Consider the following 64,285-nt stretch of genomic DNA (forward strand, 5'->3'; position numbering starts at 1 on the left):
AAGGGAAGATCAAAAACGCAAAATATGGGAAGGCACACGGCAAGGCATAAGTCACGCCCGTGTCACGGCGTGACGGAAACATGAGGCACGAGAGAGTCGTCACACAGCAGCTACGCGTAAAGGCGGAGGAAAGGGGAATTATTCCCATTTACAACACCTTCACGGCGTAAGAGGTTGCGTGACAAGGCAGGGCAAAGACGCGCGCGGATGAGGGAAATTATTTCCCACTTACACACCACCTTCACGGTGTAAGGAGCAACGTGACCAGGCAGCAGAGCGGACGACGCGCGAAGCAATTAATCCACATTTACGCACGCGTCACGCCGTGACGGGTAGCGTAAATGGGGAGCCAAACTTGTCAAAAAGGGAGAGGCGAGAAAGGCTGAGGAGATATTTTTGGAAAATTCCACATTCCATTTTTTTTTTACACTTTCTCAATTCTAGAGAGAGAAACATTCATAGTTAACTAGGGTTCTTAGATCTAAAGAAGATTTGTGAAGATCTACACATCATCTTGAAGGAAATTGATGCAATTGGAGAATCTTGTGTTGGTACAATCCTTTCTCGATCATTTGATTGCTATAATTGTGCTTATATTCATGGGTTGTTCTAGCTTAAACACGGCTAGAGAAAGAGAAAGTAGGGGAGGCCATCCAAGGAGAGTAGCAGCTAAGAATGAGCACATAGTGGTGCGTGGAACAAACAAAGGGAACATCATCACTAAAACTGTGGTACACCACAGTGATATAAACCAAGAGTTGCCACCTTTGCGGATTCTGGAATCACAGGCACATAACGATCCACCAGATTTAGGAGGTCCCAGTCAAACTGCGATACCTCTACCAAATGATGCAATGGAGGTTGATGGTAATCAAGCCAATGTTCAGACTTGGAGGCCGGCTGCCATGAAATGCACTGTTTTGAACTGCCAAGGGTGTGGAGGGATTATTAGAGACGAGACTGGGAAGTGGCTACATGGCTTCACCCATGGCATTGGCTCTTGCCCAGCAATAGGAGCTGAGGCGTGGGCACTGCTCAAAGGAATCTAGCTGGCTCACCACCTTTGACTCAATAATGTGATCTTTGTAAGCGACTTGAAAGATTTAGTCGAGGGTGTTCTAAATGGTAAAATCCTGAGAAATTTGGCAGACATTATCATCTCAGCCTGTACCCTTTTTCTCTGAGGTGAGGTTTTCTAAACAAGTAGTTATTGATGTTTTTGGAGTCCCATTATGGTGTCATCTGATGTAATAGCTTATATAGCCTGTATACTTAGGTATCCCATTCCTTTAAGATCTAAAAAAAAAATATGAACAAAAAAATCAAAACAAAAATCTAAAGGTATTAATCCAAACTTAAAAATTAGATTACCAATAAGATACAATGATACTCCGTTTTAATTAGTGAATGAGAATTTTAATTGAAGGAGTAATCAAATGCCATAGTTGTGTTTTAAAAAGTTGTCAACCAAACACTAACTCACTTGGAACTGCTAGTAGCCTACTCAACAATCTCAGGGTTTCAGAATACAAATAAACTGGCAACCGAAAACACTGCTGATGTTATCAATATCGAGACTAGGTTGACAGCATTGTTGTCCAGAACACTAAGACCTGATATTTTCTTCACAGTTGGTCCTGGTTTGCTAACAACCTGCAAACATTACATACAACTCCAATTAACTTCAAATTTCATCTTATTATCCAAAAATTTACTCATGTTTGTTATGGGCTATGGTTTCCTTGATCTGTCCTTCCTCTCTACTGTACTCTACTCTACTCTACTATTTATATCGCCTTTCCCATTATACACTACACTGAATTAACTTGCAACAGATGGCTTCTGAATTAACTTGCTTTCATCTAAACTACTTTTACTTTTTTTTGGTATAGAGCAGTTAACGTAATAATACTGTAATAATGACAGTTCTACAAATAGATCTAGTTAGTTCAGTATCAAGGTGAGACAAAAGTTTACCTTATTGCGAATGGTGCAGAATCCACTGAACTGCAAAGTCGCTCCCAATAAAGAATCTACAAGACTTCCGAAGACTCCAGCCAGAGCAGATAGAGGTATAACTAATAGCTGTTTCAGAGCCACGCTGTAGGAGCATTTTGTTGTGAGAAATCCTAGGAGAACAAATGTTACTCCAATGACACTCCCTGCTGCTGCAGCTGCTAGAAGTCCTGCTCTTGTCACTCCGCCATTTGTGCCCCTCTTTACAGGCTGATCGTGGTAAAGAAGTAAGCAAGGATTCACCAAATCCAATAATGTAAAAGATGTGAATAGTTTATGCTCAAACAGAGTTGAAGAAGTAACAAAATACTGTGAATTTCCCAACAACCGTCCGCCTCAATTATTTTTCATAAAAGTTATGTAAAATAATCTCAAACAATTGTTCTAAAGTTTATATAGATAATGAAGAATTTGTACGAAATCCATCCTACAAAAGCTTGCACTCCACCACTCAATGTTCCGAAATAATACAATTCACATAATTTGTTGAGAGCTTCCTCTCCGAGTAAGTTGAAGCTTTTCATCAGTTATACTCAAACTTAGACCGCACACTGGTTTAACAGGCTAGTTCAATATACAAATACCAAAAGGGACTCATCAAATCAATTGCACAAACAGCAGATCAAAATAACATTGTACACTCCTTTAACTGGTGGAAGAAAGATGTGCCTCCTACCAATAACAGATCATAGTGGACGAACCATGAAAAATTAGAGATGATATCAAAGCATGATTATTTACCTTGAATGTTGTAATCAGTCGAGGTTGCTCGTCGCTTAGAATCCCAAGTTCTGAAGACCATGTGTCTCCATTGCAGCAGCAATAGTGACCAATAATACCTCCAATTAAAGAAGTGACAAGATATGAGTCATTTGAGTCGAGGCACTTGTCCTGCGAACCAATCAACTTCCATGAAATCAACACGAAGACGGTTGCAATGCCACTGTTGAACAGAACTTGAATCCTGTAACAGTAAATGGTTGTGAATAATCACAATTAAAATTAAAGGAACCGGAACATACAAATAAGTGAATAACTGAAACCCAAACTCACACCAATCAATTGAAGGATTTGTTCCTTCTCAACTAGAATCCATAAATTGATCATTTTACTACATATTTATATTTTAAATGCTCAACACATTATTTATTTAGGAAGTCAATGCATTTAAATTTGAAAAATACATAAAAATGAAAAATAAACCGCGAGAAAGGAGAAGATTAGGCTAGTACCAATTGCGCTGACCGCCCTCCTTAAATTCAGCATCGAGTTTTCGCTTTTTATCCTCTCCGAATCTCGTTAGCTTCGATGAAGTGAAGAAGAACATAAGCAGCATCGCTCCAAACCTTAATTTAAGGGCTAATCAATACACACATAAATGAATAACAATAAATTCAAAAGAAAATATATAGAAAGCATTAGCCACACACAGGCAAATACCTATAACTAACGGCGAAGTGAATAGACATAACCAGGAAACCGGCGACAGCACCGGAGAGGTCGAGAGATTTTCTCCTGTAAGCTCTGGCGGCGATTAATGTCGAAATTACGACGGCGACAATCGGCTGAACCGGAAGTTGTTCCATTTTTAGGCACGATTGTTACCGCCGGCGACAGAGAGGATAACTCCCGGCAGTGGGCAAAACAAATTGCAGGTATGGGTGTCCAGAGGAGCGAGTGGAGTTAGTTTTTATGTTAGTTGATGGAGAAGTAGCATGCCATTTTTGACTCCATATTATATTGATTTAAAAAAGATACCCGTAAATAATTAGGTATTTAGGTTTCCCCGTTTAGGGAAAAAAAAAAATTATGGAAAATGATAAATATATTCCTAGCTGTATCTAATTTTTATTCAGGGTTGTAAAAATCCGGCCTAGGCACCGAGTAATCGGCCGACTCGACCTTGTTAATTTTTTCTATTTATATGACATATACATATAATATGACATATATACATTCGTAGATTAGTTTGATACTTTCAATCTTTGGATGATTGAAGTATTTGGGTATTTCATTTGAGTTTTTTTTTTTTTTTAATATTCTTTTGATGTTATGACTTATGAATTGTCGTTATGACTTATGAATTGTCATTATGTCATTTATTTGGATGTGTTATTTGATTGAATGTTGAAAACAGCCTCATTAAAATTGTCAAATTGCAAGTCTGCTACTGTTTTTTTCGCAACCGCCTAGCGCCGCCTAGATTCCACCTAGGTGCCGACTAGGCGGCTCAGGCGCTAGGCGCTGCCCGGGCGCCCGACTAGCGCCCAGCGCCTACTGCAACCATGATTTTATTATTGGTAAAATATAGAAGAAATAAATAAAAACTATGATGTCAAGCAAGTTATACTCAGTTGGCACTTTGTAACTTTCTTGAGGAGAAGATCATAGTATAGAATTTCAGTGGTGGTGGAGTATTGACTTTTTGGACTGCAACAAATAGAAAAGATATAGAACAGATGCTATCTTGTAATAGAGTCAAAAGTACTTTAAAAAAAAAACGTTTTAAAAAAATAGGAATAAGGGTCAAATAAGCCACCCAACTGCACACCAAAGTGCAATTAGGTCATTGAACTCAAAAAAAATGCAATTGAGCCACTGAACAACACAAAAAAATACAATTTAGCCCAAAATGACTTGTTTACCTGGTGTAGCAAGTTACCGATTTTAAAATTAATTTTTTAAAATAATTTTTAATAAATAAATAATTAAAATATTTATAAAAAAAAAAACAAAAAAAAAAAAAACAGAAACTGGCCGCCATTTTAATTATTTATTTATTAAAAATTATTTTAAAAATTAATTTTAAAATTGGTATTTGGTACTTTAGGTAAACAAGTCATTTTGGGCTAAATTGCATGTTTTCGTGTTGTTCAATGGCTTAATTGCATTCTTTTTTAGTTCAATGGCCTAATTTCACTTTGGTGTGCAGTTGAGTGGCCTATTTGACCCTTATTTCAAAAGAATATAAGCATGTATATGCGACATCTATCTACTATACTAATAAGAGCCCAAGAGAGTTAGGCCTATAATGCATAGAAAAAATGGCGGTCAAATTTTTTAATCAAATGAATAGCTCAGATTGATCAGATTTTAATTTTTCCTTGAGATTTCCTAATTTATCCTTAATGAATATGATTATCCGTTAACTTTTCCGTTAAATATTATTTTTTCCGTTAATTTCTGTTAGTCACCGTTAACTTACTCATTGATTTCAATAAGAAAGGTCTTAGGTTCGAACCACATCCCAATCAAAGTTGGCGTAATTAGTACTCTATTTTACTCTTATTAAATTAAATTAAATAATAATTTAGTAGCTACAACAAAAAATAATACATATGCATTTCTTTAATTTAGAATTATGTGTCTACAATGTCATTATTCAAAAAAAATTATTCATTATCAATAAATTAAATAAGAGAAATAATTTCATTAGTTATATTGTCTTTATTTTTCTCCAATATAAAAACTTTTTACATTCAAAATTCAAATTCATCAATTGATTATATTCCCTACATTGTCCCTACAATGTCTTTATTAAAAAAAATTATTTATCAATAAATTAATTAAGAGAAAAAATTTCATTAGTTATATTGTCTTTATTTTTCTCTAATGTAAAAATTCTTTACATTCAAATTCATCAATTGATTATATTCACTACATTGTCTATTATCTTTTTTGTGCACTATTTTTTAATTAAATATCAAAGTTATAATACAAAATAATGCTATATATTTATTTACCAAGTATTTTATTAATATCATGAAAAAATTTAAAAAATTTAAATTAATAAAGCGAATTATATTAACTACTTGAGGGATTTGTTGACAAAGAGAGTATTCAAATCACACAACAAATTGAAGTAAGAAAATACCTCGCAATGTCCTTGTTTGACAATCAGTAGTTAGCAGTTAGCGTTAGCGGATTTGACTAGCGAATTATATCAACAGTTAGTAAAAAGATATTTGAAAAAAAATAGCTGTTTAAATTAACATTTAAAATGACCTAAGGGTATAATAATAATAATAATAATAATAATAATAATAATAATAATAATAATAATAATAATAATAATAATAATAATAATAATAATAATAATAATAATTACTTTAATAATATTTTTTTTAAAAAATATAGATGTGTTTTGGAGAAATCATTCTCAAAAACGTTAAGTGAAAATATTGTGAATTGCAATGTTTGTATTTTAAGTGGTTTGGAACAAATTGTTGCTTCAAACTGTTGAATAACCAAAACACTTTATTTAGCATTTTGATCTTTGGGTTACATCATATTTACCAATCATCCAATATCTTTGGGTTACATAATAATTAAAAATTTTAAATTTTTACTACATCAAAATTCCTTAAATTAGGAATTTCTTTATCCATAATAATTTATTCAACAATAATGGTTGAACTAAATGAACCATTACATATTTAAATAAACAAATTAGACATTAAATTACTTTTGTTGAACTTCTCATATATAATCTTGCATTTATATAATTTCAAGTATTTATTTAATTATAAACATTGGGTAGAAAAAATGACCGTCAACAAATGAATAGTTTAGATTGTTCAGATTTTAATTTTTCCTTGAGATTTTCTAATTTATCCTTAATTATATGATTATCCGGTCCATTAATTTTTCCATTAAGTACCGTTAATTCACCGTTAGTCTAATTCTAATATTAAAGTCTAATATAAAATTTTAACTACAACATTAATCTAATTCTAATATTAAAGTCTTAATAGAATTCTAACCACCGGAATCTTCTCAAACAATATTAGTATATATTTAATATTTTATGCTTTAATTTTTATTTGTTCTCCCTTATGTCCCGTATTTGGTTTCAACCATACCCATACAATTATTTTATTGACAATTATAATCAATCTTGACTATATTATCTTGCATTTGTAAATTTAGGATTAACTATTTAAATACGCTAATTCAACATTCAATTATCTATGCATGCATGAACAATTCTAATATAATCTTGCCTTGATATACTTTAAAATACTTATTTTAAAAAAAACATTGGGCATATTTTCCAATCGCTCAATGTGCGTAAAAAACTAAGTAAGAACTATAAGTACTATAATTTTATTTTATATCATAACTTGTGAATTATTATTAGTTATTTTTATTGGGATAAGGGTCAAATAGACCCTTCAACTATAGGTCAAAGTGCAATTAGTCCCTTAAACTAATAAAAGCTTCAATTAGACCTTCATTTTTCACTTTTATGCAATTAAGTTAGTTAACAGGTTACATTTAAGTCACAGGAAAAAAAATTAGAATTTTAAAAATTAATTAAAATAAAAAATATATATATTTTTAATTCAAATAAATTAATAAAATTTTTAAAAAACAAAACAAAACAAAAACAAAAACAAAAACGTTCGGCGTAGCCCTGAAACTTGAAAACTTGCTAACTTCACAACCGTGATGGTAATGCAAGCTTCTTCTCATCACCTTCGGCGGCGCCCTTCCGCGTCTACTTTTACACGCCTTCGGCAACGCAGTCGGTTGACTTTTTCGGTTATAGACTGATGAAGATGATAGCTTGTGCGAGGAAGATCCGCGGCTGGGCGTTCCACCTTGACGCATGTAGTGGCCGCGCGGAGTCAATGAGCAACCGAGCTGGGCGGTCTGCGAAGTGGTTCAGGGCTCCAACTCTGATTGGTTGCCGATTGAAGAAGACGAGATGGGGAAGAAGACCCTGCAGGTACTTCTTCAAGTGTTCATCGCCGACGTGCTTCTCCGCAGGGTTTCCTTCCAAATTTATGGCTTGCAGATGGCAATTTGTTAAAAGTTGGCGTAGACATTTTGTTGCAGAAATCTTGTTGAACCTAAGATTCATCGTTTAGTTTTAGGAGGCGGAGAAGCCAGCCATTTTTATTTTTTGTATTTATCTTTTAACAAAATCAATTTGACCTGCTATTATCTTATGTTTACTTGCAAATTGAGCTAATAGCACAAATTTAAAAAGTTGTGATTGTATACAAGTGAAGAAATTAAGGGCATAATTGAAGCTTTTGTTAGTTTATGAAACTAATTGCACTTTGAATTATAGTTGAAGTGCTTATTCGACCCTTATCCTTTTTTATTAAAATATGTAATATATAATTTAGGTCTTCCATCATTAACATATAACTTAAACCAACTTAAGTTTATTACCGAAAATGATTTAAAATAGTTATTATGTGTATTCAATATGGAGAAAATATAAAAATATTTTTAAAAATTAACTAACAAATATTTTTTTGTTTTTAATTAAATGTAAGTTAGAAAATAATTGTTGCTAAGCATTTTTTTAACAAAATTCAATTAAAAATGAAAAGCAGTAATAAGCCAGAGTTGATTGGATATCCAATAGGCAGAAAATTGTATTTTGCAATACAATTGAAAGCATTACGTTAAGAAACAAGACTTTTCTAAGTGCCACCACATGTTTTGCTGCTCCTTATTTTGTTCTCTATAAATTAATTACTGACAGGAATATAATGTAGGATTTTCCACAAATTACAATGCTCTTATTGGCCATATGATGACACATTTGACTGGTCTGAACTCTTCAAAGTTCAAACGCACGTTTATAGAAATACGAATAAGGTTGAAATTAGTCACTGAGCGTAACATGAAAATGTAATTAGACTACTGAACGGAAAAAAAATACAATTAAGTCACTGAATACTTAAAAAATGTGCAATTAGGTTACTGAACACTCCAAATGTATGCAATTTCATCAGATACCAAGTTACCATCAATTTTAGCATGTTATCTGCTTACATGGCAGCTGATTTGACATTTTTAATAATTTTTAATAAATTTTAATAATAAATTTAAAAACAAATAAAAAATAAAATAAAACGACGGGGTGGCCGCCGCTTTTTAAAAAAAAATTATTATTAAAATTATTAAAAATGCCAACTCAGCTGCCACGTAAGCAGGTAACCTGCTAAAATTGATGGTAACCTGCTATCAGGTGAAATTGCATACATTTGGAGTGTTCAGTGGTCTAATTGCACTTCTTTTTCGTTCAGTGACTTAATTACATTTTCAGGTTACATTCAGTAGCCAATTTGAACCTTATTCCATAGAAATATTTGAATTACGAGCCATTACTAATAATCTGCAAATTTATAATGTTTTTGAATGCTACTGGTTCTATTACATTGTAGTATCTGTTCATATACTTTCTCAACCTACTGGTTCTATTACATTGTGCAAATTTATAATGTAAGTATTGATTTGTTGTAGAAGTGATAAGACAAGATTTCTACATCTATCAAATATATCAAATTACAGTATAAAATTAAGATATCGTTTCACGGGAGATGACTTCTTGTAATGCTAGATAATAATGTAAAGTGGAGTTAAATACAAGTTAAAACTACATATTTAAAAGTTAAGTCAATCATGAATAGGTTCATTCAAGCTAAGAAGCCAAATAGGGTATTATGAATTGGGAAATTAAATCTACTCTAATCGATCTAAGCTATACTAGAGCTAGCTAACTAAGAACTGAAAGGAAAAAAGTTATTTATTTAATAATTAACCACAAAGTTACAAGTTCAACCCCAACAATAGTGTCCTATTAGCATTGCATATATTTTAGTGGTTACGAGTTTCTCTCAAAAAAAAAAATATTGATTTGTTGTAGATTAGTTCTAAGTGTAGTACATTGGTACCCCATTCCATCCCATATTCTCACATCCTCACATCCTTATTTGATCCATACATATTTACGTAAACTTCTTTTTATACCAAAATATAAAAACATAATTTTTGTGAATTAATTTTATTTTTAATTTTAAATTTATAGGTGACAGTTTACTTTTAGTCATTCTTTTAAAGAGTATCTTTCTTTGGTTTTAATATTATTGTGGCATAATCATTTTTTATCTTTCATCAATAAAATCGTCGAAATATCGTTAAATAGTAATACAAAGACATTTCGATCTTTTTTATACAAAGCGAGTAAACATATATATATATATATATATATATATATATATATATATATATATATATATATATATATATATATATATATATATATATAGGGGTGATCACTTGTGGCCATGTTGTTAGGTGTGGTCATATGGTCAATTATAGGCCATTAGATTAGATAGATCCAATGAATCATATTAATCAATATTCTTCCAGTATTTTCACGCACATTCTCCTACCCAGCGAACTGCAAGGGTAAACTCGTCATAAAGCATCGGAATAGGGAAAATCACATTGTTGTGTGTTTTATTACACTATTGGTGTATTCTGGAACCCGGCCGATATAAATGGCCACTGTAATTACCATAACACGGGAATACACCATTGGTGTGTTTCATTGTGGTGTATTTTATTACACTATTGGTGCATGTTGTCAACACTGTTGGTGTATTCTGGAACCCGCCCGCTATAAATGGCCACTGTAATTACCATAACACCCCCACTTACCAAAACGCGCGAAAATCCTCATAATTACCACTGCCGTTAGATTAAATTGATTCAACGACACAGATACGACCACACCGCCACACCTAATGACATGACCACACACACACACACACACACACACACACACACACACACACACACACACACACACACACACACACACACACACACACACATATATATATATATATATATATATATATATAGAGAGAGAGAGAGAGAGAGAGAGAGAGAGAGATAGAGAGATAGAGAGAGAGAGGGGGGTTCCTATGAGAACACCTATTTAAGTGAGATTGTGAGACCAAATCTTGTGCATCGATATAATAAATTTTAATGGCCTAGATCAACCTAGATCAATCGCGTTCGCACACATTTAATTGCATTCGCACACACACAATCTAGACCATTAAATTTATTAGATTGATGCACAAGATTTGATCTCACAATGTCACCTAGATCAATCGCATTTGCACACACTTAATCGCGTTCACACACATTTAATTACGTTCGCACACTTAATCTAGACCATTAAAATTAATTAGATTGATGCACAAGATTAAGGAGAGTTGAAATAACGCTGCAAATCTTTATAAACATGGAAATAAATGAAATGGAAAGTAATAAATATAGTGCTTAAGGACAAAAAGACACATGCTTTATCTAAAATCAGTATAACATGGGATCTAAGTGGTAATCAATCTGAATCGTCAAAAAATTAAAATCAACGATCAGGGAGTGTGCTCACGGGCTCGGCGGACTAGGGGTTGTGCACCGGATTCAAAATCTATATATATATATATATATATATATATATGAAAAAAATCCTAATTGAAGACTTAAATACCCTTGTATTTTACGAAATTTAAATGTTTTTGTTGATGAATGACCAACAATGATCATGCCACAATAATACTAGGAACAAAGGAGAATGTTTTGAATAAAAATGACAAAATAAATTGTCACCTATAAAGCTATGACAAAAAATGAAATAACTCTAATTTTTGTTTTCAGAAAATCGAAAAGGAAAAAAGAAAAGAAAACAAAAATGGTACAAGACACGCACGCTAGAATTAGAGCCGTCAAAACGGGTTTAGCCAGCCGGTTTAATCCGTCTTGCCAAAAAGGCGGGGTAAACTTTGAATTTTATGACCCGTTTAGTGGAATTTTTAGCCCGCTCTGTTAAAATGGCAGGATTTGGCAAGCCTTGTATGTATACATTATTAATATTAGTGTATATATATACATCATTTCATATAATTATAAATATATATATATATATATATATATATATATATATATATATATATATATATGTTAATTTATTTATTTATATTGAAAAAATTTATTAGTATGTAGTACATTGTATAAATTATTTGTTATTACCTTATAAATTCACATATTATGTATTTGATTATTTATTAGGACTTATTACTATATTAATTATTATTGCGTCAACAAATCACAAATGCATTAATATATATTTAAATTATTCTAATTATTTTAGTATATACTTAGTAACTTTTATTCAAATTTAAAACTTTTTAAATTTGACAGGTCCCTCAAAACCAACAAACCGGATCGAACCAATCTATTTTAAACCCATATTTTGATAGACTTTTTAGCTTGCCCAGTTATATGGCGAATTCTGGCGGGCCCGCTTCACCGGCCCGGCTCTAGCTAGTATCGCTATCCATGTTAGAAGACACTAGAAATTAAGCTCTTGTATATATAAAATATAGGGAAAATGACACTTTTTCCCCCTATGTTATATACTTATAGCATTTTTTCCCCCTCAATTATTTATGTAAGCACATTAACCACGTCAATTATTTTAAAAGTGGTGGTTTTTCCCCCTAATATATTAAATTGACATTTCTACCCTTAAAGTAAACATTTTATTTATTTTACTTTTCCAACAAATTATTGCGTATATGTAGCGATTACCACGGTTTTGTTCGAACTGAACCAGACACTATAACAATCGAATTAAAAGTTTTCAGTTATGATTCAGATCTAGAACCCAATATTTAGATTTCAATTTATTAAATTTAAGAATTAAAAAAAAAATCTGGATCATGAACGATCCCGTTCGCGATTTTGAACCGTCTTTATTTTAAAATTTTATTTTTTATTTTAAAATAGTCTAAATTCAACAATAAATGTATTTTATTTTTTCAGTTCGGAACATGAACCGGCCATTCCAGTTCGCGATTTTAATAAACTCTAAATATCATGTTTTGATTATAAATTGTAATTGGAATATTTTGGTTTGGTTGCTATAGTATCTGTTTGGTTTGAACCAAATTATAGTAATAATTTGTTGGAGAATAAAAATAAATGAAATATTTATTTTAAATATTTATTTTAAGGGTAAATATGTCCATTTAACATTTCAGGGGGAAAAAGAACCACTTAAATAATTGAGGGGAAAAAAGTGCTATAAGTATATAACTTAAGGAGGAAAAATGTTATTTTCCCTAAAATATAAGTATCCAAAATGCACTTCTGTACCGGAGAGAAGTTCGCACCAATAGTAGGAATCGGGTGTTTCAACTTTCCAAGCAAAACTAGTCGCAGGGCGGCATAGCCATCCAATCTTGAAAACAGAACCTGTGTGTGTACTTTTAAAATAAAAAATAAAACATTTATACGTGGCGGCTTATTATTATTCCGCAGCCAATCAAAGCACATGTAGCACACAGGGTCTTCCGGAGTAGAGCTGTTCCATCAGATAAAATATAATTGTGGGCTGGCCGTACATTACGACAAGCTATGGGGTACTGTGCTGGATTCTAATAGATTATGAACTTAATTAATATTATTGATGTAAAACAATCAGCTTTAAATAGCATACAAGAGAGAGAAGATAGTGAGTAGTTAGCAGGTTGTTGTAACAAGCAGTCTAACAATGCTACATAAAAGGAATGCAACTAGATTTAATTATATACAAAAATATGTCAGCCACAGATATCCTTAACACGCCCCCTCAAGATGGAGGAGCCATCGGAAACTCCAATCTTGGAACGGAACCGAAGAAACAGCGAACGGCCCAACGACTTTGTAAGAAAATCAGCAAGCTGAGCCGACGAAGAAATATGCCGAACCACCAACGAACCATTAGCAACCAAGTCCCGAACAAAGAAATAGTCGAGCGCGAGGTGCTTCATGCGTGAATGGAACACTGAGTTCTTACACACATACGTAGCGCTGAGGTTGTCACATAGTAGAACCGGAGGCCCCAACAGCTGCAGTCGAAGCTCATGCAACAAATTCTTAACCCACAAAACTTCTGCAGCAGCATTCGCCAAGGCTCGATATTCGGCTTCTGTAGACGAGCGCGAAACTGATTTTTGACGAGTGGATTTCCAAGAGACGAGATTGGTCCCAAGATACAATAGATAATCGGTAGTGGACTGCCCACTGGTAGTGCAGCCACCCCAATCAGCATCCGTATACACACTTAGTGAGAGAGGCTGCCCGGCACGGAGGTACAACCCATGGTACACCGTACCCTTCAGGTAGCGTAACAACCGTTTCGCAGCTTGCCACTGCACCTCCGTAGGCATATGCATGAACTGTGAGAGCCGGTTAACTGCATAGGACACATCAGGTCTAGTGATGACCAGGTACTGCAACAAGCCAAGAAGACGCCGATACTGAGTTACATCCACCGTATCAATACCGGATTGCGCAGGGAGTAACTTGTCTGATGTTGCAAGTGGCGTTGAAACAGCTTTTTCACCATCCATCTCAAAACGAACCAGTATGTCTGTGATATATTGACTCTGAGACAGGAACATGCCAGTGGGTGTTGAAACAACCTCAACACCTAGAAAGTGATGCAAGGGACCAAGGTCCTTAAGGGCAAAGCGAGCTACCAGAGTTTCAACAAATTGATCAAGCCATGCAACATTATTTCCTGTTAGTATAATATCATCGACATACACCAGGAAATAAACAATAATATCATTAGCAGAATAAACAAACAAAGATGCATCTGCCTGTGACTTCAAAAACCCACAACGCAACAAGAACTGGGAAAGTTCCAAGTACCAAGCCCTGGGAGCCTGTTTAAGACCATATAAGGCTTTGGCCAGTTTGCATACATGAGCTGGAAAAGACGGATCAACAAACCCGGGAGGCTGCTCTATAAAAACCTCCTCATGCAATGTTCCATTAAGGAACGCATTATTGATATCTAGCTGGCACAGACCCCAGCTATTACTCAAAGCAATGGTCAGAACGATACGGACCGTGACCGGTTTCATAACTGGGCTATATGTCTCAAAATAATCCCGGCCAGCAGTCTGCAAGAATCTCTTAGCGACAAGCCGCGCTTTAAAATGATCAACCGACCCATCCGGTTTGCGCTTAACACGGAAAACCCATTTGTAACCAATCGGAACAGCCGCTCCGCGGGGAACCAGTTGCCACGTGTTGTTACGTTGCAGCGCTTCAAACTCCTCATCCATTGCTTTCCTCCACCGAGCATCTTTAAGAGCCTGGGCGACGGTAGAAGGTTCTAAAGCAGGAGGCAAGGGAGGGAAGTGGTGTGGTTAATGACATAATCGGAATACCTAGGATTAGGATGACGCTCCCGAGTGAAACGACGAACATTATTCAACGGTTGAGACGTTTCGGAGGTGGAGGCAGGTTGTGAGTCAGACACGGATTGGGATGCATGTTGGCCATTTCCTGAGACAGTGGGAGACGATGGATTGGACGCAGCCGACGGTGATGGTGTTGGAACTGGTGTCGGAACCGGAGTTGGAACTGGACTTGGAATCGGAGTTGGAACTGGAGTTGGAACGGGACTTTGAACTGGAGTTGGAACTGGACTTTGAACTGGAGTTGGAGCAGGTGTTGGAACGAGTGTTGGAACACCCACGGGGTCTACCTGTGTAGACAAAGGAGACGACTTGCACAAAATATGACGTGATTCTGAATCATTAGAAGCAGAAGGTAAGTTGTTAGATGACTTCGGCAAATCGTTATAAGGAAACATATGAGGCACAAATCTAACATGCCTAGATACATAAATACGATTCGAACCAACATCTAGACATTTATAACCGGATTGGGTGTTCGAGTAGCCAAGGAAAATACATGGACGTGACTTTGGTTGTAGTTTCTTGGTGGTATAGGGACGCAACCAAGGAAAACACAGGCAACCAAAGGGTTGTAACTTGGCATAATTAGGCAATTGTTGGAACAAGACATAAAATGGGGATTGATTACCTAAAATTGGAGTAGGGAGCCGATTAATAAGATATACGGCTGTCTGAAAGGCGTAGGTCCAGTATGAGGATGGCAAAGACGCGGAGTGAAGAAGAGACATGTCAGTTTCCACGACATGCCTGTGTCGTCGCTCTGTGACACCATTGTGCTCAGGAGTGTGTGGCAGGGTGGTGAAATGAGAGATACCGTGAGTATTAAAAAATGGCCCAAGTCTCATGAACTCGCCCCCATTACCTGAGTAAACAGAAATAATTGACAGGCTAAAATATTTTTCCACTAGCTATTTGAAATGAATGAATATTATAAACACATCCGATTTACGTTTCATGGGGTATGGCCAAATGTATTTTGAGAAGTGGTCTACAAAAATGACATAATAGCGAAATTCATCAATAGAGTTCTCAGTAGGTCCCCCACACATCAGTATAAACAAGTTGCAAAGGTTTAGTGCTAACAAGTGTATTTTTAGAGAAAGACAGTTTATGACTTTTATGAACATTGCAGCGATGACATGGAGACTGGAACATTACAGCGTTGCAACACCTTATTCGACGGGTGGCCAAGTTGTTGGTGCCACTGAGACAAATAAGCCAACTGCGTAGCATGAACGGTTGGGTGAGAGGCAACTGGTCCAAAATAGACACCATTAATGTTCACCCCCCGTAGCAGCGGAATCCCCGTTCGAAGTTCCTTGACCAGAAAATGAGAATCAAAGAATTCAACAGACACACGATTAGTCTTGTATAACTGGGAAACAGAAACTAAATTAGTGTGTAACTGTGGGACACGCAAGACATTATCTAGAGTGAGAACATTAGAAGGAGTGGGAATGATAGATTGGCCAATATGGGATATTTGTAAGGAATTACCGTCACCCAGGCGTTTTTCATCCGATCCACTATACTCAGCGAAATTCTGCAGAGGAGCGAGGCTTGGTGTCACATGGTGAGATGCCCTACTATCAAACATCCAGGAAGGAGAAGCCCTAGTCATTGAATTGGCGGTAGGAGATACATAGGATTGCACAGGAGGAACATCATGCTCCTTTAAAAATCGGGCTAGCTTGCGACACACCCTTGTTTCATGACCCGTAAGATAACAAAACTTACAGACGATACCTGAGCGATTGTGTTCCCCTTGTTGCCGATTGGAGCCATAATGATTGTTATTGTTGCAGGCCCTCCGGTTGGTGTTGGACTGGTGGTTGTGCCGCGGGGGTAACCAGGTGCGTTGACTAACATTAGCAGTAGTAAAAAGGGATGACGCAAAGCATCTGCGTCTGTCAATTGGCGTTCATGGTCAGTCAGCACATCTGCCAACTCGCCAAAAGAAAGAGGTTTCTCACCAACGCGGATGACCGACGTGATGGAACTGTAATCCTCGCCTAGCTGAGTCAACACATAGACGATTAGATCTTCGTTAGATACGGGACACTGAGCCAACGCTAAATCATCAGCTATGGCTCGCATGTCATTGAGATAAGTGGTGATGGACCGAGACCCTCGCGGATTCCTTGTGAGTTTGGCCTTGAGGGATATGATACGTCCTCGTGAGGCACTAGCGTAACTAGCAACAAGACGTTGCCACGCATCATGGGCTGTCGTAGCCGAGGAGATAAGGGGCTGTATGGTGTCAGTACAGCTCCCAAGTAGAGCACTGACAATAACTTGGTCTTGACGATACCAAGCTAAATGAGCCGGGTTGACAGAAGTTTGAGCACGATCAGTGAATTTGGCTGGTTCCTTGGTTGTACCATCAACATAGCCAAAGAGATTAAACCCAACAAGTGTGGCATGAATTTGACGCCGCCACACCGGGAAATTCACGGTCGTGAGTTTAATTGGGAAGTGTGTTGGGACATTTAATTGGACTATTGTGGTTGTAGTAGCGGAAGCCATTTGGAAGGGGAAGGAAAAAAACTTCGTAGGAGAAATTAGGCTCTGATACCATAATAGATTATGAACTTAACTGATATTATTGATGTAAAACAATCAACTTTAAATAGCATACAAGGGAAAGAAGATAATGAGTAGTTAGTAGGTTGTTGTAACAAGCAGTCTAACAATGCTACATAAAAGGAATGCAACTAGATTTAATTATATACAAAAATATGTCAGCCACAGATATCCTTCACATATTTGTCTTCTTTGACGGACCTGGAACAAGTAAATAAGCACCGCAGTGTCAACTACCATGTAGTGCGATGACATTCCGATTACATATTCAAGTGGATGCTCAAAGGTTCAAACTCTGGTGGTAGGGACTTAAATTTTTTAGACTGAAAATATTTGAGAAAGCATAAGACAGATACTACCTTGTAAAGAATTATAAGTATTTAAAAAAAAAAGAAGCACCACAATCACAATGGGTTAGATATATATATATATATATATATATATATATATATATATATATATATATATATATATATATATATATATATATATATATATATAGAGAGAGAGAGAGAGAGAGAGAGAGAGAGAGAGAGTTAATACCCAAAATCGTCCTCGACTATAGTGGTTTTTCTCAATTTCGTCCTAAACGACTTTGGTGACCTAATATCGTCCCAAACTTTTGTGTTTCGCTCAATTTAGTCCTAGACTTTTGTGTTTTTACTCAATTTAGTCCCTCATTTATTATTCTGTCCATTTGGTGTTAAATAAATGGACAATTCAGTAATTTTAATATTGGCGTCACTTTACTCATAGACATGTGAACTGCGAAATCCCTTTTTTTTTACGAATTACTCCTAGAATTACTCCTAAAATTGCGAATATAAAATTTGATTTGCAGGTCCGGGAGTAATTCTGGGTGTAATTCGTACAAGAAAGAGGAATTTCGCACTTCACAAGTTGAAAGTAAAGAGAGATCAATATTGACATTACTGATTTGTCCCTTAATTTAACACCAATTTGACGGAATAACAAATGGAGGACTAAATTGAGCGAAACACAAAAGTCTGGGACAATATTAGGTCACCAAAGTCGTTTAGGACGAAATTGAGAAAAACCACTATAGTCGAGGACGATTTTGGGTATTATATATACATTTTTTCATGGCATTGACCCAAATATGTACGTGCAAGAATCATTTTTCCAAATAAATATGAAACAGCTTTATCAAATTTGCATTACTCCAACGCCAAAAATCTCAAGTCCAGCTAACATCCGTCCTAGAGCTTTATCAATTGTTATACCCGATCATGGTCCAAAAATTATGTATCTGCATTAATAATTTTTATACCTATAAACAAATTGAAGACACATAACATGATAATTATAGACACATAACGTGATAACTACAGACACACAAATGATTAATTGCAAGTACAAAATATATTAACTATAGACACATAAAATATTAGTTAACATATCATGTGTCTACAATTAATATATTCTATACCTGCAGTTAACAATTTATGTATCTGTAGTTATAATGTTGTGTATGTAATTACCATATAATGTGCCTTCAATTTGTTTACAGGTACAAACACGGTTGCAAGTACAGAATTTGAAGGTTATTTTTGAACCAAGATCCACAATACAAGGTAGAACCTGGTCTATAGTATAATTTGCCGAACTTTGTAACCCCACATATTCCCAAGGCACACAAGAGAGCAAGACAAACTAGAAACAAATTCTACGTTTGAGTAATAAGGCTGGATGTAGCAGAATAATGAAGTAGACGAGTAACCAAGTCAATTACCAGTGAGATAGCCAAATAGGATGGTGGAGAAACCCAGCCTGTCCTTCATTTTTGGTGTTAACTAAGCTTCCAGATGAAAATAAACAACTGCAAGGAAATGCAACAAATGCTTGCCAACATTGAGATTGAAATGTTTGTATATGTTGGATTGTTTTCATGTATACAAATTGCCTGTCATAAAAGACAGACCTGAGAAAACATGACAGGAGGCTGAACGGTATAACAAAATCAAGTTCTCCCTCTGCCTCCCCCCCTCCTTCCTCTTCCTCTTCCCCTTCCTCTTCCTCTAAACCCCGTTGTGCCATGAGCTCTTGCATCATCTCTGTCAAATCTGAACATGCTCAGCCTTATATTTTCTGCATCTGTTGTGCTAGAATCTTTTTGTACCTAAATAAATAGTGATGACAAATATCATATTCAAACCACCATGGAACTCTCTAATGAAAAGAGAATCTATTTAAAAATCAATATCTACATTGTGTATATAGTAGCATTTGGTGAGACCGAGAAACCAAGTTCAATATAGGAGTGTAGTGCTGAGTGCAGCACCACTATGAAAAAAAATTGAATTCCAATTTCCCCTTCTTACTTTGGTAACAATAATGGAAGTATAGGGATAACCCCAAGATGAATTTGACCATGATGGTAGATCCATCACCACGATAAAGTCCAAAAAAGGTAGAGCAGATTATAAAGGCAGACAAAATCGTTGCATGAAATAGCTTACATGAACATCTTCCAAATCAAACTGCTCTTGAAGCTGCCTTGCAAGATCCTCGTCCTGGCTAATATCAGAAATTTTTTGAGTTCCTGAAAAGTTTCCTGTTTTACTCCTTTCCCATTCATCAAGAGTAAGAAGATGTGAGTCTTCTTCTTTTCCCTTCCCCCTATGTCTTTGACCTCTTGTGCGATGATTACCCCTGGTAGGCTGGCTCATTTTCTGAAGCAGTTTTTGTGAAGCTGCTTGGTTTTGAACAGGAAAAGATTCTGCAACTGTTAAAGATTGAGAAACACCATCTTCAGTGGACATCAAGTGCTTAAATTACAAGACTTTCAATCATTTATGTCAAATTAGAAGTTAAGAGCAAGCAATTGAAATCACAATAATTTCCTTGCTTATTCAGATGAATATACCACTTCTTTTCTTGTTTTCCCTTGATAAAGAATCACTTTGCTATTCTCAAGTATCAAGGGACAATTCCTTAAAGATTATTAATTGCAATTTTGTCTCTTTTTTTTTTAAATAGAAAACATCACTTGCATTGTACCAGAACTAATATGGGACACACCTTCTTTTGGTCTTGCTTCAGAGCTGGTTGGCTTTTCTTCATTTTTTTCAGAATGAGTAGGTTGCTTCAGATCATCACTCATGGTATCATTCCTTGAATCATTATGGATCTGGGGGGTCATAGAACTATCATTTTTTCCAGTAGGTTTGTATACAGAACTTTTAGAGGAAGACATGGAAAACTCTGCACAGCAAATATTTCACTATTTGGTTCAGTAAAGATATTTAAATGCTTCAGCAAAATCATCTTTAGAAGAGACAAAAAGATAAAACTTCACTACAGAGTGGACACTTCACAGATAAAACACCTGACCATGCATTTAAAATATCTACCCATTAGACAAGAACCAAGACTAGTTCCATAAAGCTCAGACCAAAATGTGTACAAAGAGATATAAGTCAAGTTGTCATCAGATTATATACCATCAAACAGCAGGGACCAAGTGTACATACATGCATATATAATACACCCATATAGTCATATACACACACATAGATATGTATATGTATATTATATACATTTATATTTATGTATACCAGATTAGTATCATAACACTTACGGGAATCTCTCTTCTGCTGAGCAAGGTTCTGTTGATAAGCTCTAACTTGCAACTTTTCAAATGGTGGAGGACCAGAATAGCCTTCTTCTTGCAATTGTCTCAAAGATGAGCGCGGTACACCTGAATATTTTTGGTTCATTTGCCATTCCTCATAAAGTGACTCAACAAGACCACCTAGAACAACAATTGTTTTGGCATTTAAACATACAATACCACTACGAACTACAGTTTTATTTTCCAAGCGGACCTGCCAGGAACACAAATTGTAAATAAGTTAGAGAGGCCAGGTATTTGCAAGAAAAACAAGTGATCCTGATTTTAGTAGCCAAGTTGAGGTACAAATAGTTAGGATCATGAAACTAAAGAACGCCCAGAGCATTTCTCAGGAGTTATAATATCATGAACTGGAAACTAACTGAACTCGGTGAACCAAGAGTGCAATTCAATTAGTACTAATTCATTAAATTGTGCCAGTACGCCTTCCCAATGTACCTACTATGGAAGATAATTATGCTAACTAATTGGAGCCACCAAACATATTTTACAATAATTCCATGCATACATGAATGTTGGAGAATGTTATGAAAGAAGTTCGCATGTAATGATACAACACACACAAAAGAACATGAGGTCCATGGATAGTCAAGTACATGATAGAGTCATAGAGTGGTCACCAAATTTTGCTGTAGAGTTGAGTCAATATATACCCATAATAATGAACCATTGCATACACAGATTTTGAAATTGATAAGGATCTGAAAGAAATGGAAAGTCTACCATGAAGGAAACCATAACTCACAAAATATCAGACTAATCTTCATTCAAAATACAGAATACCTTAGTGCCAGGTATAACATCATCAGGAATTGTCGGTATGTAAGAGTACTCTATAGCAGTTACTTCAGAGTGTCCATCAGTGAGCTTCAATCTCAAAAGACGCCGATTTTTTGTATTTCCTGAACTCTCAGTCATTTTGCTGCAAGATATATCTCTAACAGAAGATATCTACAACCACAAAATAACAATAATAAATAAATAAATAATAATAACAAAACAAAAACAAAAACAAATAAACATTAAAAATTATGGAGTATATAAAAAAAAAAAAAAACAAAACAAAACAAAAAACAAAAGTAGGGTGGGCATACGTTAGGAAAAGTAGGGTTGAAACTTGAAGCTAAGCAGAAAATGCATAATTATCATGTGGAAAGGCACAACTATACTAAACTTAGTCATAACCCCATTTACAAGAAGGAAAAGTCAGAACTGATATGTTATATATTAACTAGAAAAGTAAGAAAGACACTCGCTGAAAATCCCATAATATGTGACTGGAGTTGTTATTGGTTAAAATCATTAGTACCAAGTTTCTGTCAACATTTTGTCATATGACACTAATAGAGAAACTTACCACAAATTTAGTACCATCAGCATTCTAATCATTTTTCTGTGAACATTTTGCCTCCAAGTTGGATTCTAAGCTTCTAAGAATTTGGGAGGTCTTCTTAAGAGTAAAACATAGCAGTGTTTTCCCCTATGGTTTATACACTCAACATTTCAACCGAACCGTCCATGATCAACAGATAATTCCTATTTATTTTCATAAAGACATGTTATGATTCAAGAAGGAATAAAGGATGTGTTTGGTTCATGGGTTTACACACCAAGACTAAGAATCAAAATCATAGTTAGTGTTTAGTTGGACAACTTTTTAGAACACAATAATGTGATTTGATTACGCCTTCAATTAAAAACGGGTATCATTCCATCTTGTTTGGTTGGACAACTTTTTGTTTTGATTATTTTGTTCATATTGGTGCTTTGGATGTCATTATATTAGGATCAATTGTCTTGATTTTTTGTTTTTGTATTTTTAAAACCTTTATTCCCACTATAGGGTCATACATAACCAAACATCACAATATTGGTAATCATTCCAATTCCACCCACTACCAAACAGGGTTGCAAAAATCCCGCCTAGGCACCGAGTAATCGGCGCCTAGGCGCTAGGCGCCTCTAGGCCGTGGCGATTTCCCCCCTAGGCTCCCGCCTAAGAGACCGGCCGCCTAGCGCCTAACTCGGCCGATTACGCCGAGTTAATTTCTGTTGAGTTAACCGAGTTAACCCAATCGACTCGAACTTGCTAATTTTTTTCATTTATATGACATATATATATATATATATATATATATATATATATATATATATATATATATATATATATATATATATATATATATGTATGTATATGTATGTATAATATGACATATATGCACCTATACACTTGCACTGTTTTTCATTTTTTTCAGTTAGCCGCCTAGGCGACCGCCTAGGCCGTCTAGGCGATAGGCGCTACTCTACCGCCCGACTAGCGCCTAGCGCCTATTGCAACCATGCTACCAAACATGCAAAATACTTTCACCAAAATCCATTACCATTACTAAGTATTTGATTCTCATTCTGATTCCGATTCCCATATGCGAACCAAACACAACCAAAATCATTGTTGAACATTAACTATGAAGGCTATCACGGTTAAGCTTTTATACAAATATCACTCAGAATCTTGTACAATTACTTTATTTGCTTCTGACTCAAGCTAATCCATTCATTTTGGTGACAAACGCTGCCAACTCCGAAGTTCATTCAGAAAAGTTTTGTCCAGACACTAGAAGACTTGCAACAGCAACCAAAATGTCATAATTAATAGAAATAAATCATGAGGTCGAGTTTAGTTAAGGCCAGATGCAAAGAGTGAAGGACAATGCCAATCAGCAGAAAAATATAAGTACATATCTTATCAACATTACAATCACACTATTTGTAATAAATAAATAAACCTTAATTACTTGCATGCACAGAAACTAGACAGAGAGAACGAGAAAGAGAAGTGAAGTACTTGAAGGACTAAAGGGCCCCGGAGATGAGAAAGTTTGCGAAGAGAAGAAGAGTCTGGTAATGATTTGCCGCCGATGGATCGCAAGTCCAAATTGATAAGTTCTGATTCGATTGAATCAATGGTGGGCGAGCTAGCTTGAGCTGAAAGGAGTAATTTGACTTGATCAATGTCGCGGAAAGACCAGCCTCTGGTGATTAGGGTTCGAAGGACAGTCTCCGCAGTATACGATGTGGAAGAAGATGTCTCCATTTTAGCGCCTATAAGGTGTTTGATGTTTGGACTCGCATAACAGTTTTGTAGATGGAATATTTATTAGTCTACGCCCAAACGCAAAATCACTGGTTAGGGCCGTTAGGCGGTTCATCGCAAATTATGTTGTGTTGTGCACACAGTTGCAAAGCGATACTATTTTAATATGATAGAATAACGGTATCACTATCGTTTAATTCCACCAATCAATTTTATTTTTTTTTATTATTATTATTATTTTTTTTTTACAAAAATCCCAATCAACGTGTAATTATTAATATATAGTTATGAAGTTATGGATATATAGTTATGAAGTTGTGGATATGTAGTTTTGAAATTATGGATATAGTTCTCTGTGAACAAGCACTTTAAGAATTCTGAATATATAGTTATGTGATTATAAATGTCTAGTTGTGAAATTATGAATATATGGATATGAAATTATGAATGTGTAGTTATTATTTCTGAATGTACTGTTGTCAAATTATGAATATATAGTTATATAATTCTGAATATATAGTTATGAATTTATGGATATATAGTTATGAATTTATGGATATATAGTTATAAATTTATGGATATATCCTACTGTTTGAATACGAAATGAAATCGCCTAATGCCGTTAACTACAATTCGAACGAGATTTTTTTTTTTTTTTTTTTTTTTTTTTTTTTTTTTTTTTTTTATAGTGAAACGGCGTCGTTTTGCAACCGTGTGCACCATGCATGGTGCACACGGTTGCACAGCATAACGCTCCGCGGTTCATCGATCGTTATATTGTGGACCCGAGTCCACATTGCACTGCGAACTCTGGTCCATCACACATAATTTGATTTTATATTGTACATAATTCATGTTCATAATGCATAGAAGCATTATGAACATAAATTCTATACTATGATGTAATGAATATGAATTCTGTGTATTATGAACATAAATTCTATACATTATGAATATGAATTATGTGTCTTCATTATTAGTTATCACTCATCAGAGATTAGAATGAGCTTACAAAGGGTCAATACCGCTCGACCTCCCATTCGGGAGAGCCACTTCGTGCCACTAGATCACTATATCTAATTACTAGTTTTATACGCGCATTCCGCGACTGATTTAATGCCCAATAATATTCATATTTAAATAAGTAACTCAAAGTATATCAACGCAAGATTATATATGAGAAGATCATTATAGTTGACATTAAAATTAATGTTTAATTTACATTTTTCTAAAAATAATTATCTAAATACTTATTTTAGTTTATATAGTATTAGGTAGTAGATACTACTTTTGGTTAGAATTACTCTAAGTTTTGTTAATTCGCTTTAGGATAGGTTTGTCATTGTCATCATTTTCATTGCTTGTATAGTTCTTTTTGGCTAAGTAGTGTCTCATGTGCAATTGGGTTAGTTATGCTAGTTTGCAAAAAAACACACACACACACACACACACACATTTGGTGTAAATGTGTAGTTAGTTTTGTTACATTAAAGAAATAGATGCATGGAAAACTAAGTTGATTCTCGTATATTAATATTTAGAAATTTGACCTTGTCTTTTTTTAGCAATTTAGCATTTATGTACAAGTTCGCAAGTTCTTGTGGGATGAGGAATTCTCATTTGAGCATCACCATATATATATATATATATATATATATATATATATATATATATATATATATATATATATATATATATATATAGGTGCGAATGAAGCGCCCAGGAGGGAATATGCGAATGAATCAGCGCGCGACACGTGTCCAGATCTAATGGATAAAAAAAATACGGTGACATTTTCGTAAATAATTGAACATCTGTGACACCCCGTAAAATCCAAACACTAATCGGGGATTAATTGAAGAATTAATCCAAGTTTCCTTGCTAATCTATTTCTAAAATCCTGAAATTTAATAGTCGAAGGACTAGATTTTGACTAGTCACTTAAGTCAAAAGGTTGTACCTTGTGCTTCTTGAATTGTGCCCTTGTTCCCTTGTCTTTCCAACATTAGTAAGGGTAGGAATGTCTTTCTACCTAAGAATTGTGATTCACGCTAACCTAGCAAGACTCTTTCATTTCATTCACCCTTCAACCTAAAACACAAAAACCTCTAGCCTCTCTCTAAATGATTTAGCTTCTTCTCCAAGCTAGAATTTGAGCATCCAAGTCTTGCAAGATTTTCTCCCAAGGTTCCTACTTTCTTCATCTTGAGCATATGGAGGGGTAAGATCCTTGGCTTTTTAGTGTTTTTAACCTTCTTTTAGGTGTCTTTTTCTAAAGATTGGATCTTTGTTGTGTTTTCTTATGTGTGAGAAGTTGGTGTGGAAGAGGAGCTCTAGGAAAGGCTTTTAAGGGTGATAAGTGGAAGTGTAAGGCTACAAAGGTAACCCATGCTTTACAAAATCTATTTTCTTACTTATATGATGATTCTTGGCTTCTACTTGTGATTCTTGTGTTGATTTGTGAGATTTGATGCATTATCTTGTGGTGATGCATGTTTAGAGCTTGTTCTTAGGGTTCTTGAATGCCATTGCTTGGCTATTTCTTGGGTTCAAGTCATATTATTGTTGTGTGTGAGATTTTGAGTGTTTTGGACTTGAACTTGGCATTGTTATTGAAAATCCCCGAAGGGATGTTTTGGAGTACAGGTAGTACCCGCGGGCGGAACAGCGGGCAGAGGCCTACCCGCCGCCCCACCCGCGGGGTATGTGGTTCTCGTGGGTGAGTACCCGCGGGCGGAACCATGGGTAGAGGTCCACCCGTGGCCCCACTCGCGGGGGAACGTTGTTGGTTGTTGGCGGGGATTTGTTCCCCGTGATTCTTTTTCCTCGGTATTGATGTTTTGACCTCCCGATGTTGATTTATTGGGCTATTTGTGAGTCTTCTTGATGTTTCGTATGTCTAGAACGGTATGTTAGGAATCCATGTAGGATTTGGTGTCTTGAATCATGCTAAGGGTCCATCTTTGTGATTCGTTGGGCTAATGTGAGTCTTGAACGTTCTTTGGAACTAATTTTGGTTTACCCGTTTGATAAGCATGCTAGTTTGATGTTGATATGCTTGTATGTGTGGTTTGTTCCTTTGTAACAACCCAAAATTTTATTTTATAAATCCAATTTTAAGAAATTCAAAAATAGCCATTTTCAGTCCATTAAAAATTTTTGCGATTGATTGGTGTTTGAATAAATTATTTTAGTCACTGTTGGTTTTTGGGTTTTCGGGCCCAGGGAGGTCCAACACAACCTTAGTTGGTGGATTCACCTTTCACACAAGATTGTAAAAGAAATGGAAATCTTTTTAATGGCTTCGAGTGTGTCTCTTTTTTCTCCCGGGATCAACTTGTCTGGATTACAAGGGTGGAGGAGCCTTTATATAGCAGGCTCCCCTCCTACCGACTTGAAGGCCATTAATGGCTGACTTCAAGGCTAATTACAATCACCGAGCTGTTGGGTGCCGTTACCGGATCGGCCAACGGCTCCTTGAATCCGTAACGGTCTGACCGAGTACTGCCTTGAATGCCTCCAACGGCTCCGGGGCCGGGTCTTTTAAATGAGGCTTCTCAATGCTCGCTTAATGGCTCTGAGCCGTTTCTTCATGGGCTTGGGCCTGGGCCGACTCCTGGACTCGGCCCAAGCTTTCACTGGGCTTCTTTCACTGTTAGCCCACGTTCCTTGTCTTGGATTCCCTTCTTGGGCTGGGGTTCTCACCCCATCAACTAGTCCCTCACTTTTCCACATCCGGTTCGCTAATCCGGATTTGGAAAAGTAGTAACTGATCGTCTCTTTCAATCACCGGATCCATGCATTCAATATCCCTTATGGCACCCGGATTCTCTGCCATCTTTCCGGATTCAACGGAACCGTTTGGATTCTCCTTGCTCTATGCAGCTCCTATAAATGGCTTCCTACTCTCCTCATCTTATCCACGGGTCCACCATGGGTCGCTCACCTCTAAAAGGGAAGCGAATTGATTTCGGCTCTCCTCGACGCTCCCTTCCTTCGAAGCGGACTCGACCTGAGAGGGAAAGCAAGAAGAAAGCTCCTCGACCGACTTCTCGGAGATCTCCTGCTGGTGCCACCTCCTCAGCTCCTCAACCGCCGACCCCACCTCAGCGAGAGGTCGTGCCATCTTTTCTCTGTCTGCCGACTCCAACGACCGCCAGGGTGACTTCTCAAGATGGGTCCTTCGTGGAGGTGACCGTCCCTGAACAATTGACTTTTCGCATGACGTTCTCTATCCCACTGGATGACCCGGACGGGCCAGTCACGGGCCTGATGAATGATGAGGATTGCGCTCGTTACTTGGAGACGTATCCTGATGACGAGGAGCCTGTGGACCTACCGCTCATGCCGTCCTTCTGGGATTCATTCTGTCCTTCTCCCCCTGGGCCATCGGGGGGAATGTTCTTTGGAAGCGACTCCTCTTCACCCGGCGAGTGATCACCTCGACCAGTGTTGGCTTCATGTTTCCGAGGGGCTTACTTAGGAGCATTTTAATTATTTCCGGTTGTAATAAGCTCCCGACTCGTTGTACCCCCATCTTCTCAATAAAATGCTATTTTTCCGCCTTGTCCTATATTTCGTGCTTGTCGTGTATCCTTCCGGCCGACTGGTTGAGGGGTCGGCCACATCGTCAGGCCTTTTTCAGTCTGACATCTGCAAGATTCCCCATATCTCGAGTGAATCTAATCTTTTCTGCGAGGCGTGCGAATCTTGCTCTTCCCAGGCGGATTTGATGGGACTAATCTCTGACAGGGATTCACGCCATCCGTCTAATCCGGTTCAATCACGTCAGTTACAATTTCTTCCGTGATTCTCGCCTAGGTATTCGCTTCCATAGGGCTATATAAGGACCATTCATGGTTCGTGCAAATCACAATATACCTCATTTTTAAAAGTGCGGAACTATGAGCTATAGAGACGGTGATCGCCGCTGGTCCATCCGCAACCAGGAGCATGCTCGACTGGAGAAGCTGAAGCAAAAGAGGCTGGCTAATGGAGGGCGACTCGGCTTCAGACCCCATTGTGGTGCTTCCGGACATGCTGGACCTGATGCGTACGGAGCCGGCTGTCGCGGAAATGGAACCAGTGGTGGACGGCTGGGAGTGTGGGAGGTTCCTCCGCTCTTTGGGGTGGCTATGTCTCCGAGCGCCCTAGAGAGGCCCCTGCAAATGATCGACGATGGGAAGCCGGCTGTATATCTAGACGAGGTGTCGGAGCCTGAGCCGAGTCCTCTGCCTTTCCGACCCCAGTACTTCTTGGAGGGTCCTCCGCCTGCTTGCCCGTCGGAGGAGAAGGAAGCCAAGCCCTGATCTGTTTTTCCCTTGTATCTTGCCTTCGGCCGAGTCTTGGGTCTTGTACTTTTGTGTTTATCGAATAAATTTCATGCTTTCCTGTTTTACTTGATGCTTATCCATTCCTCGATCGACTTCCAACCCCTCCCCCATGGGAACTTTCTCTGTTGAGGAGTCGTCAAATCTGGTTGTCCGACTCTGAGACCGGAATCTTTTGCGAGCACCGGCTCCATTGGACCTTTCTGGAAACTTCCAACCTAGACCCGGTGGGCCCAGAAGCCGTGGCCTACGATGAGCTTTTAGCTTAGCAGGCCGGGTCACTGCCACCGGTTCACGCCTAGGGCAGACGCGCCGCCCGTAGGCTAGCCCTAGGTCTGAACCGTCTCTTCGCCTTCCGAGGCATTAATTACGGCGTCTTTTCACTTCTTGTCACCCTTCTCTTCTCCAATGAGAGGGCGACGCGTGGCCGTCCGTTGGGGTTCTCCCCCTTTTTAAATAGCCATCTTCTTCTCTCTTCTCCTCACTTTCTCCAACTTTCCATACTCAGCGCCAAGCACCTCCGATCCTCTCTGCAATTTCCTCAGTCCACACTCAGGTTGGTAAATGTCTTCCTCCTCCCCTTCTTCTTCTTCTCGTCGTCGCTCGGCTGAGAACCCAGCGGCGACTTCCCCGTCATCTTCTTCTTCTTCATCTTCTTCATCTTCTTCTTCTTCTTCTTCTTCTTCTTCTTCTTCTTCTTCTTCTTCTTCTTCTTCTTCTCCTTCTTCTTCTCCTTCTTCTCCTTCTTCTGCTTCTTCTCCTTCTTCTTCTTCTTCTTCTTCTTCTTCTCCTTCTTCTCCTTCTTCTCCTTCTCCTTCTTCTCCTTCTCCTTCTCCTTCTCCTTCTCCTTCTCCTTCTCCTCCTTCTCCTTCTCCTTCTCCTTCTCCTTCTTCTCATTCTCCTTCTTCTTCTTCTTCTCCTTCTCCTTCTCCTTCTTCTCCTTCTCCTTCTTCTCCTTCTTCTCCTTCTCCTTCTTCTCCTCCTTCTCCTTCTTCTCCTTCTCCTCCTTCTCCTTCTCCTCCTTCTCCTTCTCCTTCTTCTCCTTCTTCTTCTCCTCCTTCTTCTTCTTCTCCTCCTTCTCTTCCTTCTCCTCATTCTCCTCCTTCTACTCCTTCTCCTTCTTCTACTTCTTCTACTTCTTCTCCTTCTTCTACTTCTTCTCCTTCTACTTCTTCTCCTTCTTCTTCTTCTCCTTCTTCTTCTTCTCCTTCTTCTCCTTCTCCTTCTTCTCCTTCTCCTCCTTCTTCTTCTTCTCCTTCTTCTCCTTCTTCTTCTTCTTCTTCTTCTTCTTCTTCTTCTTCTGCTTCTTCTTCTTCTTCTTCTTCTTCTTCTTCTTCTTCTTCTTCTTCTTCTTCTCCCCGTCGCATGGAAATTCCGGACGGTCTTCCATCGACGTCTTCTTTTCAACCGACCCCCTCTTCTTCAGGGGCGGCTACTCCCATGAGCCCTGCTCCTCTAACGACGGTAGCGGTTCTGCCAGACGGCGCCGGACGGCCGCGAGGCAAGTTTGACTCTATCGCCCGGCCGGCCGGGCCACCGTCCGTCGTTACTGTGGCGGACCTGGACATGGCCCGCTTTTTACTTGGGCCTTCGGCCTTAGTCTTTGCCCCGGAGGGCCGGCCCATTCATGACCCACCGGAGGGTTTTGTGGGTATTCACTTGCACTCGGTTGCCTTCGGCTTCCGAGTTCCTCCGTGTCGATTTCTCTCCCTCTTCTTTCGCCACTATAATTTTGTTCCGGGTCAACAAGTGTCCAATTCTCATCGCCTCCTCACCTGCTTCATAAATCTCTGCCATTGGTGGATGTGTGAGCCGGATCTGGACCTGTTTCGGTATCTCTTTACTGTGAATAAGGTTGGCTCGCACTCGCTGGGCTTTGTCCAGGTTGCCGCCCGTCCGGGGCGACAGCTTTTCCAGGGGTTGTCCGATTCTATCAAGGACTGGAAGCCCCTCTACTTCTTTGTTCGTCCCGCTCTTTCTTCCTTCACCTTTCCGACCTTGTGGCCGGCCGCTCTATTCAAGCCCTGCTCTCGGCGCGCCGTCTTCTCTCAAGATGCGATCCAGGGTGGCGAGTTTTTGAAGGGCTTCGGGCCGTACTCCGTTAAGTACTGGTCTCGGGTCCGAGCCATGGTAAAACGAGGCTTGCTGCCAGACGGCGCGACCACCTTAGGTAGTTCTCCCATGCCTTTCTTTTCTCTTTCTTTTCTTGTCCGACTGCTAACACTAATCTTCTTCTGCTTTGCAGGTCCTTACGACTCCGACTCCACCAATTCCGACGAGGCTGCCGCTCCGACTCCAGAGATGGTTGACAGAGCTGAAAAGATGAGGCGCCGACTGACTCAACGCGCCACCGGCACTGCTGCGGCCTCTTCATCCCAGCCGTCACCGGCTCCAAAGTCGACTCCTCCACCACCACGTACGGTGGTTGACTTGACGCCGTCGCCCGTCGTCTCGCCTACTCGACTGCCTCCTCCTCCTCCATCTGAGAGTCCAAGCAACAAGCGGCCGGTCGAGCAGTCGGATGCGCCGGCTCCGAAGAGGATCCGGTTGAGTGTTGAGGTGGACGAGGATGCCCAGATCTGGCAAGGCAGTTCCTCCGTCCGCTCCTGGGCAGAACACGTTCTTCTTCCTAAGGACGTGGAGACGACTGGCGCCCTACCGGACGAGTACATCATCGAGGCCTCGCTTCGCCAATCATACCGCGTAAGTGTTTCCGTCCTGCTATTTTTCCCGCTCTTTTCTTCTTTTTATCTGACGTCCTATTGCCTTGTAGAACCTCACTTTCCAGATGGAAATGCGTAGGCGGCTGAGGGAGTACAAGACCGGGCTGCAGTCTCTTGCCACCCGAGTGCGCCAAACTGAGGAGGCTTTCTTGGCAGAGCAGGCTAAGCATGCCAAGTCGGTGGAGGTACACACCTCCGAGATGCTAAGGGTTACCCGTCAGTGGGAGGAGGAGTGGGACAAGGCTGCGACTATTGCTGCGACTTCGATGGAGGACTATAAGAAGTCGGCGGCCTTTGAGGCGGATGTGAAGGCGGCAATAGCGGCTCGGCAAAAGGAGATTGCCCAAGAGTGGCTGGCGACGCCGAAGGGGGATGACTACCTCCTGGATCTGGGCGAGCGCGACTATCGCCTTGGTTTCCGTGAAGCTCAGACGGAAACTTACGCCGCCCTGCTGGCCCGAGATCCTGCTTTTACTCCCGAGAGCTGGGGCCTCAAGCCACTACTAGACCTCCTTCCGGCGACTGATCAGCTCGTATCGACTGTGGATCCGGCCGCTCTCCCCGTGGCGGAGCCTGTAGATCCGGCGGTTCTACCCGTGGCCGAGCCTTCAGAGCTTGCAGAGCCCCCCTCCAAGCAGAGGATCCTTCTTCTGATCTCCCCGCTGGACCAACGACAGGAGAGCAAGTTGAGAGGGTCGACGTCGACACTCTCCCCCTAGTAGCTTAGGGCTAGTCTTTTTTAGATAGCCTTTTTTGTATGGGCTGGCCTCCTTCTCGGGCCTTTATTATTAATAAAAATTTCTTGCTTTTTGCTTCTTTTGAACGGTCTTGGCCTCGATCACTCTTTAACCACTTCGTGATTCTCAAAATCGAATTCCTCAATCGGGGCGACTCCTAAGGTTCGCCAGAAACATTTTTAAGGATTCAAGTATCCATCTCGGATCTTACCTCGCCGAGTCCCTTGGTCAAGGCGACTTCTCTTTGTCTTTTTCACGGAAACGACTAAGAGTCTGGGCCCTTGTTCCCTATCTCTCTCGCCGAGTCCCTTAGTCGAGGCAACCCCTCAGGCTTTTCCTTCTCTTAGAAACAGTTTAGGGTCAGTGCCCCGTTGTTTCTTTATATACTCGCCGAGTCCCTCAATCGAGGCGACCCCTCAGGCTTTTCCTTCTCTTAGAAACAGTTTAGGGTCAGTGCCCCGTTGTTTCTTTATATACTCGCCGAGTCCCTCTGTCGAGGCGACTCCCTTTGGCTTTTTCACGGAAACGACTAAGGGTCTGGGCCCTTGTTCCCTATCTCTCTCGCCGAGTCCCTCAGTCGAGGTGACCCTTTAGGTTTTTTCTATCTTAGAAACAGTTTAGGGTCAGTGCCCCATTGTTTCTCTATATACTCGCCGAGTCCCTCAGTCGAGGCGACTCCTTTTGGCTTTTTCTCGGAAACGACTAAGGGTCTGGGCCCTTGTTTCCTATCTTTTCTCGCCGAGTCCCTCAGTCGATGCGACCCTTTAGGCTTTTTCTATCTTAGAAACAGTTTAGAGTCAGTGCCCCATTGTTTCTCTATATACTCGCCGAGCCCCTCAGTTGAGGCGACTCCTTTTGGCTTTTTCTCGGAAGCGACTAAGGGTCTGGGCCCTTGTTTCCTATCTTTTTTCGCCGAGTCCCTCAGTCGAGGCGACCCTTTAGGTTTTTTCTATCTTAGAAACAGTTTAGGGTCAGTGCCCCATTGTTTCTCTATATACTCGCCGAGTCCCTCAGTCGAGGCGACTCCTTTTGGCTTTTTCTCGGAAACGACTAAGGGTCTGGGCCCTTGTTTCCTATCTTTTCTTCGCCGAGTCCAAGCAGAATTTGGCTGTAATTCGTGCTCTTTTTATTCAAGTTTCGAAACTTAGGTGCCTGTACATGGCTAACCTTTTTTCTACTGGTAGAATTTCTTCAAATGGATGACGTTCCAGATCCGGTCTATGGGCCTGCCCTCCAAGGTTTCAAGCTTGTAGGTGCCGGCTTGGACCACCGTGGCAATACGGTACGGTCCTTCCCATTTGACTACGAACTTGCCCCCCTCCGTGGGTTGACTCGCCTGCCGGTCTCGTAGCACGAGATCTCCGACTTGGAAGGTTCATGGGCGGATCCTTCGGTCTCGATACCTTTTTACAGCTTTTTGGTACTTGACCATCCTGGCGGCCGCAGCTTCCCTTCTCTCTTCTAAGAAATTCTTCTCGATTCGGAGGTTCTCTTCGTTCTCCTCGTCGGAATAACTGCGGACTCGGTGAGTGGGCTCTACGACTTCTATCGAGACCTTGGCTTCGAAGCCGTATGGTAGGGAAAATGGGCTTTCGCCGGTCGCTCGCCGTTGCGTAGTACGATAAGCCCATAGGACTCGGTCAAGCTCATCCGCCCAATTTCCCCCGATATCTTCTAACTTCTTTCAGATTCCGTCTACTATGGTCCGATTCGCGTTCTCCACTTGTCCGTTGGCCTGGGGGTATGCCACGGATACCTTGGTGTGACGGATATTGTGCCGACGGCAAAAATCGGTGAACGCTTGGCAGTCGAATTGTCGACCGTTGTCACTAACGATGTGCTCGGGTAGGCCAAAACGGCAAATCACCTTCTTCCATAGGAAGCGTCGACATTGATATTCAGTGATGGTGGCTAGAGGTTCGGCCTCGATCCACTTGGTGAAGTAATCGATGGCCACTACGCAGAATTTCAAGCTTCCCGGGGCGACTGGCAACGGTCCCAACAAGTCGATTCCCCATTTAGCAAAAGGGATGGCCGTGGTGACCGGGGTGTAAAAGGTGGCCGGTCGCGTGTCCTTCCTGGCGAAGGCTTGGCATACGCCACACTTTGCTATCCACTCGATGCAATCCCGCATCATGGTCGGCCAATAGTACCCTTGGACGACTAGCTTTCGAGCGAGTGTGTGGGCGCCCTGGTGGGCGGCGCAGATGCCTCTATAGGCTTCATCCATTATCTTCTCGGCTTCGGGCCTGAGCAGACATTTCAGAAGAGGACCACCAAATGATCGCTTGTACAACTGCCCATCGAGGATTTGGAACGAAGGGGCTTTCCGTCGAACCCTAGCGGCGACCCCCGGATCTTTAGGCAATTCGCCCGTCTCCTTAAACCGTCGGATATCCTCGATCCAAAATATCTCGGGGTTTTTCTCTTTGTCCCACTCTGCGTGAGTCACGTGCTGGACTTCCGACGGCGTCTCCTCGATGCTCGGCCGACTCAGCTCTTCCTTCTGGCAAATCTTGATGAGGTGATCTGGTACTCCTTCCAATGCGATCTTGGACAGTATGTCGGCCTCCACGTTGTCTGTCCGAGAGATATATTCTATTTCGTAGGCCCCGAACTCCTTTAACATCTCCACCGCCTTCTCCTTATACAGAGTCATCCGGGCGTTCTTGGCCTCACACGTTCCGGAGATCTGTCCGACTACTAATCTGGAGTCGGTCTTGATCCGTAGCCGTCCTACTCCCAGCGTCCTGGCGAGTCGAAGGCCATTCAGTACTGCCTCATATTCGGCCTCGTTGTTGGTCGTTGGGAACAAATAGCTCAGTGCATAATACAGTCGGAACCCTTCCGGTGTGATCAGCATAACTCCGCCCCCACAATGTTGTCGACTGGAGGCTCCATCCGCGTGCATCTCCCACCATTCGCCTAAGCCATCTTCTGAGGTGTGCTCTTTTTCCTCCTCTCCCGCTGTGCATTCGACCAAGAAGTCGGCCAAAACCTGATCCTTTATAGAGGGTCGTGGCTGATACTCGATCCCGTACTGTGTTAATTCCACAGCCCATTTCACCAAGCGACCGGACGACGAGGGGTTTCGCAGGAAGCTCCCCAGTGGTTGGTCAGTTAGTACTCGGACAGCGTGGGCTTGGAAGTAGGGCACCAACTTGCGCATGGTGATCACCAGCGCATAAACAATTTTCTCTAGGGCCGTGTACCGTGTTTCGGCGGCCTTCAAGGAGCGGCTCACGTAGTATACCGGGTGCTGGGCACGTTCCTCTTCTCGGACCAGCACCGAGCTCACCGCCTTAGGGGAAGTGGCCAAGTATGAAAACAGAGGCTCACCCACCTGGGGGGTGGTCAATACGGGAGGCGTAGAAAGGTATCGTTTCAATTCTTCGAACGATTGCTGGCACTCGGCTGTCCAGGCGAAGCCTTCCTTCTTCTTCATAGCTTCGAAGAAGGGCACGGTTTTGTCCGCCGCCTTGCTCAGGAAGCGACTGAGGGCAGCCAGTCGACCAGTCAACCGTTGCAGGTCTTTGACGGAGCTGGGAGGCTGCATATCGATGATGGCCTGGACCTTCTCTGGGTTGGGCTCGATGCCTCGCTTGGTAACCATATATCCCAAGAATTTTCCGCCCTGCACCGCGAAGGCACATTTCTTAGGGTTCAGCCGAAGGTTATATCTTATCATTACTTGAAAGCAGTCGGCCAGATCCCCCGCGTGCTTGCTCTCTTCCCGGCTTTTGACGAGCATGTCGTCCACGTATGCGGCCATGGATTTTCCCAACAGATCTTGGAACAGCCGGGCTACCATCCGGGTATAAGTAGCTCCGGCATTCTTGAGCCCGAATGGCATGACTCGATAACAATACACTCCATCCAGTGTCAGGAGTGCGGTCTTCTCTTCGTCGGCAGGGTGCATGAAAATTTGATGGTACCCTCTGAAGGCGTCCATGAAGCTTAACAGGGCCGACCCGGCGGTTTCGTCGACTAGCTGATCGATCCGTGGCAAGGGAAACGGGTCTTTCGGGCAGGCCTTGTTAAGGTCGGTGTAGTCAACGCACATCCGCCAAGCCGGGGGCTTGGGTACGAGGACTACGTTTGCCAACCATTCCGGGTATTTGACCTCGCGAATATGGCCCGTTGCCAACAACGTGCTCACCTCCTTTTTTACAAACTCCCTTCGATCATTGGCGAGATACCGTTTCTTCTGCACGACTGGCCGATGGCTAGGATCCACGGTGAGTCTATGAGCGATGATGGATCGGTCGACACCAGGCATGTCCTCCGGACCCTAGGCGAAAACCAGCTGATGCTCTCGAAGCACCTTAATGACCTCCTTTCGCACTTTCTCGGGGAGGCCGACCCCAATTCGGAGTCGCCTGTCCGGTTGATCAGGGTCAATCTCAACCTCCTCCAGTTCTACGGCCGGCTCCGGGTGAGGTATCGTCGCCTTCTTTGGAGGCCTTTCCGTGATCTCATGGACCTGCATCTCGCGCTTGCCCATCCCTCGGCAGGCCTGCAGGTAGCAGTCGCGGGCGACTCTCCTGTCGCAATGCACCGTGCCTATCCCACTTGGTGTACGGAACTTTAGGCAGAGATGCTCGATGGAAATCAAAGCTCCTAGGTCCTCCAGGCCCGGTCGACCGAGTATAGCGTTGTGGGAGCAGGCCAGGTTTACCACGATAAACTTTATACTAAGCCTCTGCACGTCGGGATGACCGCCAATATCGACAGGCAGGGTGATGGATCCTTCTGCCTCCACCGAGTCCCCCGTAAAACCGGCGAGTGGCGTTTTAACGGGGTTTAGCTGTTCTCGGGTTAGCCCCATTTTGTCGAAGGTCTCGAGGTATAGCACGTTGACGCTGCTCCCCGTGTCAACCAGGATCCGGCGAACGACTACCCCATTGATATCCATCGCAATGACCAGCGCATCTCGATGCGGCGTCTCTCCCGTGGGTAAATCTCTATCAGTGAAAGTGATGGGCTCTCGGCATATCTTCTTAGAGTTCTCCTCGCGCCCATATACCGTCCCGACATATAGCTGCCGAGCCCAGGCCTTTTGAGTATTCGCCGAGTCCCCACCTTCCGGTCCGCCAACTATCATATTGATAACCGGCTTCTGATGCCACTGAGCATCGTCTTCCTCAGAAGCCAGCTGCTTGCCCCGGCTGCTCTCCGTGGCGGCGGTGGGATCCCCGTCCCCCCGAGTAGCCGACCTCCGCCTCCACTGATTAGGAGGCGGGGTCCCTTGCTGGATGATACCTTCTATGATCTTCTTCAAATAGAAGCACTCTTCCGTGCTGTGAGTATAGGACTTGTGGTAACGACAGTATTTAGAGGTCTTACCTGCCTCATTGCTTACTGCGTGGTCGTCAGTCGGCGGAGGCGGAGGAAGAGCGACTGCTTGTATCTCGTGCACTGGCCGTTCAGGAACCGGCCTATAGGGGTGTGCGACGGGCTTGTCGTATGGCCGTCTGACATCGGGTAGCCGGGTCACTTCCGGGCGCCTTTCCTTTGTTTCGGCTCGCGTCCTCTTCCCACCGGCGGGTCCTCCGACCTCGCGTTGTCGTTTGTGCTTCATAGCTTGTTCCGTGTTGGCCCTCTTGTTGGCCATGTGTATGGCTTCTGCGTAGGTGGCCGGGCGGTTGTCCCGCAGATCTCTGTATAGCTGACCGGACCGCAAGGACTCGATGAAGAAGGTGAGCGCAGTCTGGTCCTCGACTTCCTCAATAGATTGGATTTCTTTCTGCTAGCGAGCTAGATAAGTTTTCAGAGATTCGCCTTCTTCTTGGTGAACGTCTCCCAGGTGAGTCAGATCCTTCTGAGGATTGATGTTGGCCGCGTAGTGGCTCATGAAGCGGTCGGCTAACTCCTCGAAACTATGAATCGACTTGGGAGGCAGCGCCACTAACCACCTTTGTGCTGAACCTTTCAGCGTGGGCAAGAAGGCACGACACATCACCGGGTCTCGCACTCCCAAGACCTGCATTTTGGCTTGATAGCTAAGCAGATGTTCGCGTGGGTCTCCGGATCCATCGAAGGTGGCTTGTTTCGGAAATTTAAAGTCGCCAGGTACTTTGTAGGACATGATCTCGGAAGAGAATGGCAAAGCGGTGAGCAACGTCTGCCCAGGGGATTTGGTCTTTCCCCCCATTTGTTCTTTCAGATCTCGTACCTCTATGGCCAATTGGGCCACGTCGCCTTCGTTGTGAGTGCAGTTTCCTGTGGACTCCGTACTTTTGCCGACCTCAGATTGGGCCGGTCGGTCATCGTTGCGCGTTACTCGCTCGGTCCGTCGTGTCTGAGTCTTAGTTTTTCTGGTGCGAGCTCTTTCTCGACCGGTTTCCCGATCTCGAGGTCCTGCTGGTGCGCGGCTGGGCTCCCTTTCTCTTAGTCGTTCTCGTGCAGGCTGCCGCCCAGCATTCGGACCCAGCCTTGAGTGGACTGATCGTACTGGCTGGCTCTCTGCCCGTTGATTTTCCTGTCCGTCTTCCGGCCTCTGGGACAGTTGTTGATGGCGAGGCATCGGCCGAGAAACCGACTGTTCCCTCTCACCTCGACTCGCGTCGGCGAAGGCTCGTCCGATCGCATGGAGTTGTTCCGGGGTGAGGGGTATCATAGGTGGCTGTCGGTTCACCGGACCCGTTTCATTTCCTTGACTTTGAGCATTTCGCTGGTTCAATTGGTCTCTTAGATCTGCCTCAATCCTGTTGTTTCGGTTGTTTGCTTGGTCTCGTCCTTCCGACATGTTTATGACGCTTTACCGTTCGACTTCGGGACTCGCCCTGCTCAGAAAGTCACGTAGCTCTTTGTATCGATCCCCACGGACGGCGCCAGTGTTGGTTTTTGGGTTTTCGGGCCCAGTGAGGTCCAACACAACCTTAGTTGGTGGATTCACCTTTCACACAAGATTGTAAAAGAAATGGAAATCTTTTTAATGGCTTCGAGTGTGTCTCTCTTTTCTCCCGGGATCAACTTGTCTGGATTACAAGGGTGGAGGAGCCTTTATATAGCAGGCTCCCCTCCTACCGACTTGAAGGCCATTAATGGCTGACTTCAAGGCTAATTACAATCACCGAGCCGTTGGGTGCCGTTACCGGATCGGCCAACGGCTCCTTGAATCCGTAACGGTCTGACCGAGTACTGCCTTGAATGCCTCCAACGGCTCCGGGGCCGGGTTTTTTAAATGAGGCTTCTCAACGCTCGCTTAATGGCTCTGAGCCGTTTCTTCATGGGCTTGGGCCTGGGCCAACTCCTGGACTCGGCCCAAGCTTTCACTGGGCTTCTTTCACTGTTAGTCCACGTTCCTTGTCTTGGATTCCCTTCTTGGGTTGGGGTTCTCACCCCATCAACTAGTCCCTCACTTTTCCACATCCGGTCCGCTAATCCGGATTTGGAAAAGAAGTGATTTAGTATTTGTTTGTGAGTTGTTGAGATTGTTTTGGACTTGTTTGGATTTGATTTTGCAGATGAAAAACCTTCTGGTGCACAACACAGTGTGCACCAGATCAGAGTCACGACCCTAGCCACGACTGTAACACCCCGTGTTACGGCCTTCAATCCCGGATTAATTATTTAATTAATCCCGTTAATAATAATTAAATATGATTTAATTCGGTTAGGTTTCCCTTTAATTAATTAATAAGGCCCACCATGAACCGTGGGCCCTTGCCTAAATTAGAGCCTTAAGCCTATTAGGAATAAAGAAAGTAAACCTTTTACTATTCAGATTCTGATTAGGAATCCTAGACCTAGTTATCTATTAGGAATAAAGGAAGTAGGTCTTTTACTATTCAGATTATGATTAGGATTCTCTTTAATTAATTAATATGGTCCACTATGGACCATGGAACCCAATCCTTAGTCCCAAAAGGAATAGAATTAGCAAGCCTATAATATTAGTTCCTAATTAGGACTCCTAAATATATAAATAGGGGACTTAAGAGGCACCTAGAACCCCCCATCACAATAAACGACTCACCATCCCAAAAGAGCTCCAAGAATTCCCTTAGAAGAAATCAAGAAAGCAAGAAAGCTTAAAGAAAGACCCTTCATAGCCAAGGAATTAATTAAGGCTAAGAGGTAACCCATGTCTCAACAAAACCTATTTTCATAGCTATGATTTCCCCCGTAGGATTTCCCCATATTATTGTATATTGATGAATTGTGATATTATTATTGATGTTTGATGTGATGATCCCATGAGGGATCTTGATGATCTTGATATTGGGAGATTCTTGATGATTATGGAATTCTTGATGATTATATAGAGTTCTTGGTGATTATGTGTTATTGTTGATGATTGTGTGATGCTCTTGATGTTTATGTGTTATTCTTACCGAATCTTGCAATTAGAAGACGAACCGTATACTTATTGATATAAAAGTGATTAGAACCCTAGGTTGTATCGTATGATATTATTCTTGGTGTATCGGGTGGGGAAATCGCATGTTCGGGTGTCGATTATGTTTAGAAAAGCATGATAGGTTATGTGCCGTATGTTTCTCGTATTTGATCCGTTAATTGTCTACGTGTTAATCGTTAATTGCGTTGCAAAGTGTCTAAGCATGGTTTCGGGTTCCACAACGGTTCCCGGGGCGCAATTGATGAAAAAGAGTCAGTGGGGGGTAGGTGGGGGGGTAGGGGACCCGCCACGTACCCGGTGCCGAGAATCACCGCCTGGCAGCGGGTGGCCGGCGGGCGGGCAGCTGCCCGCCGGCGACCCGCTACCCGGAACAGTAAAACCGGTGGGTGGCCCCCCACCCACCGGCTACCCGCTGGAAATTCATCCCAACTTGGGATCCCGGCTTCCCCGTTTGATGTTCCCCGTTCCCCGTGGTGTCCCAACGGACTCCGTTTATCGTGCCTTTGTCTAGTTTGATGTTTCGGGTACCGTTCGTAGGTTTATGAGTCTATTATATTGCATGCTAGTTGAATTGGTATCCCGTTGACCTAGGTGGAAGAAGCATGAACCCCTTAGGACTATTCTTAGTAAGTGATGGATCACGCATAGGTTTTGTTATACGTTTTCTCCCCCTTCCTAATGTGTAATGTGGGTTGCATGTGCTTGCTATGTGTTATGTGTGTGTTACCCCAATTCGGTTGCGATCGGATTGGTTATCCTGAGCTGCGGTTCAGAAGCTGGCTACGGTCAGATTGATACTCTTGGGCTGCGGTCCACCGTTTGGTTGCGATCAAACGTTTCTATACGAGCTGCGGTTTGTCCTTTTTCCTGGCTGCGGTCAGATGACATTCTCCTGGGCTGCGGTCCACTGTTTGGTTGCGATCAAACACTATGATGAGCTGCGGTTCATCGGTCGGTTGCGATCGAACCCTCCGTATTGCGATACGGGGCAGGGTGCTGCAGGGCCGTGTCAGAGCTATATGCGCTGACCCTCATGTATGGGCATGCGATTGGTCCTGTGGCGCCAACAAAGTGTGCTATGTGTTGTGACATGGACGAGTGGTGATCATGAGTGTCTTGGGGGATGTGACTATGGGATTTATGTTGGGGATTGTTTATGTTGGGTTGTGACTATTGTTTATGCTTTGCCTTATCTGCCTTATCTGTTGTGAACTGCGTATGTTGTTATAACTGTTGCTCGTGTCTGGCCTTATCTGTCGAGTCATTCCCGGTTTTAAAAGCTAGAGTTCGTAGGATATATCTTCATGCTCAAAATGGTTTTCGTATATCTATATATATCTCTATATGTATTGTATTTCAACGCGTTGGAGTGGGTTACCAGCATCTCTCGCTGAACAGATATATTTGGCTTTCAGGCACAGAAGAATAATTCACTGGAGCGCGCTAGAACTTGGAACGTAGAAGTAGATAGTTTCCCTTTTCGGCCTGCGTGCCATGCTTATGCCTTTACATTATTGAGGATATTAGTTAGTTAGCCTGTGCACCTGAGTTCTCTAGCTCAGGTGTGGCATAGCACCCCATACTCTTGTATTATGTTTTGGGATTTAATGGGATTTCACCTTTATTTTATAAGTTTTAAATGTCTTGAAAATCTGGGGTGTTACAACGACCCATCAGGAGGGTCGCTGGCTAGACCCGTGCATGCACGGAACTAGGGCACGACCCTAGGAGAGGGCCGCCGCCTAGCCCCGGTGAAGTGACGGGATACAAGGGGCGGACCATGAGGAGTTCCGCCCCAGGTCCCTGACTTTGATTTTGAGAAGAATCTGTGCAGTGGCTTGGCCCTTGTGGCCCAGCTACGTGTCGTTTCGGGCCGAGTGTTACGGGCCCGTGTGGCTCGGCTCTTCGGGACAGTCTTGACGCACGTTTTGGCTTTGATTTTGTTGAATTTGGATCTAAAACGAGTATGTTATGAAGGAAATTGTGATGAAATACTACACAGAGTATATATTTTGCTATGCACTGTATATGAGGAATTGTTATCTTTGTGATCTGTTTGATGATTTTATTAAGTATAGAAGCATGATCTTTTGAGAATGTGATTCACTTTTGTAGCATGATTAAATTGTATTATTTGATCCAAGAGAATAGAAGTTTATTTGTTGAAGTGAAATGTATAGAAGTTGCCTATTTGCAAATCGAGCATGACATTATATGTTGTATACTTCATGATACTTTATACATGATTTAGAAGCATGTTATAGAGCATTTTAGCATTTCACATGTCATATTTCAAAAAAAATGCATAAGGGGCCAACGTGAGCCCGAGTATTATTTTCAAAGATCATGAGCATGTGTATAGCATTCTTTGATGCATTTGAGAAGTAGTAAAGTTGTTGCATGCATAAGAGTGATGCATGAGAGATATATGTATGTATTATCTATATCGGTGAGGTTTTGGAGGACCCGTTTGGACTATGTCCTCTCGGATGATTGCTATGGACATTGCGGTCCCAGTACATGTAACGCGGCGTATTCCCACGTTACGAGGTTGGAAACTACCCGCCAAGCTTGGAATCCTGGTAGGGGGTGTGCACACTGAAAGTTCGATACCTGATTCCACAGCGCGTGAACCACGAGATTGGTTCCGTAGACGGTAGGAGATATTGGGTCGGACTTACGCCGTTCCCGATGGGGCAATTCACGCTACGGTGAAACCCTGAGCCGTCTGCGAGCGAAAAGAGAAAGAAAGCGAGTCAAGAGAGACTCAAGAGAAAGAAAGCGAGTCAAAAGAGACTCAAGAGAGAGAAAGCGAGTCAAGAGAGACTCAATAGACCTCCACAGAAAGTACTCTATTTTTACAACGAGTGTACATGAGTGTGTGTATATATATATATATATATATATATATATATATATATATATATATATATATATATATATATATATATATATATATATATATATATATATATATATATATATATATATATATATATATATATATATATATATATATATATATATATATATTGTTACACGAGATTGCATATGAGTATGACTATATTATTACACTAGATTGCATAAGAATATGATTATATTGTTGCACAAGATTGCATATGAGTATGAGTATATTGTTGCACTAGATTGCATAAGAGTATGATTATATTGTTGTACGAGATTGCATATGAGTATGAGTATATTATTGCACTAGATTGCATAAGAGTATGATTATATTGTTGCACGAGATTGCATATGAGTATGAGTATATTGTTGCACTAGATTGCATAAGAGTATGATTATATTGTTGCACGAGATTGTATATGAGCGTGATGTATAGTATTATACGAGATTGCATGTGAATAGAGTATCGTATGAGATTTTATAATAAGAAGTTTGACTTAAGATTTTCCATCGAGCATGATTATCTTGTTGTACTAAAAGCACTACTTATCTAGTTACGTGATGAGAATGTGAAAGCATGAGAACACCTGTTATATGGTTTATTAGCATGATCCTATCTGTAAGTATGAATTGTTTGATAAGTTATTTGAGGTATTATATGTTGATGAATCTAAGTGTACAGTCTTATGTATATATGAGGATGCCAGCTGTTATAATAGGGTGCAAGCATCTAGAAAGTACGTGATAGATTTAAAGATGATTTGAGTTGAGTTTTTATTGATAAAGACATCAAATGTTTTCAAAGTATACTCTATAGTACTTTACAGGGTTGAGTGTGGTTATACTTAGCTTCGTGCTAACAAGTGTTTTCCTATTTGTCTATGTATTGCTTGCAAAACCCCTTTCAGGTGGACCCAGCAATGTGAAGAAGTCGAGTTAGATTAGTCTCGTAGATAAAGATATCTAAACTCTAGTTATTTTGATGATTATGTTTAGATGTTTACGATTATGGATTTTAGACCTTTTGACTTTATGGTTTGAGGATGATGTCGACTATTTGGGGTGATGTATTTCCCCCTTATGTTTTAGTTATTATGATGGATGCTAGACTTTTACTTTATTCCTAGTTTTACCCCTTAGCTTGTGCAATCACCACGGAGGGGTGGTTGTGGCGGTGACACTCCCACTATTTATTTATTAGTTATTTCCGTTGCTTAGTGATGTTAATGACTGTTTAGAGTTATAATTAAGAGTTAGAAAAGTGGGGTGTTACAAATTGGTATCAGACCGGTACGAACTGCGGGAGACTTGGGAAGTTTGGCCCTTAAGATTGAGTATAGAAACTCTAAGTAAAAGTCCTAGGAAGGATAAGTTAAGGAAAGACCTCTAAGTTGAAGTCTTAAGAAAGACAAGATAAGAAAATAACATTAGGTGGAAATCCTAGGAAGGATAAGATTAGGGAAAGAGCCCTAAGTTATGAAGATTGAGATAAGAAAAACTCTAAGTTCAGTGACTAAGTATGAGAATCAGAGTTAAGAGAAGCTCTAAGTATCAGTTAGGAACGCGATGAGGTTGTGAGTTCCCTTGCGTTTGCCTATCTGTTTATGTGTTTTATCAACGTGTTTAAAGTGCTTTTATCTACCTTTTGAAAGTAAAGTAGAGAAGTTAAAAGTGAGAGGTTGAAAGAGAAAAACCAAGAGTTCCAATGTTGAAAGTGAAAAGCTAGAAGTTGAGACTTTGAAAGCTAAAGTTTGAAAGTGGAAGTTTTGTAAAAGTTGCTAGTGTGAAAAGTATAAGAGCTTATACTTGACTCTTGTTTATGTGCCTTACTTGTTGTAAGCCTTGCTTAAAGAATAGAGAAGTTAAAAGTAGTTAATTCATGGGTATCTTGTTGTGCTCATTGTGCCAAACTTCCATTCCAAATCCCTTGTTGTTAATGGCATGATAATTCTTGAAATTTTATCATCGAGTTTGAGCTTATGCTTCTGGAAATTTTCTCGTAGCTTGATATTGATCCCTGAGTCATTCTGACTACTTTCAGTTTGCTTTCAATATTTATCGAAGCTATCTAATGTCTAGAGTTGAGTATGAGAAGTTGTTTTGTTTGAGTTGAGCCTTGAATTATTGCTAATGTCTATTCTTGACATTCCATGATTTATTGTTGAATCTGTATCTAGAATGCTTATAAATTCCTTCTAAGTGCTCTTGTGAGCTCCCGTTGACTTGCAATGCTAGTATAATTTAAGTACCTAAGTATAGGATACTTAGGACGCGCGGTGTGGTTGGAGTTCTCTTATCGTTTCTGTTGTGCTTCCTGTGCTTTGTTTTCCTTTTAGCTTTGGTTTTCTCTAGTTAAGGCACCAGGTAAGGGTGCGGGCCCTAAGTTTCCTCCCGTTATCGTGCTGTTGCTGTAGAAGTCAAGGATGGCACCATCGAGACGTCGTGCAAGGTCTTCAGAAGCGGCCACCAACGATCAGCTAGTTCAAAGCTTGCATCAGCTGACGCAGATCACCCAGACGCTGAGCAACGCCCTCCTCAACAACAACCACCCTCCCCAGAATGGGGATCGAGATGTAGTGCGCCAAGTATTAAGTCTCCGACCCCCGGTCTTCGCCGGTGAAGAAGATCCCGCAGTGCTGGATGAGTGGATCCGGATGTTCGACAAGATCTTCGAAGCGGTGGTTTGCCCGGAGGATTGCCAAGTAGAGTTGGCTACGTTCTACCTTAGGCAAGAAGTGGACTTGTGGTAGATGCTTGAAAGGCCAGCTTGTAGACAAGATCTGGAGTTTAGTTGGGAAAACCTGAAGGTTAAGTTACGTGAGCGGTTCTATCCTGCTCATGTCAAGGAGGCCTACCTTTGTGCAGCCGACCCCTACCGGGTACAGCAAGTTCAGAAAGGAATCCGGGAGAACCGTAAGAGGAAGCTTGATGGAAGTGTTACACCTGTGGTTAGGAGTTTGATGGCTACTGGTGCTGAATCAACAAGAAGTCTTCACAGAGACGACTCTAAGAGAGGTAAGACTCCCCAGCCAATCCGGAATAACAAGGCTAAGGGAAGGCGCCCTGTTTGCAAGAAGTGTGGAAGTGACCACCCTGGCGTGGACTGTCTTGGGAAGCCGGTAGAGTGCTTTGCCTGTGGCAAGAAGGGTCACCGGTCCTTTGAGTACAGGACTAAGAGGAAGACTCTAGCGGACTCAAAACCTGTTCGTAGTGTGAGACCCCGATCGAGAAGTAAGCCTCGAAGTGGAAGCAACAATGGACTAAGTGGAAGTAGCATCCAGGACCTTTGTGCGAAGTCGGGACCTCAGCAAGGCAAGATCCACAATTGTGAGGCAGATGCAAGTGGGAACCAATGAAGTAAGTTCTTGTACCCTTTTTGTTGCACCTCCCTTTGTCCTTGTGCCCTTCCTTGCGTGTTAGCTTCAGCCGTTAGATTGTTCGAGAGTCACCCTTGACCCTCTTTAATATTTTCTTTCCCCTAGACAAACCCAATCACCCTTTTGCCAAGTGATCCTTTTCTTTCGAACCTTGTTCTTGTTTTCTTTCCAAACCATCTTGTGCAAGGCGACAGTGACTTCAGCTTATGAAGGATTCTGGCAAGGTCTAAGAGTTAAGCCGCGTCTGAGTCGAGGTAGAGAGCCTTCTGTTCGACAAGCGTAGTGATCAGCGTCAAGCCGAAGTTTCGCCGGAAGTCGTGAACCTTTTCACCCCTTGAAGCCGATCTTCCTCTCTTACCCTCGTCAAATCCCTTGCCTCTTCTCGGGAAATCCTTCCTATCTTTTCAAACCTCGTTCTTGTTCCCTTCTTGATTTGACTCTGTTTAAGGTAACAACCTCATTTTCCTAAGCTATAACTTTGAAAATCTTGATTTCCTTTCTAATCAATGCTATCTTTGAACCTAAACCTAGAACTCTTCCGTTTGGAACTCCTTATCTATCCTTTTAAACCTCGTTCTTGTATTCCTCGCTTCTAACGATTATGTGCAAGGTGGCAACCTTATTTCCTAAGTTGCAACTTTGATGACTTTGATCCTACTCCTAAGTAACGTGATCCTCGAGTTTTGAACCTAAACCTTTCGCTCTAACCTTCTTCGTTGAACCAAGTCTCTTCTTGTGAGCTTTCTTTCCCCTGAGTTACCTTTCTCCTTTGTTACCATTCCTGTTTTGGACCTTTCATCCGAACCGAAGCTTTGAAGTCTCTCAAGCGTTGCTTTGTTGAGGGTTGTGTGTTAATGCAAGTGTTAAGTCGGCAGCTTACATCAAGTTAGCCCAGAGCTAGGGAGAAGGATATCATGCTCATGTTTTGGAGCTGGCAGTGGTAGCCCTTGTCTTGAAGTGACAGACCAAGTTCAAGCGGATGCCGAGCTTAAGTTGTGTAGTGTGAGTACCTTGCTTCCTTTGGTTGAAGAAGTCAGTGGAGAACAGTTAAAGACGCAATCCTGGTTCTTTGATCTCGAGTGATCTAGCTTTAGAGTTCTCTTGGTGTTAGTTTTAGTTGTAGGTTGTGCCTTTGCTAAGACGTCTAGATTTGGTAGATCGTTGGCTAGTTTTAAGCAGGGAGTTAGGCTCGGTGTAGAGTTTGTATCCCTTTCTGGTAAATCTTTTATCTATCACCTTATCTTTCTTTCTTGCCTTACCTTTGTGAACCCTCCGCCTATTTCTAAGCCTTGTCACTCGTTTTGTTAATCGACGGTTTTGGTGTTGAACTTCGTTATTTCCAAGCCTATCAATCTTACCACCCTAATTTGAACCCTTAGTTTCCCTAACTCGGGTTAGTGGCGAACACCTTCATTGCTTAAAACCTCGTTTGCAACTTATCTCTTAAGCTTTGTCACCCGTTTCGCAAGCCGACCGTTATGTTGTGGAACCCCGTTGCTTCCTTTGCTTGTTTTGTTAGTCGGTTCATTGGTAGTTGTTTGCTTAGTTGTTTTGTTTGGTTGGTGCGCCCTTTGTTTGCTTTGGTCGTCATCTTGTTGCTTAGTTGTTGTTTAGATGCTTTGCCCGCTTCAGCTTAGTTTGTACGTGGCTTAGGACTAGCGTAGATGGTTGGTGTAGAAGGCTTCTAGCTATTCGTAAGGTGGTGTTAGTGTTTGTGTTACTTGAGAAGCTCCTTTTGTGACCTTTGAAGCCTTGCATATTCTTGATTCTTGCAAAACCATACACCTTTGGATCCTTGAAGTCTTGTTTAATGGTATTCTTGCTTCATTTTGTCACATTGTTGATTCATTGTCACCCGTTTGATTGAACTCGTCGTGCCCAAGCTTCGGGGACGAAGCTTCTTGTTAGAGGGAGAAGATGTGACACCCCGTAAAATTCAAACACTAATCGGGGATTAATTGAAGAATTAATCCATGTTTCCTTGCTAATCTATTTCTAAAATCCTGAAATTTAATAGTCGAAAGACTAGATTTTGACTAGTCACTTAAGTCAAAGGGTTGTACCTTGTGCTTCTTGAATTGTGCCCTTGTTCCCTTGTCTTTCCAACATTAGTTAGGGTAGGAATGTCTTTCTACCTAAGAATTGTGATTCAAGCTAACCTAGCAAGACTCTTTCATTTGATTCACCCTTCAACCTAAAACACAAAAACCTCTAGCCTCCCTCTAAATGATTTAGCTTCTTCTCCAAGCTAGAATTTGAGCATCCAAGTCTTGCAAGATTTTCTCCCAAGATTCCTACTTTCTTCATCTTGAGCATAGGGAGGGGTAAGATCCTTGGCTTTTTAGTGTTTTTAACCTTCTTATTGGTGTCTTTTTCTAAAGTTAGGATCTTTGTTGTGTTTTGTTTTGTGTGAGAAGTTGGTGTGGGAGAGGAGCTCTAGGAAAGGCTTTTAAGGGTGATAAGTGGAAGTGTAAGGCTACAAAGGTAACCCATGCTTTAAAAAACCAATTTTCTTACTTATATGATGATTCTTGGCTTCTACTTGTGATTCTTGTGTTGACTTGTAAGATTTGATGCATTATCTTCTGGTGATGCATGTTTAGAGCTTGTTCTTAGGGTTCTTGAATGCCATTGCTTGGCTATTTCTTGGGTTCAAGTCATATTATTGTTGTGTGTGAGATTTTGGGTGTTTTGGACTTGAACTTGGCATTGTTGTTGAAAATCCCCGAAGGGATGTTTTGGAGTACATGTGGTACCTGCGGGCGGAACGGCGGGCAGAGGCCTACCCGCCGCCCCACCCGCAGGGTACGTGGTTCTCGTGGGTGAGTACCCGCAGGCGGAACCACGGGTGGAGGTCCACCCGTGGCCCCACCCGCGGGGGAACGTTGTTGGTTGTTGGCGGGGATTTGTTCCCCGTGATTCTTTTTCCTCGGTATTGATGTTTTGACCTCCCGATGTTGATTTATTGGGCTATTTGTGAGTCTTCTTGATGTTTCGTATATCTAGAACGGTATGTTAGGAATCCATGTAGGATTTGGTGTCTTGAATCGTGCTTAGGGTCCAACTTTGTGATTCGTTGGGCTAATGTGAGTCTTGAACGTTCTTTGGAACTAATTTTGGTTTACCCATTTGATAAGCATGCTAGTTTGATGTTGATATGCTAGTATTTGTGGTTTGTTCCTTCGTATTGAGGTTGCCAATTTGTGTTGACAATCATTTGGTGTTGGATTAGAATCCTTTGATGATTGAGTCTGGTATCATGTCTTATTGTGATCTCTTGATTGATTCCTATGATATGATCATATGTAAATCGTTATACCTTCGTTGATACATGATTGAGACTATTGTTGAGTCTTAGTCTTCTTGGTAATGATGATGACCTTGTGTGTGATTATGATTGATATTGGTGGTTTGTTACTTGAGCTTTGCTCACGAGTTTGGCGGTTTTGTGATTGTGAAATTAATGGTACCCTCGTGTACTGAGAGTTCGGCGGTAATGTGGGTGGTTGTAGGTGGCGGGACGGCGATCCCCGGAGGCAAAAAGTTGGACTCAAAAGTACGGGGTCACTTGGAGGTAATGGTTGGAATTGAAATAAGGCCGGGGGTAGCCATAAGGTTGGAACTATGATACTTGTGACATATAGTTGTCACCGTGGCATGTAGTTGTCACCATGTGAATGTGAATTCTTTGCTTATGGGCATGTCTTGATGTATTCTACTTTGTGATCAGTAGAATGCATCCTGAGTTGGATTGTCTTTCATGTTTGTTGTCTTGTTGTTGTTGTGAGGGTGGTGATTCCATTTCTTTTGAGAGTGATTGATGAGTCTTTGAAGTTGACTTCTCTTCTTGGTTTTGAAATGATATATATTGTATTCCGTTTCAAAATTGTTTTGATTATACTTATATATATATGTTATTTAACGCGTATTGATGGGTTACCAGCAATATTCGCTGACCGGGTGTTATCCCCATGTTTATTCCCTTGTTCTACAGGTTTTGAGTAGAGGCTGAGAGCGCTAGATGTGGATCGCTAGATAGATTAGCTGTCCTGTGTAGACGTTATCTTTTGTTGGCCTGTGAGCCTAGTTTAGCGGCCCGTGTGCCTAGATACTTTATATTTTGTTGAATTGATAGTTTTTCCGCATGTGCACCTATGTTTGAGATAGGTGTAGCATAACATGTATCGATTTTATATAGCTTCCGCTTGCTTTATGTAACAACCCAAAATTTTATTTTATAAATCCAATTTTAAGAAATTCAAAAATAGCCATTTTCACTCCATTAAAATTATTTGCGATCAATTGGTGTTTGAATAAAATTATTTTAGTCACATTTTAAATTAATTCGACACCAAAATTTATCTTATTCGAAATTCCTAAAATCTCGGGTACTTCGGGTACTAAGTTTTAAATCGAGAAATTTATCTGAGTGAGACCGGGAGAATTCAAAAAGATTTTAAACAAGGGTTCATCTAATTAGCTTTTTGAGAAAATTCATTTTCAACCCCAAAGTATTCAATGTTAGCATTTCTAGCCTTTGGACCCATGGAGTATGGTGAACCACTAGCCTCCACCTTTGTCTGATGCTTTAATTGAGAGCCAATAAGATTATTCTTTTCATCAACCAATCATAAGAAGATCTTCTAGGGTTTTGGACCCTATAAAACTCACCTCTTCCATCTTTAATTTCCTGATCTTCCCTACCTAGCAGCTCAGCAAGAAACCAAAGGAAAACACAGTAAGTGTTCCTAGGCCAATCTCATCCATTCTTTTTCCTTTATGGCCCGTTTGGTTTACGGTATAGGCCGGGAATGGCATAGCATTCCCAGTAATCGGCCTATTCCTTTGTTTGGTAACCATTTCTATTACCAGGAATAATATTCCTGGTAATAGCCTATTACCTCAAATAAGGTAATAGCTATTACTAGGCCCCCCCCCTGGTATTAGCCTATTACTAAACGCTCAGGAATGGATTTTAGAATTTATTTTTTTTACCCCTTTCTTTAACCTAATTTTTTTTATCCTATATATAAATTTATCATATTTCACAACCGTCATCGCCACCACCACCATCACCGTTGCCGCCGCCACCATCGCCACAACCGTCGCCGCCCCCACCACTGCCACCGCCACCACCACCACTACCACCCCAGCACCACCACCGCCACCACCACCATCACCGCCACCACCGCCGCCGCCACCACCACCACCATCGCCACCAGAACCACCACCCAGCAGCACCACCGCCACCACTACCACCACCACCGCCACAACCGTCGCCGCCCCCACCACCATTGCCACAACCTTCACCGTCACTACCACCACCGTCGCCCCCACCATTGCCACCGCCACCACCACCACCACCGCCACCACCACCATAACCACCACCGCCACCACCATCGCCAGTTCGCCACCACCATCGCCAGTTCGCCACCACCACCACCACCACCACCACCACCACCATCGCCACCATCACCTTCACCGCCACCACCACTATCACCACCATCGCCAGTTCGCCACCACCACCACCACCATCGCCACCATCACATATTTTTATAAGGGTATTTATGTCTTTTAAAACATATTTCATTTCTATTCCTTAAATCAACCAAACACTGTAATATAATTCCTAAAGTCTAATCCTTCCGCGAACCAAACGATAGAATACAATTCCTATTCTATTCCTGGCCTATTTCATTCCTTATGGAATAGCATTCCTATTACCTCAAAATTCATTCCGTGAACCAAACGTGCTGTTAAGGTTTTCATCCTCCTTTTCTTCAATCTCTGAATTTGGTTAGGTTTGGCTTGTGTTGTTGCTAGTGGTGTCTAGATGGTATTTGGTTTGGTGTTGAGTAGAATGGAGGCTAAGGTTCTCACAAGGAAGAAGAACAAGAAGAAGATGCAACAAGAGGTATAACCCCATGGATTCCTTCTTGAATTTGGCTCTGTGAAGCCTTTATATTGAGTAGAAATGAGTAGAATCTATGAGATTTTGTTGTGTTTATGCTTAGAAGTGATCTAGTATTTGTTTGTGAGTTGTTGAGATTGTTTTGGACTTGTTGGATTGAGTTTTGCAGATGAGAAAGCCTTCTGGTGCACACACAGTGTGCACCAGATCAGACTAACGGCCCTAGCCGCGGCCCATCAGGAGGGCCGCCGGCTAGAGCCGTGGTTGCACGGGACTAGGGCACGGCCCTAGAGGAGGGCCGCCACCTAGTCCCGGTGGAGTAGAGGGGTACATGGGGCGGACCATGAGGAGTCCCGCCCTAGGTCCCTGACTTTGATTCTGAGGAGAATCTGTGCAGTGGCCGGGCCCTTGTGGCTCAGCTACGTGTCGTTTCGAGCCGAGTGTTACGGGCCCTTGTGTCTCGGCTCTTCGGAACCGTCTCGACGCACATTTTGGCTTTGATTTTGATTGCTATAATCTGCAAGCACACAGAGTCAATCACAGTATAAATTCCTAGAGTATTCCAGGGTCGATCCCACGAAGAACACTATTAACTGTTATCTTTAATAATCAAATTGTTGATAAGGCAAATCTCAAATAATATATAATTAATGTGATAAGAACACTATTAACTGTTATCTTTAATAATCAAATTGTTGATAAGGCAAATCTCAAATAATATATAATTAATGTGATTAAAAAGAATATTTATGAACTTAATGAAAAGAAAATTCCAATTGAGAGAAGACTAGGGATTTGGGTTCACCTACTAGATAATTAACTGACTCTCCTAAGTATTAATTCTTATGACTATAGTGATGATTGCTTCATATATATCCTAATACTCCGTCGAGCTACTAGGTTGTATTCAATTAACTGTGATCATCCGTCGATATCTCACCAACATTAATTAAACCCGTTAAACAACAATCAAGTATCACCACAAATACCTAAAGCTATGTCTAGTTTAGGTCAATTGTGTTTATCTTACGAGTTCTAGGTTCATAATTCACCTGTTAGTTCTTCTTATGAACCCTAATATTAGAATTATGCAATGACCAGTCACACAATCCACAATTAAAATACATAAAATAAATATAATCAGGTTCAATTATTTAATTGAAATTAGAAGAATCAACACATGAAGAATAGTCAATTAGTCTAATTTAGGCTAATCCAAATCCCTAATTAAAGTTCTAGCCAAGAATCATATTTAAATGTATAGAATGTTCAAGAAATAACATTCTGGAAATTTAAACAAAATAAAGTAGGGAAGAAAATCAATTCAAGGAAGATGATAGCTGAAGATCCGCTGCCGACGTTGCCGCTGCTCTCTTCTTCCGTTCTGTTATGCCGTCTCGTCTCTGTCGTACGTATTGCTGAACAATAAAACTAAAGCAATTCCTTTTCTTTTCTTTCCTTCTCTACTGCTGCGCCCTTCTTAAGTAAAAAACAAAAACAAATTAAATTAACAAGGCGTTTGGTTGGAGGGATTTTAAATTCCATTCCCACTTAATTCCCACCTAATTCCAAAGGCTATTAAATTCCGTAGTTTGGTTGGAGGAAATTGCAATTCCATGGAATTACAATTCCCCCATTTTCATGGAATTAAAATCCCATGTCCCCCCCCCCCCCCCCCCCCCCCCCGGTATTTTAATTCCTGGGAAAAAAAGATAGTGATGAGTCAACATTACCCCTTCCTTTTTTAACTTAAAATTAATGTCTAACAACAATAATGGACATTTTTGACTTTATACTACTTATTCCCTTTCAATTCCCATGTATACCAAACATTGGAATTGAAATTCCCAGTAATTCTATTCCTGTCAACCAAACACTGGAATTTAAATTCCCACTTTATTCCCAGTAATTCAACTCCCATGGAATTACAATTCCTTTCCCACATAATTCCCCCCTCCAACCAAACGCCTTGTAAAGTCAACTAATTATAAAAGAAGTTCTAGATGAGCATAATGTCTTAATTAAATCATTTCGTATGACTAAGTCCGAGATTGAGTCTAACTCGCCAGTGGAGATTAAGATGAGATTATTGATAAAAGGAATAATGATGTAGGAACCTATAACTTGCTAACAGTTTCGGAAGTTGCAGCTCTAATAATTGGTGACCTAGTGTAACACCCCAGATTTTCAAGACATTTAAAACTTATAAAATAAAGGTATTATCTCATTAAATCCCAAAACATAATACAAGGGTACGGGGTGCTATGCCACACCTGAGCTGGAGAACCCAGGTGCACAGGCAAACTAACTAATATCCTCAATAATGTAAATGCATAATATGGCACGCAGGCCGAAGGGGGACTAACTACTTCTCCGTTCCGAGTACTAGCGCTCTCCAGTGACTTATTCTTCTGTGCCTGAAAGCCAAATATATCTGTTCAGCGAGAGATGCTGGTAACCCACTCCAACGCGTTGAAATACAATACATATAGAGATATATATAGATATACGAAACCCATTTTGAGCATGAAGCTATATCCTACGAACTCTAGCTTTAAAACCGGGAATGACTCGACAGATAAGGTCAGACACAAGCAACAGTTATAACGAGCATATGCAGTTCACAACAGATAAGGCAGATAAGGCAAAGCATAAACAATGATCATAACCCAACATGAACAATCCCCAATATAAACCCCATAGTCACATCCCCCAAGACACTCGTAATCACAACTCGTCCATGTCACAACACATAACACACTTTGTTGGTGCCACAGGACCAATCGCATGCCCATACATGAGGGTCAGCGCATATAGCTCTGACACGGCCCCGCAGCACCCTGCCCCATATCGCAACACGGAGGGGTCGATCGCAACCGACCGATGAACCGCAGCTCATAAGAATGTGTAATCTGACTGTAGCCAGGAATTCCCATCTGACTACAGCCAGCCTCCGAACTGCAGCTCGGGAAAATGTCTTCTGATTGCAGCCAGGAATTCCCATCTGACTACAACCAGCTTCTGGACCGCAGCCCAGGATACCGTCATCCGACTGCAGCCAGGAATTCCCATCTGACTGTAGCCGGCTACTGAACCGCAGCTCAGGAATAACCAATCCGATCGCAACCGAATTGGGGCAACACGCACACATAACACATAGCAAGCACATACAACCCACATTACACGTTGGGAAGGGGAATAAACGTATAAATAAACCTATGCGTGAACCATCACCAACTAAGAATAGTCCTAAGGGGTTCATACTTCTTCCACCTAGGTCAACGGGATACCAATTCAACTAGTATGCAATATAATCGACTCATAAACCTACGAACGGTACCCGAAATACCAAACTAGACATAGGCACGACAAACGGGGTCCGTTCGGACACCACGGGGATCGGGGAAACATCAAACGGGGAAGCCGGGGTCCCGAGGGAGGGAAGATTCCAGCGGGTAGCCGGTGGGTGGGGGTCCACCCGCCGGCTGCCCGACGGCCATCACTGTTCCGGGCAGCGGGTGCCCGGCGGGCAGCTGCCCGCCCGCCGGCTGCCCGCTGCCGGAACTGCCCGGAGTTGCCACGGGTAGGTGGCGTGTCCCCTACCCCCACCTACCCCCACTGACTCTTTTCATCACTTTTCGCCCCGGGAACCGTTGTGGAACCCGAAACCATGCTTAGACACTTTACAACGCAATTAACGACAACACGTAGACAATTAACGGATCAAATACGAGAAACGAACGACACCTAACCTATCATGCTTTTCTAAACATAATCAACACCCAAACATGCGATTTCCCCACCCGATAATCCAAGAATAATATCATACGGTACAACCTAGGGTTCTAATCACTTTTATATCAACAAGAATACAATTCGTCTTCTAATTGCAAGATTCGGTAGGAACAACACATAATCATCAAGGATACCAATTAATCATCAAAAACATCATAATCATCAAGAACAACACATAATCATCAAAACCCCAATAAATCATCAAGAACATCATAATTATCAAGAAACTCCCAATATCAAGATTATCAAGATTCCTCATGGGATCATTATATCGACATCAATAATAACCATCATCAATCGCCATTTACAACAATATGGGGGAAACCCTAAGGGGAAATCATAGCTATGAAAATAGGTTTTGTTGAGACATGGGTTACCTCTTAGCCTTAATTAATTCCTTGGCTATGAAGGATCTTTCTTTAAGCTTTCTTGCTTTCTTGATTTCTTCTAAGGGAATTCTTGGAGCTCTCCTGGGGCGATGGGGCGTTTAGGCGTGTGGGAGGGGGTTCTAGGTGCTCCCTAAGTTCCCTATTTATAGATCCAAGGGTTTATTTAGAGTTTATTCCTATTGGGTTTAGGGGTTGGGTTTATATAATTGGGCCTATGGGCTATGGTGGCCTTTTTCCCTAATTAACCATTATAGTTTATTCTTTCTCCTGGATTATTAATTAATTAATTAATTAATCAGTTGGTTTTAGGATCCGTAACACGGGGTGTTACACTCTCCCCCCCTTAACAGGAAGCTTCGTCCCCGAAGCTTGGCCCTGGTGACAAAAAGAAAGGAAAGTTTTCCCTTAGTTACCTGGAGTAAACAGCTCGGGGTACCGCTCCTTCATTGTGTCCTTAAGTTCCCATGTGGCTTCCTCGGTCCCATGGTTGGTCCAGAGAACCTTCACCATTTCCACGACTCGGTTCCGGGTATTTCTTGTTTTGGTATCCAGGATTCTTACGGGTTTCTCTTCGTATACTAGTGACTCGTCGAGGTCCACGGTCTCGTGTTGGAGTACGTGGCTTGGATCGTGTATGTATTTCTTTAGCTGAGATACGTGGAACACGTTGTGTACTTGTTCTAGTTCGACGGGTAAGGCGAGACGGTAGGCCAAGTCTCCGATTCTCTCCACGATTTCGTACGGGCCGATGAACCGGGGGCTGAGTTTTCCTTTTCTCCCGAATCTCATTACCCCTCGTGTGGGCGAGATCCTTAGCCAGATCTTGTCCCCGAGGCTGAATTCGGCTTGCTTCCTTTTTTGGTCGGCGTACGACTTCTGGCGGTCTTGGGCGGCCTTCATCCTTTCCTGGATGTGTTTGACCTTAGCTATGGTGTCTTGTAGGTATTGGGGGCCCAGTGTTACCGGGTTGACCATATCTTCCCAGCATAATGGGGTTCTACATCTCTGACCATACAGTGCTTCATATGGTGCCATGCGAATGCTCGCGTGGTAGCTGTTGTTGTACGAGAACTCGATGAGGTCTAGGTGTTCTTCCCACGTCCCTCGGAAGTCGAGCGCGCAGGCTCTTAGCATGTCTTCGAGGGTTTGGATGGTTCTTTCGGTTTGGCCGTCTGTGGTGGGGTGAAAGGCTGTGCTTAGCTTTAGTTGCGTCCCCAACGCCGCTTGTAGTGATTTCCAGAATTGTGAGAGGAATCTGGAATCTCGGTCGGACACAATGTTCCGGGGAACTCCGTGGTATTTCACTACCCGGTTTACGTAAGCTTGGGCTAGTTGCGTCATCGTCCATGTTTCTTTCATGGCAATGAACCGCGCTGTCTTGGTGAGTCGGGTACGAATCTCCTGTAGTAGCCCGCTAGACCTAAGAAGCTTCGGACTTCCGAGAGTGAGTTCGGCGTGGTCCATTCTTTAACGGCGCGAACCTTAGCGGGGTCCACCCTAATCCCTTCCTTGGTTATCACGTGGCCCAAGAAGGCTACGCTGTCTTGCCAGAATTCGCACTTGGAGAATTTAGCGTAGAGTTGGTTCTCCCTAAGGGTTTGCAGAGATATGCGTAGGTGCTTCTCATGTTCTTCTTTATTTCGGGAGTAGACTAGGATGTCGTCAATGAACACGATGACGAAGTCATCCAGGTGGGGTCGGAATACTCGATTCATGAGGTCCATGAATATGGCCGGCGCGTTAGTGAGGCCGAAAGGCATTACGGTAAACTCGTAGTGGCCGTAGCGTGTCCGGAAGGCCGTTTTCTGGATGTCCGGTTTGGCCACTTGGACCTGGTGATACCCGGATCTTAGGTCGATCTTCGAGAATACCCCTGCCCCTTTGAGTTGGTCAAATAAGTCATCTATTCGGGGAAGGGGGTACCTGTTCTTTATAGTAACTTGGTTGAGTTCCCGGTAGTCGATGCACAAGCGCATGCTCCCATCCTTTTTCTTAACGAATAGTACCGGTGCTCCCCATGGGGAGGTGCTGGGCCGGATGTAACCCTTGTCTAGCAGTTCTTAGAGTTGTGTTTTCAGTTCCTTCATTTCCTTTGGTGCTAGCCGGTAGGGTGGTTTAGAGATCGGGGCGGCGCCCGGCATGAGGTCTATGGTGAACTCGACCTCTCTGGTCGGGGGTGCCCCGGGAATCTCGTATGGGAAGACGTCGGTGAACTCGTTCACCACTGGGATGGCTTGTGGTTCAGGCGTTTTGGCGTTGAGGTCTTCGACTGAGCATAAGAAGGCCTCGTTTCCTTGGCCCAGATACTTCTTAATTTTCATCATGTTTATCAGCTTGATCCCTGGATCCTGGCGGGCACTGCGGTACGACACCCTCTTACCGCTTGGCCCTCGTAGGACCACTTTCTGCTCTCCGCACAGGATTTGCGCTTGGAACTTCCCTAGCCAATCCATGCCCAAGATTACTTGCATCCCATCCAATTGAAACTGGATCAGGTCGCTGGGAAATTCCACTCCCTGAATGGTGATCATTACATGCTCGTACATGCGATCACATTTTATGACCTCGCCTGAGGCCACCTTGACTTGGAGTCGTACCTTGGTGGTGGCGTTAAGACCGAGCTGGGCGGCGAACTCGGTTGCTATGAATGAGTTGGTAGCCCCTGAGTCGAATAATATGACAGCTGGGGTGGCGTGCACTAGGAAGGTTCCGGAGACTACGTTGCTATCTCCGATCCTGGCCTTGCTTAGGGTGAGGATTTTTCCCCGGGTAGTCGGCGTGATGGTTTGGTCAAGTGGGGCGGTTTTGGGGTTCTTAGCTTCCTTGGCAAGGATAGGACGACTTTCTTCGGGTTTCCTTTTATACCCCAGTTGCATCCCTGGAGGCGGGTCCGCTACCTGTTGTAGCTGACATGCCTTGGCATAGGCCTCTCCGAGGGTCTTCGGTTCTTGGGCGGCCAAGGACCTCTGATGTTCGGGCTTAAGGCCCGTTAGGAACTTCCTGACTTTGATCCCTTCGGTGGGTACTATCTCGGGGGCGAGGCGAGCCAGTCGGCAGAATTGTCGGTAGTATTCTGAGACTGGGGCCGTCCCCTGTCTTAGATTGAGGAATTCCTCGCACATGGCGGCCTTCAGGTGTTTGGGGTAGAACTGTTCTCGTTACCGCGTCTTTAAGTCCTCCCAGTTGAATTCGGGGTCTTGCTCGTACTTAGGCCCCTCGCGGGCCCACCAGTCGTCGGCCTCGTGCTTGAAATAGAAGGAGGCTATCCTGACCCGGTGGCGTTCGGGGCATTGGGTCGTCCGGAACACCTTGTCGAATGTCTCTATCCATTCCTCGAGGGTTGTGGGGTCTTCGTCTCCCGAGAGGGTGGGTGGTCGATGTGCCGAGATTTGGTGGTGGATTCCCAAGTTCTCGTCTGTCGGCAGAGGTTGGGGTACGATAGTACTTAGTGCCTGGGCAATTTGGGTCAGGCGTTGTAGGGCCTGAGTCAAGATTTCTTGAGAGGGGTGTCCCGGTGCTCCTGACTGTTTCTTCTTAGGTGCCATTCCTGGCGATTAAAGGTCGATGTTATTTTGTGTTTTAATCTTGATATAATAAGTGGGGAAGGGGTTCCTAATGTTAGAGAGGGATAAAGTGAGGGGAGGTTGTGTGTAGGTTTCACAATCTCACCGCGCGTCCTAAGATTCCTGAGTCCTATGTTCCTAAATACTTAGAGTTCAAGCTTAATATCCTAAAGTCCGGTCTTAAGAGTCTTTTCTTAGGGTCAAACTTAGGCTCTGATACCAACTGTAACACCCCAGATTTTCAAGACATTTAAAACTTATAAAATAAAGGTATTATCTCATTAAATCCCAAAACATAATACAAGGGTACGGGGTGCTATGCCACACCTGAGCTGGAGAACCCAGGTGCATAGGCTAACTAACTAATATCCTCAATAATGTAAATGCATAATATGGCACGCAGGCCGAAGGGGGACTAACTACTTCTACGTTCCGAGTACTAGCGCTCTCCAGTGACTTATTCTTCTGTGCCTGAAAGCCAAATATATCTGTTCAGCGAGAGATGCTGGTAACCCACTCCAACGCGTTGAAATACAATACATATAGAGATATATATAGATATACGAAACCCATTTTGAGCATGAAGATATATCCTACGAACTCTAGCTTTAAAACCGGGAATGACTCGACAGATAAGGTCAGACACAAGCAACAGTTATAACGAGCATATGCAGTTCACAACAGATAAGGCAGATAAGGCAAAGCATAAACAATGATCATAACCCAACATGAACAATCCCCAATATAAACCCCATAGTCACATCCCCCAAGACACTCGTAATCACAACTCGTCCATGTCACAACACATAACACACTTTGTTGGCGCCACAGGACCAATCGCATGCCCATACATGAGGGTCAGCGCATATAGCTCTGACACGGCCCCGCAGCACCCTGCCCCGTATCGCAACACGGAGGGGTCGATCGCAACCGACCGATGAACCGCAGCTCATAAGAATGTGTAATCTGACTGTAGCCAGGAATTCCCATCTGACTACAGCCAGCCTCCGAACCGCAGCTCGGGAAAATGTCATCTGATTGCAGCCAGGAATTCCCATCTGACTACAACCAGCTTCTGGACCGCAGCCCAGGATACCGTCATCCGACTGCAGCCAGGAATTCCCATCTGACTGTAGCCGGCTACTGAACCGCAGCTCAGGAATAACCAATCCGATCGCAACCGAATTGGGGCAACACGCACACATAACACATAGAAAGCACATACAACCCACATTACACGTTGGGAAGGGGAATAAACGTATAAATAAACCTATGCGTGAACCATCACCAACTAAGAATAGTCCTAAGGGGTTCATACTTCTTCCACCTAGGTCAACGGGATACCAATTCAACTAGTATGCAATATAATCGACTCATAAACCTACGAACGGTACCCGAAATACCAAACTAGACATAGGCACGACAAACGGGGTCCGTTCGGACACCACGGGGATCGGGGAAACATCAAACGGGGAAGCCGGGGTCCCGAGGGAGGGAAGATTCCAGCGGGTAGCCGGTGGGTGGGGGTCCACCCGCCGGCTGCCCGCCGGCCATCACTGTTCCGGGCAGCGGGTGCCCGGCGGGCAGCTGCCCGCCCGCCGGCTGCCCGCTGCCGGAACTGCCCGGAGTTGCCACGGGTAGGTGGCGGGTCCCCTACCCCCACCTACCCCCCACTAACTCTTTTCATCACTTTTCGCCCCGGGAACCGTTGTGGAACCCGAAACCATGCTTAGACACTTTACAACGCAATTAACGACAACACGTAGACAATTAACGGATCCAATACGAGAAACGAACGGCACCTAACCTATCATGCTTTTCTAAACATAATCAACACCCAAACATGCGATTTCCCCACCCGATAATCCAAGAATAATATCATACGGTACAACCTAGGGTTCTAATCACTTTTATATCAACAAGAATACAATTCGTCTTCTAATTGCAAGATTCGGTAGGAACAACACATAATCATCAAGGATACCAATTAATCATCAAAAACATCATAATCATCAAGAACAACACATAATCATCAAAACCCCAATAAATCATCAAGAACATCATAATTATCAAGAAACTCCCAATATCAAGATTATCAAGATTCCTCATGGGATCATTATATCGACATCAATAATAACCATCATCAATCGCCATTTACAACAATATGGGGGAAACCCTAAGGGGAAATCATAGCTATGAAAATAGGTTTTGTTGAGACATGGGTTACCTCTTAGCCTTAATTAATTCCTTGGCTATGAAGGATCTTTCTTTAAGCTTTCTTGCTTTCTTGATTTCTTCTAAGGGAATTCTTGGAGCTCTCCTGGGGCGATGGGGCGTTTAGGCGTGTGGGAGGGGGTTCTAGGTGCTCCCTAAGTTCCCTATTTATAGATCCAAGGGTTTATTTAGAGTTTATTCCTATTGGGTTTAGGGGTTGGGTTTATATAATTGGGCCTATGGGCTATGGTGGCCTTTTTCCCTAATTAACCATTATAGTTTATTCTTTCTCCTGGGTTATTAATTAATCAGTTGGTTTTAGGATCCGTAACACGGGGTGTTACAGTGATTAGTGCGAGCTTTGTGATCAAAGCACTAGATCACGGGATACGTTTCTACCGGAGTGTGGAAGACGAGAGGAAAGTAACGCGGAATCGTGAAATCCTTGGATAGTAGCGCGGCGACGTGAAACCCGAAGCAGCAGTGTGGTGTCACTGGGCGTGATTAGTGCGGGCTTGGTGATCAAAGCACTAGATCACGGAATTCATTGTAT

At 42.1% G+C, this 64,285-nt stretch overlaps 5 protein-coding genes across 6 annotated transcripts; all 5 read right to left on the reverse strand.

Moving 5' to 3' along the window:
* Positions 1 to 1,420: 1,420 nt before the first annotated feature.
* Positions 1,421 to 3,707, reverse strand: LOC109154562 (protein PGR). Its single transcript, XM_019302342.1, has 5 exons — positions 3,457 to 3,707; positions 3,249 to 3,362; positions 2,758 to 2,980; positions 1,978 to 2,226; positions 1,421 to 1,653 (listed from the first exon to the last, which is right to left on the reverse strand). The coding sequence occupies exons 1-5, from the start codon at positions 3,600 to 3,602 to the stop codon at positions 1,522 to 1,524; spliced, it is 864 nt and encodes a 287-aa protein (XP_019157887.1). The 5' UTR covers positions 3,603 to 3,707; the 3' UTR covers positions 1,421 to 1,521.
* Positions 3,708 to 16,778: 13,071 nt separating this feature from the next.
* Positions 16,779 to 17,618, reverse strand: LOC109155631. The gene has a single exon (XM_019303257.1). The coding sequence runs from the start codon at positions 17,616 to 17,618 to the stop codon at positions 16,779 to 16,781; it is 840 nt and encodes a 279-aa protein (XP_019158802.1).
* Positions 17,619 to 19,404: 1,786 nt separating this feature from the next.
* LOC109154661 (tudor domain-containing protein 3) lies at positions 19,405 to 24,504 on the reverse strand. Of its 2 annotated transcripts, XM_019302403.1 has the most exons (7): positions 24,176 to 24,504; positions 22,114 to 22,281; positions 21,277 to 21,523; positions 20,718 to 20,900; positions 20,156 to 20,421; positions 19,618 to 19,815; positions 19,405 to 19,515 (listed from the first exon to the last, which is right to left on the reverse strand). In XM_019302403.1, exons 1-6 carry the CDS (start codon positions 24,422 to 24,424, stop codon positions 19,657 to 19,659), a joined length of 1,272 nt encoding a protein of 423 aa, XP_019157948.1. In that variant the 5' UTR covers positions 24,425 to 24,504; the 3' UTR covers positions 19,405 to 19,515; positions 19,618 to 19,656. The 2 variants fall into 2 exon arrangements, with proteins under 2 accessions (XP_019157948.1, XP_019157944.1); XM_019302399.1 differs by having other exon boundaries at positions 19,405 to 19,815.
* A 10,394-nt stretch (positions 24,505 to 34,898) lies between these two features.
* LOC109155640 lies at positions 34,899 to 37,493 on the reverse strand. Its single transcript, XM_019303267.1, has one exon. The coding sequence runs from the start codon at positions 37,491 to 37,493 to the stop codon at positions 34,899 to 34,901; it is 2,595 nt and encodes an 864-aa protein (XP_019158812.1).
* Positions 37,494 to 37,505: 12 nt separating this feature from the next.
* LOC109155651 lies at positions 37,506 to 38,828 on the reverse strand. Its single transcript, XM_019303277.1, has one exon. It carries the CDS (start codon positions 38,826 to 38,828, stop codon positions 37,506 to 37,508), a length of 1,323 nt encoding a protein of 440 aa, XP_019158822.1.
* Between the last annotated feature and the right edge of the window lie 25,457 nt (positions 38,829 to 64,285).

This window comes from Ipomoea nil, unplaced genomic scaffold (assembly GCF_001879475.1).
Source record: "Ipomoea nil cultivar Tokyo-kokei standard unplaced genomic scaffold, Asagao_1.1 scaffold0276, whole genome shotgun sequence".
Classification (NCBI taxonomy): domain Eukaryota; kingdom Viridiplantae; phylum Streptophyta; class Magnoliopsida; order Solanales; family Convolvulaceae; genus Ipomoea; species Ipomoea nil.

What these genes read in the sequence shown, in the direction of transcription:
- LOC109154661 (XM_019302403.1), bottom strand. Translation starts at nt 24,424, where the DNA reads ATGGAGACATCTTCTTCCACATCGTATACTGCGGAGACTGTCCTTCGA. An exon ending in GGGGCCCTTTAGTCCTTCAA is followed by an intron (nt 22,282 to 24,175) that starts GTACTTCACTTC and finishes TTGTGGTTGTAG; the next exon opens with ATATCTTCTGTTAGAGATAT. An exon ending in TGAAGCAAGACCAAAAGAAG is followed by an intron (nt 20,422 to 20,717) that starts GTGTGTCCCATA and finishes AATCTTTAACAG; the next exon opens with TTGCAGAATCTTTTCCTGTT.
- LOC109155640 (XM_019303267.1), bottom strand. Translation starts at nt 37,493, where the DNA reads ATGCCTGGTGTCGACCGATCCATCATCGCTCATAGACTCACCGTGGAT.
- LOC109154562 (XM_019302342.1), bottom strand. Translation starts at nt 3,602, where the DNA reads ATGGAACAACTTCCGGTTCAGCCGATTGTCGCCGTCGTAATTTCGACA. An exon ending in CACTTCGCCGTTAGTTATAG is followed by an intron (nt 3,363 to 3,456) that starts GTATTTGCCTGT and finishes CCTTAAATTAAG; the next exon opens with GTTTGGAGCGATGCTGCTTA. An exon ending in GACTGATTACAACATTCAAG is followed by an intron (nt 2,227 to 2,757) that starts GTAAATAATCAT and finishes TACCACGATCAG; the next exon opens with CCTGTAAAGAGGGGCACAAA.
- LOC109155651 (XM_019303277.1), bottom strand. Translation starts at nt 38,828, where the DNA reads ATGGCCAACAAGAGGGCCAACACGGAACAAGCTATGAAGCACAAACGA.
- LOC109155631 (XM_019303257.1), bottom strand. Translation starts at nt 17,618, where the DNA reads ATGGCTTCCGCTACTACAACCACAATAGTCCAATTAAATGTCCCAACA.